At 55.0% G+C, this 56954-nt stretch overlaps 1 protein-coding gene, 5 non-coding genes and 1 pseudogene across 6 annotated transcripts; 6 read left to right on the plus strand and 1 right to left on the minus strand.

Annotated features, from left to right (window-relative positions):
• Window positions 1–6376: 6376 nt before the first annotated feature.
• Window positions 6377–6562, minus strand: LOC142766475 (U2 spliceosomal RNA). Its single transcript, XR_012884540.1, has one exon. It is a non-coding gene; the product is annotated as a U2 spliceosomal RNA (small nuclear RNA).
• Window positions 6563–10702: 4140 nt separating this feature from the next.
• LOC142766477 (U2 spliceosomal RNA) lies at window positions 10703–10887 on the plus strand. Its single transcript, XR_012884541.1, has one exon. It is a non-coding gene; the product is annotated as a U2 spliceosomal RNA (small nuclear RNA).
• Window positions 10888–19467: 8580 nt separating this feature from the next.
• On the plus strand, window positions 19468–19657 carry LOC142766196 (U2 spliceosomal RNA). Its single transcript, XR_012884434.1, has one exon. It is a non-coding gene; the product is annotated as a U2 spliceosomal RNA (small nuclear RNA).
• An 8307-nt stretch (window positions 19658–27964) lies between these two features.
• LOC142766396 (U2 spliceosomal RNA) lies at window positions 27965–28149 on the plus strand. Its single transcript, XR_012884518.1, has one exon. It is a non-coding gene; the product is annotated as a U2 spliceosomal RNA (small nuclear RNA).
• A 5979-nt stretch (window positions 28150–34128) lies between these two features.
• On the plus strand, window positions 34129–39648 carry LOC142765917 (uncharacterized). Its single transcript, XM_075867721.1, has 3 exons — window positions 34129–34503; window positions 34741–35936; window positions 39390–39648. Exons 1-3 carry the CDS (start codon window positions 34129–34131, stop codon window positions 39646–39648), a joined length of 1830 nt encoding a protein of 609 aa, XP_075723836.1.
• On the plus strand, window positions 36681–36854 carry LOC142766191 (U2 spliceosomal RNA; annotated as a pseudogene).
• A 16769-nt stretch (window positions 39649–56417) lies between the features above and the next one.
• Window positions 56418–56601, plus strand: LOC142766474 (U2 spliceosomal RNA). The gene has a single exon (XR_012884539.1). It is a non-coding gene; the product is annotated as a U2 spliceosomal RNA (small nuclear RNA).
• Window positions 56602–56954: the final 353 nt, after the last annotated feature.

Raw genomic sequence — 56954 nt, forward strand, 5'->3', positions numbered from 1 at the left:
TTACCAGCAGCTCCAACTTCACAATATGCTCTGGACGCCATCAGCCGGGCCGCCCACGCACGCGAAACCGCTCGTGCTCGCCTTCTGACCTCCCAAGCAAACCAACGGCGTCGGTACGACCAACGACACCGCGATGTGCACTTTTCGCCCGGTTCGTTGGTTCTGCTGTGGTCTCCGACCAGGCACGTTGGCCTGTCTGACAAGCTGCTCTCTCGGTACACAGGGCCCTACAGAGTGCTTCGTGAGGTGACTCCCGTCACTTATGAAATCACTCCTGCTGCCTCGCCGTCTTCATCCACCCCTAGGGCCAGCGACATCGTACACGTCGCACGCCTGAAGCAGTACCACTCGCCCAATGATCTTGACATCTAGATGCGCCGAGACGGCGCCTTTGCCGACGGGGGTTATGCTACCTGTAGGCTGCCACAAACCATAGTGCGAATGCGCGTGTGCGCCCGACGAAGAAGATGAGGCTCGCTGGCTGCTCGAGCTCGGAGCCAGACTGGCCAGTGCTGCAACCGCTCTTGCAAATATATTTTTCGAATATATTCGCAATACTTTGTCTCGTTACTCACGTAACACTATTCACGAAGCGGCACCGCTTCCCGTTCACGAAAAGGTCTAATAGAAGTATTCTACCATTCGCGCCGAAGGTGCAAAACGCCTTGTGGCGGAAGCGGCCTGAAACAAAGATGGCCCCAACACCGCAGGCCCTCGCGTTCGTCAGCGAGAAAAAGGCGTCAACCTGAAACTCCCTCTTGAAGACGGCAACGTCGAGCGGCAACCGGAAGTTTGACTCCTGTATGAATAGGACGTCGATCCCTTGAGCTTGAGCAAACGCTAGGACGGCTTCCTGTTTTGCTCTGTCCCGAAAGCCCCTGACGTTCCAAGAGGCGATCTTAAGATGAGGCATAACCTAATAATGATGGTGCTGAGATTGAGAAAGTGGTCCGTGGCGTGATGGCAACAGGGCGCAAGAACTGAGAAGGGCATGCCTTATGGAGGGGCAAGCAGCCTTGTACAATCTCACCTGGGAGAGGCAGAGTGTAGCGCGGGAGGGAATGACCGAATGAAGCGAGAGCGGGCAGAGCAGACCGGGGGGGGGGGGCGAAGCCGCCAGAGCGAGCAGACGCGCCGTAGCACCCGTCCCGCGTCGGGATGGCTCATCAGCCAAGTGTGAATGGAATGATGCGAAAGAGCAGGCCGTGCCTGTGGGGAAGGACGTGTCGAAGCCCGGAAGGGAACGACTGAAAGAAGCGGGTGTGAACAGAGTAGACAGGAGGGCTGCGAAGCCGACGGAGCGAGAAGACGCGTTGCGGCGTTTGTTGGCGTCTCTGGGCATGGGCGGACCCATTTGCCCCGGGAGACGCGTGTTGCGTTTGTCGGCGTCTCAGGGCGTGGGGGGTGGTTCCCCCTTGCCCCCCTCATCTTCCTCGAGCTTCTGGGCCTTCGCGTGCGGTGGAGCGTCGCTGTCGTTGCTTTGAGCAAGGGGCCCGGGTCTGCGCTGCCGTGCGTCTCTGTTGGCGCCCGCTTCCCCGGCCGGCTCCCGCCTGTCGACGCGTCTCCGTGAGCACTAGCGTGATCTCTGCTCGAGGCCTGTGGCTCTCTGTCCCGGTCTCACGTCCGACTTCCGGCTTAGTCGTGCCGGGTGGGGTGCAGGGGAAGATGACGGGGTCCGTCTGTCTTCCTCACCACATTCGGGTGGGACGTAGTGCCCTTCCCTCCATAAGGTGGTCGACTCTGGCGGTGTCTTGGACACGGGCCTCCAGGTCCTGGGTGGTCACAGAGGCCAAGACGTTGGCGGGTGCATCGGTGGGAGAGGTGTGACTGACTCGTGACTCGTTGATGTCAACGGCCACTTCGCCTGCAAGTGATGGAACCGGGCCGTCATCCTGACCTGACCCGAGTGCGGTGGGCAGAGGAGGTGGTGATTGCGCTGAGGCCGCCTCGTTGTCACTCGACTCGGTTTCGGTTGACATGGTGGTGGTGTCGTCCACCCTCACTGCCCCCCCTTTGGCAGGCGAGGCTTCAGTGTCGCTGTTTGTGAGCGCGCCTGTGTCAGACTCACGGTCTCCCGAAACGGACGCCCCCTCTGATTTGCGGGGTGCGGGCCTGGGTGTAAGAACCTGCATACGCGGGGAAATGGCAGCCTTCGCGGAGGCGGGTCTACTTGGCTGGTGGTGAGGCACAGCGGTTTCGGAAAACGAGGGGAAGCCGCGGGCGGCAGAAGCGTACGAACGCTTACGGAAGCACTCACGCGTTCCGTGGTGTCCCCCGCAGCGTTTGCAATCGGCTGAACAGCCCTCAGTGTCATGACCGAATGTGCTGCATCGTTTACAGTACGCCGCGGTGCACGCGGTCGCCATGTGCCCGACCTCGCCGCAGCGCGCACACACCCGACGCATGCCTCTATATTCGCACATTACTCTGTGCCCCGCAATCGTCAAGAAGTTCGGGACAGGGCGACACATCTCAATTTTAACGAGACGCACCCCGTTCAACTTGGTCTGGCGAGTGGCTAAGGTGGCAAACGAAATGCCCTTCACCTTACCGAACTGGGCCAAGGCATTACTGAGGGTCTCGTCCGACAGAAAGCCGGGGTAGCGGTAAACGTTCACATACGTAACCGGTGGCCCGACGGCCTCAACCGGCACGTTCACTCCGCCAACCCTAAAGCCCTCTGCGACCATTAGCTTTGTCGCCTGACGAGCGTTGCGGGTGCAAACAAGAAATTTCGCTCCCCCCCATGTGCTGCAGCATCAAGACGCTATCATCTCCGGCTGTTTCCTCTATAGCATCTATCAAGTCGTCCACAGAAACGTCGCCCTCGGGCGCTGAAAACATGAAACAATTCTCCCTCACCGGGAGTTCAACTGCTGTGGCCATACTGGTAGGTGGGGTCCGCAAGTCGCCGGATCGGGCGAGGCTTGAGGACGACTCGTTACGTGCAGGCGAGCTGCACACTGGTAGAACGCGGCTCAGCCGAGGCGGGGGCCGCGCAGGACTAGGTAGTTCCCGGTGGACCGCAGGAGGGCTCCGGGACGGCAGGCGTGGGCCGGGGACCTTGCACCACCAGGCATGGGGCGGACGGGTACCAGGCAGGAGCCGGGAACCCGAGGCAGCAGGGGTGCGCGCGGAGCGGCGCAGCCACAGAAACGACCGCTGGGACGGACTTCACAGGAACCGGGGGCCGACGCCAACGTGACGTGACACCAGGTCTCGCAGGGAAGCTTGAAACGACGTCCACTCTAACTCCTTGATCTTAGCCAAAAGGCCTAGAAGCGATGCAAATCATTAGCACTTAAATAAAATCCATTCTTTCACACCTCGTACTTAGTCCTGGCCAAAAGCCAGGCAAACAGTAGCAAAGCAATTCCGACGTCCACCCATGCACAACCAGCATTGTGCACCGACAGCGGCGGCGCTGGCTTCACGGCATTGCTTTTATCCCTAGTCCGCTTGAAGTTTCTTGTTTCGCTTACAAACATGTTAAAACTGAAACCTTCTTTTTCCCAGAGGTCAAAGCCACGCGTGCTTGCTTGCATGCGTACTCTCGAATGTAACCATGACGTCACACCAAATGCTTGCCGGCGAAGATTATCAGGCATGTCGCGAGGGTTGCTACAGCACTTGTTTTAAAAACTGATGCATAGTGTACATGTCCAACTCGAGCACCAAAGCCTAGAAGGAAAAAAGAAAAAAAAATGACTGTGCAAAATGTGACTCCGTCACCCATCCAACATGGCTTCTACGCTGGCTGCCCAAGCAACGCCTCTGCAACGACGCCCACAATCATCGGCAAAAAGGTGTTGCCTTTGGCTGCTTCAGCGCGCTCAACGTATGCCTTGCAAGTTCCGACGTGGCGGAACACCGCACCGAGGTCGACGAAGGTCCTGCCGTAAAAGGCAGACCCGGGAATGCGTGCGAAACGTCTACCGCGTGCGCTGTGAAGCCGTTGAATGAAGGGTCATGTGGCAGAGGGTGACGGAACGTGAGTGTGCGACATGCCGCTGCGATGTCGTTCAAGCGTTCAACGGGCCGGCAGGCTCTGCCTGTCGTGGTCGAAAACGCTTGTCCAAGTTTTGCTGATTCCGAGGGGTAGGAGTGCTATGGTGGCGTGTACGAGGCGCTGGTGCGGTGCTCCATCGATCGTGCCAGACGGACATGAGGCGGTCGTCAGAAGGCGGTCGTCAAGTGGTCGCGGAAATCAGTGGAGAAGTACTCGCCTGCGCTTTTCGTCGAATTTCGGTGAGTAACGTGCGAGAAGACTCACGACAGACGGTCTTCGGGAGACGGGTGGTTGCACAAATGCGACCGTGCGTCAACGTGCAGCCATATTCGTCCAACGTGCAGCCATATTTCGCCCCATTACGATAGCTTCGTCACTGCGCTCGCTGGTGTTGCTCGTTTTTGTTGGCCTTTACTTGTGGCTCACACCCACTGTGGGGGATTGGCCGGTTTGTTGTTCTGCTTCTTCGACTTCTACATACTCGGCTTAGTGAAGCTGTGAGGAGTGATGAGTGGGTACAGAGGCAAAGCACAGCAAAGCTCGCCCGGGGCGTGATCTCACGCGTCCTGGGTTCCACGGCGCTTCAGGTACGTGCGTGGTGCGTCCGTACGTCTAGTGCGCAATTTTCTTGGAACTTCCAGCAACTGGCAATTCCATTGAGGTGAGCGTGCGAGGATGTTTGTTGTAATTAACGAGAGCCAACGGTGGATGAGCTGGTATGAGATGGTGTTCAGAAATGTAGTGTGTGATCAACAAGGCGATGTCCGTCGTGGTGGTCTAGTGGCTGTAAGGTACTCGGCTGCTGACCCGCAGGTTGTGGGATTGAAACCCGGCCGCGGCGGCTGCATTTCACTGTGGTCAGATTAGGGTGCACGTTAAAGAACTTCAGGTGGTCGAAATTTCCGGAGCCCTCCATTACGGCGTCTCTCATAATCATATGGTGGTTTTGGGACGTCATACCCCACATATCATCATATCGTCATCATGGTGATGGCTGAGGGCGCCAGCGAGGTAGCAGACCGCGTGGCAAGGAATTACAGCCACCGCTGGCAGAAGCTGGGACCTAGGCCAGTGGACATAGAAAAAGCACATCGGGGCTTTGCCGCTTCACCGTACAGCAGGTGTGTGCGGGGTGGATCCTGTGGCGTTCTTTGCGATTTTAATTTGTGATGGGGAATATTGTAGATGCATAGACGCGGCGAGAGCACGCGTCTTCAGGTTAAGACGTCGCGTGAAGATGTGAAATAAAAATGCCTTCGTTTGTCACTGCAACTGTAAACAGAAACACCAACAACCATTTTCTAAAGGCTGTTTTATTTTTCGTTCCGAAACGGGTGAATTGGAAAAGCGGAATTAGCTTGGCACATACATACACACTTCTACACACATATGTACATACACATCGTATACACACTTCTAGCTTTCCTCCGAAACAGTAATAATAATTCACATAAAAAACAGCGCCAATAACGAGAGACTAGAAAAAGAAGGAGACAGACAGCGGCACTGAACTTACAACAAGATTTATTTGCCAGAACCGCACAATATATACTTGGTCAGTATCTAACAAAAAAAGAAAATACAAAACAAACAAAACAGAATCCACCTAACAACCATATAGTCATCTTCACAACGCACCATGAGCAGCACGTGTGCTAACAGGCCGAAGGAAATCTATTTCTTTTATTGATAGCGCAATCGAAGGCCTGCTGACACATGCACTGCCCAGCCTTTCTATTTCTATCATTAAAAGCGCTATCATTAAAAGAAATAGATTTCCTTCGGCATGTTAGCACACGTGCTGCTCATGGTGCGTTGTGAAGATGACTATGTGGTTGTTAGGTGGATTCTGTTTTGTTTGTTTTGTATTTTCTTTTTTTGTTAGATACTGACCAAGTATATATTGTGCGGTTCTGGCAAATAAATCTTGTTGTAAGTTCAGTGCCGCTGTCTGTCTCCTTCTTTTTCTAGTCTCTCGTTATTGGCGCTGTTTTTTATGTGAATCATGTCGTACCAACTCGCCCAAGCAACCACGTTAGCTAGTAAGAATAAATTACTCAATAGTTTTATTAATATGTGTAGGGATGTTTAAAAAAATAAAAACTTGAGTATGTACGTGTGAACAGAACCAAAAAAAGGGGGGGCCCTCCAATTGTGAAATTTCCACAGAAACATTTATTTTCCCACAGCAATCCTAAGTGTATACACAGCTAGCGCACTCCCCGCACGCGAATACCGCGTCAGCCGGGGCGGCGTGACGCCACAGTCTCGGACACTCGCCGCACCCACGCCGTTTACCCCGATATCCTTGGTAAATTCGGACACTCTTTCTGTCATTGAAATTATTTTCGAACTCACCCCCGCAGGGGTGAGTGGGCCGATCCCGGAGGTAGTGCAATACCGGGCCAACCCGTGGCGGAGGTGAAGCAAGCTTCAAGCACTCCGCCGCATTGCAAAAATAAGTTTAATATCTTGGATCCAAATAGGATCCGTATCAGATATTAAGTTGATAAGAACAGACTTTTTTATTCAATATTACATACACAATAACATCATAATGGTTAGAAAAAACTGAATAGAAAACTTGATATAAGTGTAAAAGTTAAAATCCGGTAACGAAAGGGTTAAAAACTGTTAGTACACATAAGTTAAAAACGGTAAAACTGTAAAGGTGTATAAGTCGAAAACATGGAAAAATCGCAACTCTAAAAACTTTGGCTATATACAATGTCACTGTACACCGATGTGGCGGCGGTAAATCTCCGTGGAAGCCGCGATCGTGTCACTGACGCACAAGCGTTTCATTGTTCGCAGATAGTTCCTAGAACACAGTCTGCGCGTGACACGATCGTTAGCCGGATCCCACGACCCCAGGCAGCCGACGACGATGGCTTCAACGGAGACGCGCTGGAACCGTCGGAGAAGATGTCGCTGTAAGGGGGCGTACTTCTCCTCCTTAAGCCTCCGGGCTTCCTGGAACGCCTGCGGTCTGTTGTCAAAAGGGCAGCAGACGTCCAGGATCAAGGCTTCCTCACCTCGTGCCAGGACCAGGTCAGGTCGCAGGCCGGGAAGTCCGACCTGTTGGTTCTCCCCGATGATGGTGAACCTTCCCAGGGCAGCCTTCTTGATACGTGCGACGATGGCGTTGGCGTTATGGCGCTCCGTCATTGCCCGGCTCTGCCGCATACAATGGCAGAGTACGTGCGGCAGCGTCTCCTCCCTGTACCCGCAGCGTCGGCACCGTTTATCTGCTGCAGGTACCCAGGTACGTCTGCCGTTGAGGGGGAGGAGATTAAGCCAGGCTCGATGAATGAAGCGCCACTCCTTGAACCTGGTGTAGCGGCCAGTCCGCATGAAGTGAGAGTTAGCGTTAGCGGGGTCCGCCGCTACACACGCCATCGCCTTGCCCTGGTTTGGCTTCGCCTCGAGGGAACGGTCCCGGTCACCGGAATTTGTTAATTTAATCGAAGTACCTATATGTGCTTCTTTAACCAGTCCTGTAACCAGCCGAACTGTCGGCTGTGTATTATGTTCACCCTGTGGCATCAGTGTACAACTTTATGTGTCAAGAGACAAATAAATTCTCTTTGCGCATCGGCCAACGAGCCGGTGGACGAACAGAGTGTCCCAGCTGCCGGCATCGTCGTCGACCGCCGCCCTCTGTCGACCAATTCCCGCTCCTCCTCATCCCCTTCCCTTTCCGAGCGGTTGGAAGACACTGGCGCGGATGATGCCGACGACGGTGCACACGACACTCCTGTGGAAGCACCGACGATGGAGATGCCACCGGACCGCACCATGCTGCTTGCGGAGCAGGTACGCTTCATGCGAGCCACGCTCCGTTCAGCCCCGACACCAGACTCATGGGCGACGTGTGAGCAGGCGTGGTCTCAGGCTGTTGCTCTGGCCGCGGAGGCTGTCCGCCTCCCTCCGTCAACACCGGGACGTCCTGCTCGAGACGTCAACCCGGATAATGCGACAGAGATTCAGCGCCTCTACCGCAGGAACCGCCGACGTGCCGTGCGCCTGATCATGGAGGGTCCCACACGGTCCTGCACCATCCCCAGACGAGACATCCAGGACCATTGGGCCTCCACCTGGTCACCTCGCACGCAGACACGTCAGCGTTGTTTCAACGACCCGCGGCTCCTGTTCCGGTAAACACGGCGTCGTTCTCGGCAGACGAAGTTCTCCTCCGGCTGCAGAAGTCGGAGAACACGGCTCCCGGACCCGACAGACTGACGTACCAACACTGGAGGTCCGTCGACCCGGAGGCCCGCTTCCTGTCTGCCCTGTTCAACGCCTGCGTTCACTACCGTCGCACTCCGGACTCATGGCGAACGTCACGTACGGTACTAATATACAAGAAAGGTGATCCCTCTGTTCCGGGCAACTGGCGCCCAATTGCACTCGGCTGTACTGCCTCAAAGTTATACGCCAAGTGTCTTGCGTCGCGCCTGCAAGCCTGGATCATGGATCACCAAGTCTTGTTCAAGTGCCAAAAAGGTTTCCTACCGTATGACGGTGTTTTTGAACTCAATTACATCTTCCAGCACCGCATGGACGCAGCAAGAGGTGGTGGCACGGAGTTTTGCGCAGCCCTTTTGGACTTCGCAAACGCCTACGGGTCCATGCCTCACCAAGCCCTCTTGGACGCCCTCCGTGGTTCCGGTGCAGGAGAGACGTTCACCGCCCTCATCGAGGACCTTTAATAAGACAATCAAACTGTCATCGTTGCTGCAGAGGGAAAACAGATCCGGTCGTCATCCACTCGAGTCTACGCCAGGGCTGCCCACTCAGCGGGTTGCTCTTCAACCTGGTCATAGACCCCGTGGTTCGAGGCGTCCAAGGCAAAGGCGACGACCACAACATCCTCGCCTATGCCAACGACCTGACGCCCCTGGCCGACTGTCCTGCTCTCCTTCAACAACGCATTGACATGGTCGAGACGCTGGCAACACCGCTCGGGCTATCTCTCAACCCGAGCAAGTGTACGACCTTGCACTTCAGCGGCGTTACCCCCGTTGCAATGCGGCCAACCGTCTTCCCGGTCTCCGGCGTCCCGGTCGCGGCTTTGAGCGACTCCGAGCCACTCCGCTACCTCGGACGCCCGGTGGATTTCCGCCTTCCACAGCGGGCGGGGACCGATGTCATTGACGACGCCATCCGCAACGCCACGGCTATTTTTTCTTCCCTTCTAGCCCCCTGGCAGCGTATTGACGCCCTCAAGACATTTGTGTTCCCGGCCCTGAACTTCTCCATGAGGTGCGGCGTCCTGACGAAATCAGATTGGCACCGGTTGGACCTAGCCATCAGGCCCATGGTCAAGCGTACGTTCTACCTACCGGTGAACGCCTCGACCAACTACGTCTACGGGAGCGCCTCCGGAGGAGCTATAGCGATACCGATGGCAGCGGAGTTATACATCTGTCGTATTGACTCCGCTTTTAAGCTCCTGACGACATCAGACCAGTCGCTTCGGGAACTCGCCCTGTCCGACGCTTACGAGGGCGCCTCCACCCGCCTCGGATGGGAGGTTACCCGTTTCGAGTTGGAGGCGTACCTCTCTGGCGACCGACAGGTCGTCCACTCAAGGCCAGCAACGCAGCTGCGCAGCGTGTGGACCGAGGCCCGTAAGGCGTCCCGAAGGCTACAAGTCTCGTGGTCCCTGCGGCCGGACCACGTCACCATCACCTGCGGCGACGCAACGCTTCCTTCGACACAAAGGAACCGGGTCATGCGGACGCTACGGGATGTGCTGGCTCACGTCCTGGACAACGCCCTCCATGACCAACCAAACCAGGGGAAGGTGTTTGCCTGCGTTTCGGCGGATCGTGCGAGCTCACATTTCATCACCACGGGAGCATTCACGCACTTCGCCGACTGGCGGTTCATCCACCGGGCGCGCCTACCCCTGCTACCCCTGAATAACGGCGTCATGTGGGGCCCACCTAACCGAGACGAGCGCTGCCGGGTCTGCGGCTACGCGAGGGAGACGCTGCCACACGTGCTGTGCCACTGCATGACGCATAGCGCCATGTCTCAGGCCCGGCACAACGCGGTGGTCTCACGCCTTCGCACGGCCACTGCCCGCGACTACACCGTAGCGTACGAGAACCGGCCGGTCGGCGACACTGGGCTGCGTCCTGACCTTGTCTTGGTTCGCGGGGAGGAGGCCCTGGTGATCGACGTGGCTTGCCCGTTCGAAAATACACCGGAGGCCTTTACCAACACGCGAAATGACAAGGTCGCACGCTACCAACCCGTCGCCGACTACCTGCGTCGCCGCTACCAAAGAGTAACAGTGGCCACCATCATCGTCGGGACTCTCGGCGCTTGGGACCCGGCCAACGACCGCGTCCTCCTGCGCCTGTGCTCCCGCAGCTACCTGCGTCTCATGAAAAAACTCTGCGTGAGCGAGGTGGTGGCAGCGTCCCGCGCCATCTACCACGCGCACGTGAGACATGGACGCAGATAGACGAACGCTGACCAAGGCAAGACCTGCCGTACTACGTCGCCACATCGCCTCCACCTGCCAGGTGCCCTGGCTAAGCCGCTGCCGTTCCGGCAGTTCCTGTGATGGCCATATTCCTGGAGTCCTTGGTGCGATCATCGGTGTCCGGCTTCCACCTGGCTATTCCGGTGCTATGTTCAGGAACACAGCCAAGTCGTCCGGCAATCTCAAGACATCCCATACATTGTCTTAAACATAATAAAACTCTCACTCTGTTCTTATCAGCATAATATCTGATACGGATCCTATTTGGATCCAAGATATTAAACTTATTTTTCCAATGCGGCGGAGTGCTTGAAGCTTGCTTCACCTCCGCCACGGGTTGGCCCGGTATTGCACTACCTCCGGGATCGGCCCACTCACCCCTGCGGGGGTGAGTTCGACAATAAATTCAATGACAGAAAGAGTGTTCGAAGTTACCAAGGATATCGGGGTAAACGGTGTGGGTGCGGCGAGTGTCCGAGACGGTGGCGTCACGCCGCCCCGGCTGACGCGGTATTCGCGTGCGGGGAGTGCGCTAGCTGTGTTTACACTTACGATTGCTGTGGGAAAATAAATGTTTCTGTGGAAATTTCATAATTGGAGGCCCCCCCCTTTTTTTTGGTTATGTTCACACGTACATACTCAAGTTTTTATTTTTTTAAACATCCCTACACATATAATAAAACTATTGAGTAATTTATTATTACTGTTTCGGAGGAAAGCTAGAAGTGTGTATACGATGTGTATGTACATATGTGTGTAGAAGTGTGTATGTATGTGCAGAGCTAATTCCGCTTTTCCAATTCACCCGTTTCGAAACGAAAAATAAAACAGCCTCTAGAAAATGGTTGTTGGTGTTTCTGTTTACAGTTGCAGTGACAAACGAAGGCATTTTATTTCACATCTTCACGCGACGTCTTAACCTGAAGACGCGTGCTCTCGCCGCGTCTATGCATCTACACTATTCCGCAGCACAAATTAAAATCGCAAAGAACGCCACAGGACCCACCCCGCACACACCTGCTGTACGGTGGAGCGGCAAAGCCCCGATGTTCTTTTTCTATGTCCACTGACCTGGGTCCCAGCTTCTGCCAGCGGTGGCTGTAATTCGTTGCCACGCGGTCAGCTACCTCGCTGGCGCCCTCAGCCATCACCTTGATGAGGATATGATGATATGTGGGGTATGACGTCCCAAAACCACCATATGATTATGAGAGACGCCGTAATGAAGGGCGCCGGAAATTTCGACCACCTGAAGTTCTTTAACGTGCACCCTAATCTGACCACAGGGAAATGCAGCCGCCGCGGCCGGGTTTCGATCCCACAACCTGCGGGTCAGCAGCCGAGTACCTTACAGCCACTAGACCACCACGACGGACATCGCCTTGTTGATCATACACTACATTTCTGAACACCATCTCATACCAGCTCATCCACCGTTGGCTCTCGTTAATTACAACAAACATCCTCGCACGCTCACCTCAATGGAATTGCCAGTTGCTGGAAGTTCCAAGAAAATTGCGCACTAGACGTACGGACGCACCACGCACGTACCTGAAGCGCCGTGGAACCCAGGACGCGTGAGATCACGCCCCGGGCGAGCTTTGCTGTGCTTTGCTGTGCTTTGCCTCTGTACCCACTCATCACTCCTTACAGCTTCACTAAGCCGAGTATGTAGAAGTCGAAGAAGCAGAACAACAAACCAGCCATTCCCCCACAGTGGGTGTGAGCCACAAGTGAAGGCCAACAAAAACGAGCAACACCAGCGAACGCAGTGACGAAGCTATCGTAATGGGGCGAAATAATCCACGAATATGGCTGCACGTTGACGCACGGTCGCATTTGTGCAACCACCCGTCTCCCGAAGACCGTCTGTCGCGAGTCTTCTCGCACGTTACTCAGCGGAATTCGACGAAAAGCGCAGGCGAGAACTTCTACACTGATTTCCGCGACCACTTGGCGACCGCCTTCTGACGACCGCCTCATGTCCGTCTGGCCCGATCGACGGAGCGCCGCACCAGCGCCTCGTACGTGCCACCATAGCACTCCTACTCTCGGAATCAGCAAAACTTGGACAAGCGTTTTCGACCACGACAGGCAGAGCCTGCCGGCCCGTTGAACGCTTGAACGACATCGCAGCAGCATGTCGCACACTCACGTTCCGTCACCCTCTGCCACATGACCCTTCAATCAACGGCTTCACAACGCACGCGGTAGACGTTTCGCACGCATTCCCGGGTCTGCCTTTTACGGCAGGACCTTCGTCGACCTCGGTGCGGTGTTCCGCCACGTCGGAACTTGTAAGGCATACGTTGAGCGCGCTGAAGCAGCCATAGGCAACACCTTTTTGCCGATGATTGTGGGCGTCGTTGCAGAGGCGTTGCTTGGGCAGCCAGCGTAGAAGCCATGTTGGATGAGTGACGTAGTCACATTTTGCACAGTCATTTTTTTTCTTTTTTCCTTCCAGGCTTTGGTGCTCGAGTTGGACATGTACACTATGCATCAGTTTTTAAAACAAGTGCTGTAGCATCCTTCGCGACATGCCTGATAATGTTCGCCAGCAAGCATTTGGTGTGACGTCATGGTTACATTAGAGAGTACGCATGCAAGCAAGCACGCGTGGCTTTGACCTCTGGGAAAAAGAAGGTTTCAGTTTTAACATGTTTTAAGCGAAACAAGAAACTTCAAGTGGACTAGGGATAAAAGCAATGCCGTGAAGCCAGCGCCGCCGCTGTTGGTGCAAAATGCTGGTTGTGCATGGGTGGACGTCGGAATTTTTTTGCTACTGTTTGCCTGGCTTTTGGCCAGGACTAAGTACGAGGTGTGAAAGAATGGGTTTTAATTAAGTGCTAATGAATTGCATCGCTTCTCGGCCTTTTGGCTAGACCAATTGTCGAGCTAGCCGTTTCTTTGCGCCCGCGCGCAAGACCCAGGGTAACATCCCGCCGACGTCGACCCCGGGGTTGAAGTCGCCAAAGTTAGCTTACGCGGCATCGCCATCCTGCACGTGCGACCGCCGCCCCGAGCCTTGGACCTCCCTGTCCGGCGCCCACCCATCCCATGCCTGGTGAAGCAAGGCCCCCGGTCTACGCCTGCCGTCCCGGAGTCCTCCTGCTACCCAACCGGCGCCTCCTGTATCCGTGCGGCACCCGCCTCGGCTGAGCCGCAGTCCTACCAGTGTGCAGATAGCCTGCACGATACCAGTTTCAACTAGCCACGCCTTCCTGGCAGCCAGCGGCAACGCGCACCAGAATGGCGTCGACGTCCGACCTCCCGGTGAGGGAGAATTGCTTCATGTTCACGGCGCCCGATGGCCTTATCAACGCGATAGAACTAGTATCTGGGGATGATAGTGTACTTGTCCTTCAGCACATGGGCGGGGCTAGGTTCCTCGTCTGTACGCGTAACGCCAGTCAGGCGACAAGGTTAATGGTGGCGGAAGGGTTCCGGGTTAACGGCGAAAACGTACCGGTTGAGGCCGTAGGGCCGCCGGTCCCGTACGTAAATGCCTACCGGTTCCCCGCCTACTTGTCCAACGAGGTACTTAGCAACGCCCTTGCTCAGTACGGCAAAGTGAGGGGCATATCGTTCGCCACTGTGGCCACACGCCAAAACAAGCTCAACGGCGTAAGGGTTATAAAGATTGAGATGAGCAAACCGGTGCCAAACTTCGCGACTATCGCAGGGCACCGCGTAATGTTCGAGTACCGTGGTATGAGGCGAGTTTGCGCACGCTGCGGCGAAGTGGGCCACATGGCTACGGCATGCTCCGCTCCTTTTTGCAAGCGGTGCGGAACTTTCGGGGATGACACCGAGGGCTGTACAAGCGAATGTAAGCGTTGTGGGGGTCACCGCGGGACGAGGGAATGTTTCAGAAGGCGATCCTACGCGTCGGCAGCCCGTGGGTTCCCCTCGACTTCCGACCACGCGTCTAACTTAGCCCCACCTAGTGGCTCACTATCGCCCCGGTCTGATAAGCCACAATCGCGCCTCCAGGTGCTTGCGCCTAAGACCAAGCCCAACACGGCAGCGAGGGAGGAAAGCGACGACACCACAAACAGCGACTCACCTACACGCAGCAGCGAGGCGGATTCACCTGCCAGCGAGAGAGAGAAGAGCGAGACGAGTGAGGAGGTTACCGCCACGCCTTCCGAAACAGAATCCAGTTTCTCGGATACCCCTTCCGCGCAGTCCGCCCCTTCTTCACCGCTAGCACTCCCGTCGGGCCAGGTGGACCGCGCAATTTCGCCACCAGTACAAAATGCGCCCGCCGATGACGTCACTGAACTGGAAAGGGCCCCTTCCTCCATCCTGGCATTGCCGGCCAACGTGTTAGCGCTAGTCACCTCTGAAGACCTGGAGGCAAGTCCCCGAGACCCTGCTCAAGATGAACTGCCTATTAAGAGCAAGGGGTTCTACGTGCTGCCCGAGGACGGCGAGCGCAACAACACCCCCCTGACTTGTCCTTCCCCCGCTCAACCTACACGGTCAAGCAGGAATTCCGATGCAAAGGCGGACCAGCCGCGCCCTGGCCTCGAACAGCGGTCACGCTCGCGCTCGCGAAGACGCCCTGGCGACGACAGGCGTGCGGCTGACGATGGGACCGCTAGCAAGGATGCCCGGCAGCGCAGATCGGGGCCGGTTGGCCAAAGCAGCGATTGCGACGCCCCGCCACATGCGAAGTCACAGAAGCTTGAGCAAGCGGGTGGGGGCAAACGGGAGCTGCCGCCCAAGCCCTGAGAAGGCTTTTCGAAAAACGAAGCGGCGCGCCCGCTCCGACGGCTTCGCCGCCTTCCGCTCTCCCGCCTCGCCTCGCATCCGCTCTCCCACTTCCTTCGCCCCCCGCAGTCCCACTCTCACCCGGATGACCCTTTCCCCTCTAGTGCGGCATTCTCCTCGCTCCCCTTCGCCCGCGCTCCGCTGATGGCTAGCTCGCCTGGTTATCTCGCCCTTCAGCTTTCTTTCTCGCCTCAAGCAAGACAAGGCGCTCCAACTGACGGATCATGGCCACGCTGCGGTTCGCCACTTTAAACATACGCGGCTTTCGTGACAGGAATAAACAGACCGCTGTGGTGACGTTCGCCCGATCTAAGGGCATCGACCTCCTCTTTCTGCAGGAGACCAACTTCCGCTCCCCGCTCGATGTTACCTTATTCAGGCGCAACTGCCAAGTTGACGGCTTTTTTTCTCTAACATCCGCGAGGGCTTGCGGCGTTGGTGTCGTGTTCGTCACAGACAGGTTCCGGCGAAAGTCGCATTGTGTTTTCGGAGCGAATGGGCGCACAGTTGTGCTCGATGTCTTCGTCGACGGGTCTCAAGGTGCGCTTCGTGAACGTTTATGCGCCGGTTACCAGATCGGACACCAATCCGTACTTTAAGGAGCTGCACGGCTACCTGCTGGAGCCCGCCCCTCACGTGGTTCTCGGCGACTTTAACTGTGTCGTGGACTCCACAAGAGACGTCCGGGGCCCGGGCCAAGGGGGCTCGACCTACCACGCCAAAGAGCTGGTGAAGATTCTCCGGCACCTGCGGCTCACGGACGCAAGGGTACACGCACACGGCAACGAGTTCGTCCCCACTCGGACCTCTCGGACCACGGCCAGCAGACTTGACCGATCCTACGTCCCTGAATGCCTTGTCCACTCCATCATGGCGTGCGAAGTCCTCGCTCTCTCTGAAGGACTGGCGAACAGAACTGACCACCTCCCGTGTGTAACAACAGTGAGGGGGACACCTGGCCGTCACCCGAGAAATGAAGCTTGGCGACTCGATCCGGCGCTCATCCAAGACCGTACGAGCGCCCCGAGAATATCCGCGTACCTGGAAGAGACGATTGAGGCTACCCCCTGCACCAGCCCGGATGTATGGGACGACTTGAAAGCGAGATGGAGAGCATTCCTGCAAGAAGAAGGCAGCGTGAGGAAGAAGCGTATCACAAAACAAATGAATAAGATTCTCCACCGAATGCGGATAGGACAGAGCGCGGACAACCTCACGGCTTGCTCGCGCGACTACCTCCACTCGCTCCAAGTTCAGCACGACCGCCTCTTCCGGGAATACGCGCGCAACCCACGCGAACAAGGGACTACTGCGGGGGAACCAGCGGGACCAGACTTGACCGAAGCACGCGGGAACGGCTCCCTCCGCATCTTACAATTGCAACGCCCTGATGGTAGCCTCATCTCCGACCCCTCTGAGATCGAGGCGGAGTGCCGTAATTACTTTGAGGCCATTTTCCACGAGCCGAACTCTTGCGGCCCTCCTTCAGAGGCAGCTCTCATGAACGGTCTCTGTTCGCATTTGCCTCGACTTGCCAAAGTTGAGTGCACAGTCTTGTGTGGTGCAGCAACGGAGGAGGAACTCCGCATAGCCATCCGAGCCATGCCACCGAACTCAGCTCCGGGTACCGACGGCCTGACGGCCAGTTTCTACACGACGTTCTTTGACGTCTTGTGCGCCCCACTCCTAGCCGTGGTCAACATGGTCCTCCAGCGGCACACGAAACCCGACTCCTTCAGCACGGGGCGCATAGCCCTCATCCTCAAGGACGGTGCACCCCCACGAGAACTGTCGTCATGGCGCCCGATCTCTCTACTCAATGTAGATTACAAGATCGTGGCGTCCGTACTTAACACCAGGCTGAGGACCTTCTTGCCAGACTTGATCGCTCCCCACCAAGCCTGCGCCGTGCCTGGCCGGTCTATGTTCGCCAACCTCACAGCCACACGAGACGTTTTCGAATACGCGGCCCAGAAGAGAGTCACGGGTGCCTTCCTGTCCCTCGACCAAGCAAAGGCGTTAGACAGGGTCAGACACACGTACCTCTTCGAAGTGCTCCGCCGTTTCGGACTCCCGCAGGAGTTTGTGGCAGTCGTCGAGCTTCTGTACTCCGATTTGCGAAGCTGTGTCGCGGTGAACGGCACGTCTACGGACTTCTTTCGGTACACGAGAGGCATCAGGCAAGGGTGCCCCTTGGGCCCAACCCTGTTTGTACTTGCCATTGAGCCCCTGCTGACAACACTGGCCAGCGCCAAGTGCATCCGGGGCCTGCCAATGACCGGTACCGAAGAGATCAGTGTCCTGGCGTTTGCCGACGACATCTCTCTCTTTCTTAAGGACGCGCGAAGCCTCGACCGCTTCCGTGGCGTATTCCAGCTTTACGCAAAGGCATCAGGAGCCGAATTGAATGAGAGAAAGATCCGAGCACTGCTTTTCGGCCCGTTTCCTACAGAAGCGATTGGCTACATCGAACCGGTCTACACGGTCAAGGTCCTCGGTGTATACTTTTCACGTGAAGGAGTGGACGATTCTACATGGACGTGGGTCGTCGACAGGGCAGCACTACTCACTGAGCGCGCAGCGCTGTTCAACTTGACCCTGCGCGAAAAGGCTGTCGCAATAAAGACCAGAGTGCTTGCCTTGGCCTCTCATGTGAGCAGGGTAGCAGTGATGCCAGCGCGGGTGGCCGCCCGACTCGGCATGATGGCAAATGAACTGCTGTGGGGCCGGACGCCGCCCCCAGTCAAGCGAACACACCTCCAGCTAGAAACCAAAGAGGGGGGGGGGGGATCGGCCTTCCGCACGCGCTCACCTCGGGCAAAGTGCTTGCCTTGAAGACGGCCCGCAAGTTGGCGCAAGCAGACAACTATGTTGGGAGAGGCCTGCTACTCTATTGGAGCGGCCCGTGCAACAGTTGGCTGGATGCCGGTCAACACCCCGGCCCGCACGCCGAATCGCCGTCGCCTTTTTACAAGGCATTAGCAGCAACAGCCCGCATGCTGCGTAAGGAAGTGCCGAACCACGACCCTGACGCGGAGCAGCCAGCCCGCATAGTGGAGGCACTTACGGCAAGCCAGCTCAGTGATGAGGACCAGCGACGAGCGGGGCATGCTAAACGCGACCTCTCCCTGCTGCATAGCCTGCTACCCTGCGATATCCAGGACTTTCTCTGGAAGAGGGCGTGGGAGGTCCTCCCAACTAGGTGTCGCTTGAAGAAACTAGGCATTGTGCCCGACGACCGCTGCCCAAACTGCCGGGCACCCGAAACCCAGAAGCATGCCTTGTTCGAGTGTTCGGCCGCGCGGCCTGTCTGGTGCATGGTAGCGCACACCTTTGGGATCCGCCCCTCGCCAGGTCACAGACGCAACAAAGGCGCGTTCGCACGGCTGGTGACCGCCTGTACTCTTTTCGTTGTGTGGCAGCGCCGCTCACTCGCGGAAGCGCGGAGACGGCCAGTTCGGGCGGCGCCACCCGCCGTCGCACGTATAAGAAGGCTGGTGTGGGAGCTCCTCTCCTGGGAACTCGAGGCCAGCGGAGAGTTGTTTCTCCGCCGCTGGCACACGAAATTCTTCTTCTTGAGAGAGGGCAAGCTGGTCGCTCCAATCGTCAGCTACTAACCGCTCTCGGTATTGGGCGTCGTTCAACTCAAGGGCGACACATATGCGGCTCCCAACCATCATAGTGACCCCCCCTCGCCGCTCTCCCCAGATACACCACTGAAGCGCCTGTCCACCTAAAGTGATTTGCACTCTCGTGAAGCGAGTTTTTTGATACTGTGTTGTGCCGCTGGCCCGTCTGCCGACACCAAAGGGTGGCTGGTTATTGCACATATGTATATAGCGCCTCAAGTTTTTGTAAATATCCTCCTTTTCGTTCTTTGTAGAAGCATAGGTACATATGCTGTGTGCTCTCTCATTTGTATTTATCTCTGTTCGTGTATATAGGACTGCAAGTATGTACATACAACGCGACACCCCCCCACCCCTGCATATTCCTTTTGTAAGACATAGCAGCTGAAATGTGTTTGTGTTTTTTTCCCTGATTAGTTTCACTTTATGCTTGTAAATAGGTATAAATAACATGCTCTTTTGTATCTGGTTGTGCAAATGTACAATTGTATATATATCAGTGTGCCCACTGTTTGTAGTTTTTTCTGTAAATGCATGGTAATACCCTGTAACTTTTCGTTTGAAGTTCAATAAACTTCTCTTTGTGTAGTATCTGTTGTTATCAGCTTAATATCTGATACGGATCCTATTTGGATCCAAGATATTAAACTTATTTTTGCAATGCGGCGGAGTGCTTGAAGCTTGCTTCACCTCCGCCACGGGTCGGCCCGGTATTGCACTACCTCCGGGATCGGCCCACTCACCCCTGCGGGGGTGAGTTCGACAATATATTCAATGACAGAAAGAGTGTTCGAATTTACCAAGGATATCGGTGTAAACGGGGTGGGTGCGGCGAGTGTCCGAGACGGTGGCGTCACGCCGCCCCGGCTGACGCGGTATTCGCGTGCGGGGAGTGCGCTAGCTGTGTTTACACTTACGATTGCTGTGGGAAAATAAATGTTTCTGTGGAAATTTCATAATTGGAGGCCCCCCCCCCTTTTTTTTGGTTATGTTCACACCTACATACTCAAGTTTTTATTTTTTTAAACATCCCGACACATATTAATAAAACTATTGAGTAATTTATTATTACTGTTTCGGAGGAAAGCTAGAAGTGTGTATACGATGTGTATGTACATATGTGTGTAGAAGTGTGTATGTAATAGCCAAGCTAATTCCGCTTTTCCAATTAACCCGTTTTGGAACGAAAAATAAAACAGCCTCTAGGAAATGGTTGTCGGTGTTTCTGTTTACAGTTGCAGTGACAAACGAAGGCATTTTTATTTCACATCTTCACGCGACGTCTTAACCTGAAGACGCGTGCTCTCGCCGCGTCTATGCATCTACACTATTCCCCATCACAAATTAAAATCGCAAAGAACGCCACAGGACCCATCCCGCACACACCTGCTGTACGGTGGAGCGGCAAAGCCCCGATGTGCTTTTTCTATGTCCACTGACCTGGGTCCCAGCTTCTGCCAGCGGTGGCTGTAATTCGTTGCAACGTGGTCAGCTACCTCGCTGGCGCCCTCAGCCATCACCATGATGAGGATATGATGATATGTGGGGTATGACATCCCAAAACCACCATATGATTATGAGAGACGCCGTAATGGAGGGCTCCGGAAATTTCGACCACCTGAAGTTCTTTAACGTGCACCCTAATCTGACCACAGGGAAATGCAGCCGCCGCGGCCGGGTTTCGATCCCACAACCTGCGGGTCAGCAGCCGAGTACCTTACAGCCACTAGACCACCACGACGGACATCGCCTTGTTGATCACACACTACATTTCTGAACACCATCTCATACCAGCTCATCCACCGTTGGCTCTCGTTAATTACAACAAACATCCTCGCACGCTCACCTCAATGGAATTGCCAGTTGCTGGAAGTTCCAAGAAAATTGCGCACTAGACGTACGGACGCACCACGCACGTTTTGTGAAGCGCCGTGGAACCAGGACGCGTGAGGTCACGCCCCGGGCGAGCTTTGCTGTGCTTTGCTTCTGTACCCACTCATCACTCCTCACAGCTTCACTAAGCCGAGTATGTAGAAGTCGAAGAAGCAGAACAACAAACCGGCCAATCCCCCACAGTGGGTGTGAGCCACAAGTGAAGGCCAACAAAAACGAGCAACACCAGCGAGCGCAGTGACGAAGCTATCGTAATGGGGCGAAATAATCCACGAATATGGCTGCACGTTGACGCCCGGTCGCATTTGTGCAACCACCCGTCTCCCGAAGACCGTCTGTCGCGAGTCTTCTCGCACGTTACTCAGCGGAATTTGACGAAAAGCGCAGGCGAGTACTTCTCCACTGATTTCCGCGACCACTTGACGACCGCCGTCTGACGACCGCCTCATGTCCGTCTGGCACGATCGACGGAGCGCCGCACCAGCGCCTCGTACACGCCACCATAGCACTCCTACCCCTCGGAATCAGCAAAACTTGGACAAGCGTTTTCGACCACGACAGGCAGAGCCTGCCGGCCCGTTGAACGCTTGAACGAACTCGCAGCGGCATGTCGCACACTTACGTTTCGTCACCAACTGCCACATGACCCTTCATTCAATGGCTTCACAACGCACGCGGTAGACGTTTCGCACGCATTCCCGGGTCTGCCTTTTACGGCAGGACCTTCGTCGACCTCGGTGCGGTGTTCCGCCACGTCGGAACTTGCAAGGCATACGTTGAGCGCGCTGAAGCAGCCAAAAGCAACACCTTTTTGCCGATGATTGTGGGCGTCGTTGCAGAGGCATTGCTTGGGCAGCCAGCGTAGAAGCCATTTTAGATGGGTGACGTAGTCACATTCTGCACAGTCATTTTTTTCTTTTTTCCTTCCAGGCTTTGGTGCTCGAGTTGGACATGTACCCTATGCATCAGTTTTTAAAACAAGTGCTGTAGCATCCCTCGCGACATGCCTGATAATGTTCGCCGGCAAGCATTTGGTGTGACGTCATGGTTACATTCGAGAGTACTCATGCAAGCAAGCACGCGTGGCTTTGACCTCTGGGTAAAAGAAGGTTTCAGTTTTAACATGTTTGTAAGCGAAACAAGAAACTTCAAGCGGAGTAGAGATAAAAGCAATGCCGTGAAGCCAGCGCCGCCGCTGTCAATGCACAATGCTGGTTGTGCATGGGTGGACGTCGGAATTGCTTTGCTACTGTTTGCCTGGCTTTTGGCCAGGACTAAGTACGAGGTGTGAAAAAATGGATTTTAATTAAGTGCTATTGAATTGCATCGCTTCTCGGCCTTTTGGCTAGACCAATTGTCGAGTGAGCAGTTTTCTTGGCGTCATCGCGAGAGACCTGGGGTCACGTCACCCGGACGTCGGCCCCTGGGGTTCAAGTTCCAAGACAAGCCTTCGCGGCACCACCGCACCGTTCGTGCGGCTGCCGCCCCTGGGTTTCGGGCCCCGCTGCCCGGAGCCCATCTACCCCATGCCAGGAGGAGGAGCAAGGCCCCCGGTCAACGCCCGCCGTCCCAGAACCCCCCTGCGGCCCACCTGGCACTACCAAGTCCTGAGCGGCGTCCGCCCCAGCTGAGCAGCGTCCTACCAGAGTGCAGCTAGACTGCACGACACCAGTCTTGTTACCAGTCACGCTCTCCTGGCGGCCAGCGGCAACGCCCACCAGAATGGCGTCAACACCAGACCTCCCGGTGAGGGAGAATCGCTTTATGTTTAATGCACCAGAGGGAGATGTTTCGATCGATGACCTGATTGACGTGGTTGAATTAACGGCGGGGGAGGACAGTGTTTTTGTGCTCCAACATATGGGGGGCGCGAAATTTTTGGTATGCACCCGCAACGCTAGTCAAGCTACGAAATTAATGGTAGCCGAGGGCTTCCAAGTCAACGGGGTAAACGTAGCAGTAGAAGCGGTAGGGCCGCCGGTTACGTTCGTTAACGCGTACAGATATCCGGCCTACTTACCGGACGAGATACTCAGCAACGCGCTCAGCCAGTACGGCAAAGTGAAGGGCATCACTTTTGCTACCGTAGCCACGCGCCAAACGAAGCTAAATGGGGTTCGAGTCATCAGGATAGAAATGAGCCGCCCGGTGCCCAATTTTCTGACAATCGCGGGGCACCGCGTAATGTTTGAATACCGCGGGATGCGCCGAGTGTGCGCACGGTGCAGCGAAGTCGGGCACATGGCCTCCGCGTGCTCGGCACCGTATTGCAAACGTTGCGGAGCCTTCGGGCACGAAACAGAAGGTTGTGTTGCGGTGTGTAAACGATGCGGCGGCCAACACGGAATCAAAGAGTGCTTCCGGCGGCGCTCATACGCGTCGATCGCCTGCGGATTCCCCTCGTTGTCCGACCCTGCTCCTTCGCCCAGCAACATAAGCGGCTCTCCCTCATCTAGGGCTTCCGGTTCGTCCCGCCTACAAGTTCTCACACCAAGAACCGCCCGCCGTACGACGGAGAAGGGGCTCGCCCCCGGAAGTCCTGATACCATTACGGAGCAGCCCACCGGCAACATCACGGAAACCACGTCCGGCAACGAAGGAGAGAGGCAGGAAAGGGTCGACGACGCCAACTCCGAGACATCGGGAACTGAGTCAAGCGACTTCGAGTCGGTTCCGACGCGTTCGCCACCTACATCACCGCTGCCCCTCTTACCAGCCCTGGAAGATTGCTGAAGTCCGACAACCGCTTTTAAAGGAGCTGCCGGAGAAGCCTAGCCGGACGAGGCCCCTCTTTCAACCCCCATGGCGCCTCCCAACGTGCTAGCGCCGGTGACCACCGCGACCTGGAAGATGGCACGCGCGACGCCGCCCTTGAGGACGCGCCCATCGTGAGCCGCGGCTTCTATTTCGTGCCCGATGACCATGACAGTAACAAGTCTACACTGGCTCACGCTGCATCCCCCCAGGCACTTCATTCAAGTCGCAAAGCTGACGCCACAGCAGGCCACACGACGACCGGCCGCGAGCAACGAACTCGTTCGCGATCACGTAGGCGACACGGCGACGACGATAGGCGAGCGGAGTGCGAGAAAGCCTCCAGTAAGGAGATAAGACAGCGACGATCCGGGCCCGAGGGACGGAGTAGCGACAGCGACGCTCCGCCCCATGCGAAAACTAAAATGCTTGAGGCAGCCAGCACGGGCAAAGGGGAGCCGCCGCCACCCCAAGCCCTCGCCCCCAGGACCTAAGTTCACCTTTCCCGTACCCTTGCCGGCAGCGATGCGCCGCCTCCTCTCCCTCTACTTCACTATGCCTCCCCTTCTCCTCCTCTCGCAGCCCAGGGGCCCTCCTCGCCCACGCACCCGGCAGCGCCTGCTCCCTCTCCCGCTCACTGCTCTTTTGTTGCGCGCCTTATCAGCCTAGGTGATGGCTTCGCTCCGCTTCGCAACGTGGAATATCCGCGGGTTCCGCGACAAGGCGAAGCAAAAACGGGTAGTTGCCTTCGCCAAAGACGAACACATCGACCTCCTGTTTCTGCAAGAGACCAACTTTCGGTCCCCCCTTAACGTGGCCCACTTTCAGCGTGACTGCCGGGTCGAAGGTTTTTTCTCCTTGACGACCGCCCGGTACTGTGGCGTCGGGGTTGTTTTCGTCACGGGCAGATTCCGCCACAAATCTCATTGTGTTTTCGGAGCCAACGGGCGCACATTGATTCTGGACATCTTCATAGACGGGCGTAGGTTCCACTTCGTGAATGTTTACGCACCCGCTACGAGGACTGACACCAACATGTACTTCCGGGAACTCCACGACAACCTGGCGGAACCTGTCCCATACGTCATCTTGGGAGACTTCAACTGTGTTGTTGACTCGACTCGTGACGTCCGGGGCCCGGGACGTGGAGGCTCTACATACCATGCCAAAGAGCTGGTAAGGACCCTCCGCCACTTGCGCCTCACGGACGCCTGGGTGTACTTGCACGACGCCGAGTTTGGCCCGACTCGAACTTCGCGAACCACCGCCAGTCGTTTAGATGGGGCATATATTCCCGACTTGCTACTGCCGGGGGTGACATCGTGCGACGTACTTCGGGTACCAGCCGACTTAGACAACGCGTCCGATCACGCCCCACTGGCCACGACCGTGAGAGGAATGCCCGGCCCCAGACCGGACGACGCGTCCTGGCGCCTTGACCCTGCGCTGCTAAATGATCCCGAGTCTACCCGGGCGATCCAGCCCTTGATCGAGGAGTCGATAAAAGCCACCCCCCACATCACTCCGGAAACCTGGGACGACCTCAAGGGAACCTGGAAAGCGCTCCTCCAAGAGGAGGGAAAGCAAAGGAAAAGGCGCAACACCGCCAGAATGAATGAAATTCTGCGCAGAATGCGTATTGTTCAGAGCGCCGATAACCTTACCTCCTGCACCCGGGACTACCTCGACGTTTTAAAAACGCAGTACGACCGGTTGCTTAGAGCGTCCACCAGAGACCGTAGGAACACACAGGCAGGGTCAGAAGAGCCGAAGGAGGTCAACCTTAAAGACGTTTGCGGCAATGGCTCCACTAAGATCACTGAGGCAAAACGTCCCGACGGCTCCTTCACGGAGGACCCGGCCGAGATTGTCGCGGCATTCTGCGACTATTTCAAGCTGGCCTTTCGTGAGCCGGACCCCGACGCGACCTACCCGACACCTTCCCTCATGAAGGAGCTTTGCAAGCACATACATCGCCTCGAAGAAGACGAATGCCCGACCTTCTGCAGCCCCGTGACAGTGTCAGAGTTGAAAGCCGCCGTCGCGTCTATGCCACCGCGGTCAGCCCCGGGGACGGACGGCCTCACCGCGGGCTTTTATGCGACTTTCTTTGACACTTTGGCTGCACCATTGCTGGCGTTGGTGAACTCTGTGCTCGAGGGACACGCGAAACCTGCTTCCTTTGGCACGGGACGAGTAGCCCTCATCCTGAAAGACGGTGCCCCGCCAAACGATCCTGCATCATGGCGCCCAATTACGTTACTCAACAGTGACTACAAAATTGTGGCCGCCATTCTCAACAACCGGTTGAAGATTTTCCTGCCCGATGTCATCGCCCCGCACCAAGCTTGCGCCGTCCCAGGCCGATCGATGTACTGGAACCTGAACATGACCAGAGACGTCTTCATGTACGCCACCAAGAAGAGAGTGTCAGGGGCCTTCCTCTCCCTTGATCAAGCGAAGGCATTTGACCGGGTACGCCATAGCTACCTGTTCCAGACGCTCCGTGAGTTCGGCCTCCCGGAGACCTTCGTGTGGGTCATCAGGCTACTGTACTCAGACCTGCGGTGCAGAGTCGCGGTTAACGGCTCCATGACAGACAACATCGAGTACACAAGAGGCATAAGGCAGGGGTGCCCACTAGGCCCTACACTCTTCGTGCTGTCAATTGTGCCCCTCCTTACGTCCCTTGCCTGTGACCCGAACATCCGAGGCCTGCCGCTTACCGGTACGGAGGAACTCAAGGTCTTGGCCTATGCGGACGACATCTCGCTTTTCATGCGAGATTCGCGAAGCCTCCAGCACTTCAGACGAACCTTCGCCGCATACGCTGAAGCGTCGGGTGCCATGTTGAACGAGGGCAAAAGTAAGGCTCTCCTTTTCGGCCCCTTCCCCGCAAGCACAATCGGAGGTTTTGAGGTGGTCTCCACAGTCAAGGTGCTTGGAGTGTACTTCTCCTGCGAAGGGGTGGCGTCGACAACGTGGTCACGAGTTCTAGACCGTGCCCACCTCCTCGTTGAGCGCGCCAAGCTCCTAGAACTCACGCTGCGAGAAAAGGCAGTCGCCGCAAAGACCAGCGTCCTCGCCCTGGCTGCCCATGCCAGCCGAGTGGCAGCGATTCCCACAAGGACGGCAAATGAACTGAACAAACTAGTCAATGCCTTCATGTGAAACGACAAGCCACCCCTCTTTAAGCGGAGCTTCCTGCAGATGGCAGCGAGCGAGGGGGGCCTGGGACTGCCGCACGCCCTGACCCTGAGAAGGGTACTGGCATTGAAGACCGCCCGCATGCTCGCGCAAAGCAGCAGTTACTTCGGCCGCAAGCTGCTCTTCTACTGGTGCAGCACAAGGCTTGACTGGCTGGAGGTGGACCGGGCTACAGGACCACTCGCTGAGTCACCGGCGCCTTTTTACAAGGCAGCGGCGGCGACAGCGCGAATGCTTTGCAAAGAACTGCCTGCTGGCGACGTTGACGCGGACCCACCAGCACGTATAATCAAAGACCTCTCACGCCTCCAGCTGAGTGGCGATGAAGAAAGAAGGGCCAAGCAACCAAAGCACGAGTTATCTGCTCACCTCAGCGGTGCCCCACATGAGGCGCAGGACTTTCTGTTCAAAAAAGCCTGGAAGGTGCTGCCCACGAGGACATACTTGCACAAGTTAGGCATCGTGCCGAACTCCCGCTGCCCCAATTGCCAAGGCACCTAAACACAAAACCATGCACTCTTCGAGTGCGTGGCGGCAAAACCAGTGTGGCGCATGGTTGCCCACTGTTTTCGAATCCGCCCTCCCCCAGGTCACAATCGAAACAAGGGCGCCTTCGCGCGGCTAGTGGTGTCCATCACGATGCTCGTAATTTGGCAGAGACGCTCACTGGCTGAGGCACGTCGGAAACCTGTACGGGCTGCGTACCCCGCGCTTTCGCGCATCAGATGGCTGCTATGGGCCCAGTTGTCAAAAGAGCTGGAGGCCAGCGGAGAGGACTTGTTCCTCAGACGCTGGCACACAAGATTCTTTTTTGTAAGGGGCGGGAAGCTTCACGCCCCCCTTATTCACTACTAACCTCCCCCACCGCTTTGTTTTCTCCCCGGCACCCTTGGTCAAAGAACCAAGCTATCACCAAACTGTAAATATGTACATACAATATTGTATTCCTTCACGTATATAAGGTCAATGTAATGTAGAATATCTGTAGATGTGTTTTTTTGTATATGTATATCAGTACATAGGTATATTGTACATGTATTTGAACGTGTTGAAAAAAACCAAATTGTATATAGTGTATATACTTTACCGAGTGCCCTGTCCTTTACATCAAAATTTGTGTGTTTTTGCTCCATTGAATTGTTCCCGGCCAAAGTGCGGCCGCGTATTGTGTCTCACCGTGACCTGAACTCGCCCTGTTTTGAAGTTAGTAAACTTCTCTTTGTTGTAGTATCTGTTCTTATCAGCTTAATATCTGATACGGATCCTATTTGGATCCAGATATTAAAGTTATTTTTGCAATGCGGCGGAGTGCTTGAAGCTTTTTTCACCTCCGCCACGGGTTGGCCCGGTATTGCACTACCTCCGGGATCGGCCCACTCACCCCTGTGGGGGTGAGTTCGACAATAAATTCAATGACAGAAAGAGTGTTCGAATTTACCAAGGATATCGGGGTAAACGGCGTGGGTGCGGCGAGTGTCCGAGACGGTGGCGTCACGCCGCCCCGGCTGAGGCGGTGTTCGCGTGCGGGGAGTGCGCTAGCTGTGTTTACACTTACGATTGCTGTGGGAAAATAAATGTTTCTGTGGAAATTTCATAATTGGAGGGCCCCCCCCTTTTTTTGGTTGTGTTCACATGTACATACTCAAGTTTTTATTTTTTTTTAAACATCCCTACACATAATATAAAACTATTGAGTAATTTATTATTACTGTTTCGGAGGAAAGCTAGAAGTGTGTATACGATGTGTATGTACATATGTGTGTAGAAGTGTGTATGTATGTGCCAAGCTAATTCCGCTTTTCCAATTCACCCGTTTCGGAACGAAAAATAAAACAGCCTCTAGAAAATGATTGTTGGTGTTTCTGTTTACAGTTGCAGTGACAAACGAAGGCATTTTTATTTCACATCTTCACGCGACGTCTTGACCTGAAGACGCGTGCTCTCGCCGCGTCTATGCATCTACACTATTCCCCATCACAAATTAAAATCGCAAAGAACGCCACAGGACCCACCCCGCACACACCTGCTGTACGGTGGAGCGGCAAAGCCCCGATGTGCTTTTTCTATGTCCACTGACCTGGGTCCCAGCTTCTGCCAGCGGTGGCTGTAATTCGTAGCCACGCGGTCAGCTACCTCGCTGGCGCCCTCAGCCATCACCTTGATGACGATATGATGATATGTGGGGTATGATGTCCCAAAACCACCATATGATTATGAGAGACGCCGTAATGGAGGGCTCCGGAAATTTCGACCACCTGAAGTTCTTTAACGTGCACCCTAATCTGACCACAGGGAAATGAAGCCGCGGCCGGGTTTCGATCCCACAACCTGCGGGTCAGCAGCCGAGTACCTTACAGCCACTAGACCACCACGACGGACATCGCCTTGTTGATCACACACTACATTTCTGAACACCATCTCATACCAGCTCATCCACCGTTGGCTCTCGTTAATTACAACAAACATTCTCGCACGCTCACCTCTATGGAATGGCCAGTTGCGGTAAGTTCCAAGAAAATTGCGCACTAGACGTACGGACGCACCACGCACGTACCTGAAGCGCCGTGGAACCGAGGACGCGTGAGATCACGCCCCAGGCGAGCTTTGCTGTGCTTTGCCTCTGTACCCACTCATCACTCCTCACAGCTTCACTAAGCCGAGTACGTAGAAGTCGAAGAAGCAGAACAACAAACCGGCCAATCCCCCACAGTGGGTGTGAGCCACAAGTGAAGGCCAACAAAAACTAGCAACACCAGCGAGCGCAGTGACGAAGCTACCGTAATGGGGCGAAATAATCCACGAATTTGGCTGCACGTTGACGCACGGTCGCATTTGTGCAACCACCCGTCTCCCGAAGACCGTCTGTCGCGAGTCTTCTCGCACGAAAAGCGCAGGCGAGTACTTCTCCACTGATTTCCGCGACCACTTGACGACCGCCTTCTGACGACCGCCTCATGTCCGTCTGGCACGATCGACGGAGCGCCGCACCAGCGCCTCGTACACGCCACCATAGCACTCCTACCCCTCGGAATCAGCATAACTTGGACAAGCGTTTTCGACCACGACAGGCAGAGCCTGCCGGCCCGTTGAACGCTTGAACGACATCGCAGCGGCATGTCGCACACTCACGTTCCGTCACCCTCTGCCACATGACCCTTCATTCAACAGCTTCACAACGCACGCGGCAGACGTTTCGCACGCATTCCCGGGTCTGCCTTTTACGGCAGGACCTTCGTCGACCTCGGTGCGGTGTTCCGCCACGTCGGAACTTGCAAGGCATACGTTGAGCGCGCTGAAGCAGCCAAAGGCAACACCTTTTTGCCGATGATTGTGGGCGTCGTTGCAGAGGCGTTGCTTGGGCAGCCAGCGTAGAAGCCATGTTGGATGGGTGACGTAGTCACATTTTGCACAGTCATTTTTTTTCTTTTTTCCTTCCAGGCTTTGGTGCTCGAGACATGTACGCTATGCATCAGTTTTTAAAACAAGTGCTGTAGCATCCCTCGCGACATGCCTGATAATGTTTGCCGGCAAGCATTTGGTGTGACGTCATGGTTACATTCGAGAGTACGCATGCAAGCAAGCACGCGTGGCTTTGACCTCTGGGAAAAAGAAGGTTTCAGTTTTAACATGTTTGTAAGCGAAACAAGAAACTTCAAGCGGACTAGGGATAAAAGCAATGCCGTGAAGCCAGCGCCGCCGCTGTCGGTGCACAATGCTGGTTGTGCATGGGTGGACGTCGGAATTGCTTTGCTACTGTTTGCCTGGCTTTTGGCCAGGACTAAGTACGAGGTGTGAAAGAATGGATTTTAATTAAGTGCTAATGAATTGCATCGCTTCTCGGCCTTTTGGCTAGTCCAATTGACGAGTTAGCTGCTTCTTCGCGCGAGTCGCAAGTCGGACCTGGGGTCACGTCAAGCCGACGTCGACCCCCGGGTCTCGCTGCAAAGGAAGTCTTCCAGCCTCCCGGGGAGCTGCCGTTCCAGCCTGCAGTCCCTGGCCTCCGGTCCCGGGCCCTCCTGCTCGGTGACCCCCGCCCATTGCCTGGCGATGCACGGACCCGGACCCCGCCTGCTGCCCCGGCTCTTCCCGTCCCGTCGCCTACCTCTTTGCTACCAGATCTTGGACCCAGCACCTGCTGAGCCTGTATACTAGCACGCAGCACTCCTGCGTACCCACCAGTCACGCCCCCTCTCGTCTTCCTTGGAGGAGCGCCCCACCAGTGCCCATCATGGACGCTCAATCGAACCTCCCGGTGAGGGAGAATTGTTTTTTCTTTAATGTGCCTGACGACGATTTTTGTATAGATGATTTAATTGACGCTGTAGAGCGTACCGCGGGTGAGGATAGCGTGCATGTCCTCCAGCATATGGGGGGCGCGAGATTTCTTGTGTGCACGCGCACTGCGGCTCAAGCCACCAAATTAATGGTGGAAGAAGGTTTTGTTGTGCATAACGAGAAAGTAGCAGTGGAGGCAGTGGGGCCTCCGATTACATTTGTCAACGTGTTTCGTTACCCCGCCTACCTCCCCGAGGACCCCTTGGTTAATTCACTGGCCCAGTACGGAAAAGTGAAGAGCGTGGGTTTCGCGACGGTCGCAAACCGGCAAAACAAACTCAATGGTGTGCGTGTTGTACGCATCGAAATGTTAAAACCAGTGCCAAACTTTGCGACCGTCGCGGGGCACCGTGTAATGTTTGAGTACAGGGGCATGAGGCGTGTTTGCGCAAGATGCAGCGAGACGGGGCACATGGCCTCTGCGTGCCAAACTCCTTATTGCAAGCGCTTTGGCACTTTTGGCCACGAGACAGAGGGCTGCGAAGCCGAATGCCAAAGATGCGGCGGCCACCACGGGACCAGGGAGTGCTTCAGGAGGCGTTCTTATGCGTCAGCCGCCCGCGGGCTCTCATTGGTCTCAGACCTCGCGTCCAACCCGAACCGACCAAGTGGTCCGTCACCCCCCAGGCCGGGAGAACAGAAGTCGCGCCTTCAAGTCTTGTCGCCCAAGACAGCGCCCCGTACGACCGCAAGGGAGACCTTCACTAGCGACCGAGATACTGACACTGACCCGTCCACCGGGGGTAGCAGCACAGCGACATCATCTGCCAACGAGGAAAAGAGACCTGACAGAAGAGAGGATGCGTCCACCTTGTCTTCTGAAGCGGAGTCAAGCGAATTCGCCACAGATCCGGCGCTTTCACCCCTCTCTTCCTCGCCTGCCCCCCCGACGGCTCAGGACGACAGTCCAACCGTGACGCCGGAGCGGATTGAGGTAGAGTCTTCCACCGAGACAGGAGAGCCCCCCCCCCCCCTCCAGCCTAACACCCGCCAATGTGCTGGCGCCCGTAACTACACGAGATTTGGAAGACGGCACCCAAGGCCCTGCCCGTGAGGAAGCACCTATTGTGAGCCCGGGCTATTACTTCCTACCCGTCGACAGTGAAGATAACAGATTCGCCAGCGCACCTCCCTCCGCCTCTACCTCGGCACGCCTTGCCCGAGAAACAGATGCGCCCACAAGCCAGCCCGCAGCCCGTGAGCAACGCGCGCGCTCGCGCTCACGAAGGCGGCACAAGGAAGACGATAAGAAGGCAACGCGAGAGCGAACGGCCAGCAAAGAGCCAAGACAGCGCCGACCGGGAGTCGAGGGACGGAGCAGCGACAGTGACGCCCCGCCCCACGCCAAAGCAAAGAAACTCGATTTAGGCTGCGAGGCAAAAGGGGCACCGCCACCCTAAGACGCCGCCTTCAAGTTCTTTGTATGCGCTGCTCCGCGCTCTCGCCGGCTGCGCAGCTCCCCCCGCCCCTTTTTCTTGATGCGCCTTTCCTCCTCGCTTTCCTCTCGCCGCCAATGCTCCCCCTCACCGGCGTAGCTGCTACCGCTCGTTCCCTCGCATGCTCCATTACCCTTGCACTCGTGCCCGGCCGCACTAGCTGATGCCCCCTCTCCGCTTTGCCACGTGGAACGTGCGCGGCTTTCGCGATCGCGTCAAGCAAAGCACGGTCGTTTCATACGCAAAATCACAGGGCATCGACCTGCTTTTCGTCCAAGAGGTGAACTTTCGGACCCCCCTTGACGTGTCCTGATTCCGCCGCACCTGCCAGGTGGAGGGGTTATTTTCTCTAACCAATGCAAAGTCGTGTGGCGTCGGCGTCGTGTTCATTTCCGGCAGGTGCCGGGAAAAGGCGCATTGCACTTTCGGAGCTGACGGACGCATCCTTCTCCTTGACATTTTCATCGATGGACGGGAGCTCCGCGTTGTCAACCTCTACGCTCCCGTGACGCGCAATGATACAAACCGCTTCTTCCGGGAATTGCACGAATACCTGCTCGAACCCCTTCCCCACGTAGTCCTCGGTGACTTCAACTGCGTCATCGACACTGCGAGGGACATCAGGGGCCCGGGGCGCGGCGGTTCAGCTCACCATGCTAGGGAGTTATTAAAGATCCTCCGCCACCTCAAGCTGTCGGACGCCTGGGTTCACCTTCACGGGGATGCCATCGTGCCGACGAGGACCTCGAGAGTCACGGGTAGCCGGCTGGACCGTATATACCTTCCCGACGCATTGCTCCCTTCGCTTGCCTCGTGCGAGGTAATTGCGTTACCAGCCAGCCTGGAGAAATTGTCGGACCACGCCCCGGTGGTTATAACAGTGAGGGCGCAGCTGGGACCTCGACGGCGGGACACCGATTGGCGCCTCGACCCGGCGATCCTAGAAGACACTGAAAGCGTCGCCAGCTTGAAAGCCCGCCAGGAGTCGACAATCTTAGCTTCTCCCCGCGAGTTCCCGGAGGCATGGGATGACCTGAAGACGACGTGGAGGGACCTCTTGCAGCAGGAAGGTAGCGCAAGGAAAAAACGCAACACAGCCCGATTGAACGAAATCCTACGAAGAATGCGTATCGTTCAAAGTGGCGACACCCTCACTGCTTGCACCCGAAACTATCTCCCCTCGCTTCAGGTCCAGCACGACCGAATCCTCAGAAGGACCGCCCGGGAAGCCCGTACAGTACGCGCCGCCTCAGGAAACCCACCGGTGGTCGACCTGCGCGAGATGAACGGGAACGGGTCCCTGCGTATCACGGAAGCGCTCCGCCCTGACGGCACAACCACGTCAGACCCAGCTGAAATAGAAGCCACATTTCACGACCACTTCAGGCTAGTTTTCAGCGAACCTGACCCGGCGGAATCGCGCCCAGACCCGGCCCTTGTCAGAGACCTTTGTCGGAAGCTGCAACGTTTGGAGGCTGATGAGTGCGTGACCCTGTGCGCCCCGGCATCGCTCGAAGAAGTCCGCCAGGATACGCGTCGATGCCTCCAAACGCAGCGCCTGGCACAGACGGCCTGACCGCCGGGTTCTACATGACGTTTTTTGACGTCCTGGGAGACCCTCTCCTCAACGTCGTGAACACGGTAATCGGAAAACGAGTCAAGCCAGCCTCCTTCGGTGCGGGGCGTATTGTCCTGATCCTGAAGGACGGTGCACCCTCACACGACCCGTCATCATGGCGCCCGATCACTCTACTAAACGTAGACTACAAGATCGTGGCGTCCATCTTGAACTCTAGACTTAAGATTTTCTTGCCGGACATGATCGCCCCGCACCAGTCCTGCGCCGTCCCAGGGCGCTCAATGTACGCCAACCTCACCCTGACGAGAGACGTATTCAAGTTCGCCTCCTGCAAATGCATTGCGGGGGTCTTCCTGTCCCTCGACCAGGCGAAGGCGTTTGACAGGGTGAGACACTCGTACATGCTGGAGGTGCTACGCGAGTTTGGTCTCCCGCCGGACTTCGTTGCGGTCATAGCGCAACTATACAGGGACCTGCAGTGCGGCGTAGTCGTTAATGGCACCATGACGACACCCTTCGCATACACAAGAGGAATTAGGCAAGGGTGCCCCCTAGGCCCAACCCTATTCGTCTGCTCAATCGAGCCATTGATTACATGAGTCGCCTGTGACGACCTCTTTAAGGGCCTGCATTTAACAGGCCTGGAAGAGCTTAAAATCCTTGCCTTCGCAGACGATATCTCTCTCTTTCTGAGAGACGCACGCAGCCTCGCCCGATTCCGCCAGGTATTTAGCGCCTACGCCGCGGCATCTGGAGCAACACTAAACGAAGCGAAGAGCAAGGCCTTACTCTTCGGCCCCTTTCCTACCGAGGTCATCGAGCCGATTGAGGCAGTATCGACGGTGAAGGTGCTGGGGGTCCTATTCACCTGTGAGCGCGTGGCAGCATCCACGTGGTCGAGAGTACTGAGCAGGGCACAGCTCCTCATAGAGCGAGCCAAACTCCACGAGCTCACCCTGCGAGACAAAGCCATTGCGGTTAAGACAAGCGCTCGCGCCCTCGCCTCCCACGTTTCCCGCATCGCCATCATGCCTTCCAGAATCGCCAGCGCCCTCAACAAAGGCATCACCGCGTTCATGTGGGAAGGCAAGCCCCCACCCGTCAGGCGTCACCTCCTGCAGCTGTCAACAAGCGACGGTGGACTCGGCCTTCCCCACGATCTGACCACGGGCAAAATTCTTGCTCTCAAGACCGCCCGAACCTTGGCGAAGGCAAGTGTATATGCCGGCAGGAACCTGCTCCTTTATTGGGCAAGCGTGCGTAACAGCTGGCTTGACGCAGGCAGCTACCGCGGTCCATTCGCTGTGTCTCCCTCCCCCTTTTACAGGGCGGCAGCGGCGACAATGCGTATGCTCACCCGCGAAGTCCCAGGCTGTGAGATAGACTCAGACCCGCCTGCCAGACTGATCGAGACCCTCACAGCCAACCAGCTCCACGATGAAGACAGGCGCCGCGCGAAGAGAGCGAAGCGGGAAATTGCCGCACTCGACCGCTATGCCTTCCGCGGAGTGCAAGATTTCATTTGGAAAAGGGCATGGGACGTCCTCCACACACGGCAGAGGCAACACCCCCTCGGCATCGTCCCCGACGCCCGTTGCCCGAACTGCCAGCAAACAAAGACCCTCAACCACGCTCTGTTCGACTGCGTGGCCGCGAGGCCCGTGTGGCGCATGACCGCGCACTCTTTCAGCATTCGCCCCCCTCCTTATCACAGGCGCAATAAAGGCCCCTTCGCTAAACTCGTCTTCACCATCACCCTCTTCGTGATCTGGCAACGGCGATCACTAGCCGAAGCGAAGAAGAAATCTGTGAGGGCGGCGTATCCCGCTATGAGTAAAATCAGGAGGTTGCTGTGGGAGCACCTATCAGAGGAACTTGAAGCCAGCGGCGAAGAAACGTTCCTCCGCCGTTGGCATACCAGGTTTTTTTTCATGAGGGATGGCAAGCTGGTCGCCCCTATATTCCCCTACTAACTGCCCCCCCTCCCCGCCTTTCTTTACTCTTTGCGCCGCAACTTGCGCCCCCCTCCCTTCCCCACTATTCCGGCCTCCACTTCATATATGAGGCCTCATCTCGCTTTCCCGTGTTGGTGCTAACAGTGCCTAACTTACGTGGCGCGGAGACGTGTCTGAACGGTGTGTAGCAGTTCGCGCAGGGTGCGCCGTTTCTGTTTCTCACAGGCGAGCAGCACCTAACGGCGGGCCGTAAACGCGGTAGGCCCATATTCAACCCGCAGCCAACACTACCTTTGAATACATATGTATGTAAATAGTCACTTGTAAATAGTTATGAACTTTCACGTATCATTGTACATATGTAAATAGATGCTTATATATGTGTGTGTGTTTATGTATCAATAAAAAAAACTTTTGTTAATGGTTAAAAGTGTATTTCTTCGCGTATTTTTTGGCGTCCTTGCAAAATGCAAGTTACCGGAATTTGTTAATTTAATCGAAGTACCTATATGTGCTTCTTTAACCAGTCCTGTAACAAGCCGAACTGTCGGCTGTGTATTATGTTCACCCTGTGGCATCAGTGTACAACTTTATGTGTCAAGAGACAAATAAGTTCTCTTTGTGTAGTATCTGTTCTTATCAGCTTAATATCTGATACGGATCCTATTTGGATTCAAGATATTAAACTTATTTTTGCAATGCGGCGGAGTGCTTGAAGCTTGCTTCACCTCCGCCACGGGTTGGCCCGGTATTGCACTACCTCCGGGATCGGCCCACTCACCCCTGCGGGGGTGAGTTCGACAATAAATTCAATGACAGAAAGAGTGTTCGAATTTACCAAGGATATCGGGGTAAACGGCGTGGGTGCGGCGAGTGTCCGAGACGGTGGCGTCACGCCGCCCCGGCTGACGCGGTATTCGCGTGCGGGGAGTGCGCTAGCTGTGTTTACACTTAGGATTGCTGTGGGAAAATAAATCTTTCTGTGGAAATTTCATAATTGGAGGCCCCCCCCTTTTTTTTTGGTTATGTTCACACGTACATACTCAAGTTTTTATTTTATTTAAACATCACTACACATATTAATAAAACTATTGAGTAATTTATTAATACTGTTTCGGAGGAAAGCTAGAAATGTGTATACGATGTGTATGTACATATGTGTGTAGAAGTGTGTATGTATGTGCCAAGCTAATTCCGCTTTTCCAATTCACCCGTTTCGGAACGAAAAATAAAACAGCCTCTAGAAAATGGTTGTTGGTGTTTCTGTTTACATTTTCAGTGACAAACGAAGGCATTTTTATTTCACATCTTCACGCGACGTCTTAACCTGAAGACGCGTGGTCTCGCCGCGTCTATGCATCTACACTATTCCCCATCACAAATTAAAATCGCAAAGAACGCCACAGGACCCACCCCGCACACACCTGCTGTACGGTGGAGCGGCAAAGCCCCGATGTGCTTTTTCTATGTCCACTGACCTGGGCCCCAGCTTCTGCCAGGGGTGGCTGTAATTCGTTGCCACGCGGTCAGCTACCTCGCTGGCGCCCTCAGCCATCACCTTGATGACGATATGATGATATGGGGGGTATGACGTCCCAAAACCACCATATGATTATGAGAGACGCCGTAATGGAGGGCTCCGGAAATTTCGACCACCTGAAGTTCTTTAACGTGCACCCTAATCTCACCACAGGGAAATGCAGCCGCCGCGGCCGGGTATCGATCCCACAACCTGCGTGTCAGCAGCCGAGTACCTTACAGCCACTAGACCACCACGACGGACATCGCCTTGTTGATCACACACTACATTTCTGAACACCATCTCATACCAGCTCATCCACCATTGGCTCTCGTTAATTACAACAAACATCCTCGCACGCTCACCTCTATGGAATTGCCAGTTGCTGGAAGTACCAAAAAAATTGCGCACTAGACGTACGGACGCACCACGCACGTACCTGAAGCGCCGTGGAACCCAGGACGCGTGAGATCACGCCCCGGGCGAGCTTTGCTGTGCTTTGCCTCTGTACCCACTCATCACTCCTCACAGCTTCACTAAGCCGAGTATGTAGAAGTCGAAGAAGCAGAACAACAAACCGGCCAATCCCCCACAGTGGGTGTGAGCCACAAGTGAAGGCCAACAAAAACGAGCAACACCAGCGAGCGCAGTGACGAAGCTATCATAATGGGGCGAAATAATCCACGAATATGGCTGCACGTTGACGCACGGTCGCATTTGTGCAACCACCCGTCTCCCGAAGACCGTCTGTCGCGAGTCTTCTCGCACGTTACTCAGCGGAATTCGACGAAAAGCGCAGGCGAGTACTTCTCCACTGATTTCCGCGACCACTTGACGACCGCCTTCTGACGACCGCCTCATGTCCGTCTGGCACGATCGACGGAGCGCCGCACCAGCGCCTCGTACACGCCACCATAGCACTCCTACCTCTCGGAATCAGCAAAACTTGGACAAGCGTTTTCGACCACGACAGGCAGAGCCTGCCGGCCCGTTGAACGCTTGAACAACATTGCAGCGGCATGTCGCACACTCACGTTCCGTCACCCTCTGCCACATGACCCTTCATTCAACGGCTTCTCAACGCACGCGGTAGACGTTTCGCACGCATTCCAGGGTCTGCCTTTTACGGCAGGACCTTCGTCGACCTCGGTGCGGTGTTCCGCCACGTCGGAACTTGCAAGGCATACGTTGAGCGCGCTGAAGCAGCCAAAGGCAACACCTTTTTGCCGATGATTGTGGGCGTCGTTGCAGAGGCGTTGCTTGGGCAGCCAGCGTAGAAGCCATGTTGGATGGGTGACGTAGTCACATTTTGCACAGTCATTTTTTTTCTTTTTTCCTTCCAGGCTTTGGTGCTCGAGACATGTACGCTATGCATCAGTTTTTAAAACAAGTGCTGTAGCATCCCTCGCGACATGCCTGATAATGTTTGCCGGCAAGCATTTGGTGTGACGTCATGGTTACATTCGAGAGTACGCATGCAAGCAAGCACGCGTGGCTTTGACCTCTGGGAAAAAGAAGGTTTCAGTTTTAACATGTTTGTAAGCGAAACAAGAAACTTCAAGCGGACTAGGGATAAAAGCAATGCCATGAAGCCAGCGCCGCCGCTGTCGGTGCACAATGCTGGTTGTGCACGGGTGGACGTCGGAATTGCTTTGCTACTGTTTGCCTGGCTTTTGGCCAGGACTAAGTACGAGGTGTGAAAGAATGGATTTTAATTAAGTGCTAATGAATGTCATCGCTTCTCGGCCTTTTGGCTAGTCCAATTGACGAGTTAGCTGCTTCTTCACGCGAGTCGCAGGTCGGACGTGGGGTCACGTCAAGCCGACGTCGACCCCCGGGTCTCGCTGCAAAGGAAGTTTTCCAGCCTCCCGGGGAGCTGCCGTTCCAGCCTGCAGTCCCTGGCCTCCTGTCCCGGGCCCTCCTGCTTGGTGACCCCCGCCTCATGCCTGGCGATGCACGGACCCGGACCCCGCCTGCTGCCCCGGCTCTTCCCGTCCCGTCGCCTACCTCTTTGCTACCAGATCTCGGACCCAGCACCTGCTGAGCCTGTATACTAGCACGCAGCACTCCTGCGTACCCACCAGTCACGCCCCCCCTCGTCTTCCTTGGAGAAGCGCCCCACCAGTGCCCATCATGGCAGCTCAATCGAACCTCCCGGTGAGGGAGAATTGTTTTTTCTTTAATGTGCCTGACGGCGATTTTTGTATAGATGATTTAATTGACGCTGTAGAGCGTACCGCGGGGGAGGATAGCGTGCATGTCCTCCAGCATATGGGAGGTGCGAGATTTCTTGTGTGCACGCGCACTGCGGCTCAAGCCACCAAATTTATGGTGGAAGAAGGTTTTGTTGTGCGTAACGAGAAAGTAGCAGTGGAGGCAGTGGGGCCTCCGATTACGTTTTTCAACGTGTTTTGTTACCCCGCCTACCTCCCCGAGGACCCCTTGGTTAATGCACTGGCCCAGTACGGGAAAGTGAAGAGCGTGGCTTTCGCGACGGTCGCAAACCGGCAAAACAAACTCAATGGTGTGCGTGTTGTACGCATCGAAATGTTAAAACCAGTGCCAAACTTTGCAACCGTCGCGGGACACCGCGTTATGTTTGAGTACAGGGGCATGCGGCAGGTTTGCGCGAGATGTAGCGAGACGGGACACATGGACTCTGCGTGCCAAACCCCATATAGTAATTCACATAAAAAACAGCGCCAATAACGAGAGACTAGAAAAAGAAGGAGACAGACAGCGGCACTGAACTTACAACAAGATTTATTTGCCAGAACCGCACAATATATACTTGGTCAGTATCTAACAAAAAAAGAAAATACAAAACAAACAAAACAGAATCCACCTAACAACCACATAGTCATCTTCACAACGCACCATGAGCAGCACGTGTGCTAACATGCCGAAGGAAATCTATTTCTTTTAATGATAGCGCAATCGAAGGCCTGCTGACACATGCACTGCCCAGCCTTTCTATTTCTGAAGCCTCATAAATTTCACGTATCAACTGGTCCCGATGCCGCCTAATGACGGTACAAAGCTGAAAATCAGGGACACAGCCGCAGTCTCGGCAATGAATGCCGAGATGGCCCGAAACTGTAGAGGAGACGTTGTGAGCGTGCTCTTTCAGCCGCTCATTTAAACACCTGCCTGTTTGGCCGATGTACCACTTGCCGCAAGACAGGGGTAGTGAGTACACCACTCCTTCAATGCATGGAACGTACTTCTTTCGATGCTTGACTTTGCAGCCTCGCTCGCCCCTCGAACCAGGATTCACGGCTCTGCACAGCCTAGCCAGTTTTTCTGGGGCAGAAAAAACCAGGTCTACGTCGCACCTGCTGGCTACTTTTTTGAGATTGTGGGTGACGCCGTGGATATAGGGAATAACGACAAAGTTTCGTTTCCCACGTCCCTTATCCTTTGTACGGTTCTGAGCATTATTTTCTGGGCTCGTTCTGATTTCTCTGAGTAGACACTCAGCAACGGCGGTCAAAACGTACATCGGGAAACCAGCTTCTGTAAGGCGTTTAGTTTGCTTATTAAAGCTGGACAGAATTGTGTGATAGCAGGACTTTCGCAAAGCGTTTGTGTAGCAAGTCTTAGCAATAGCGCGCTTCACCACTTTCGAATGTGCTGAACCAAAAAGGAGGATTGGCTTGTTGGTGCGTGGCTCATAGGCCCAACACACGTGGGATGGACTCAACGTTAACATTAAATCTAGGAACCTGATGGCTCCTCTGTCCGGAACTTCATGTGTTATAACAAGCGGAGAAAGACACTTACTGAAAATTTCTAAAATACTAGTCAAAGGCGGACCATCCGAGGAGGTTCCAGCTTGAAACAACACAAGAAAATTGTCAACATAGCGGAATACTCTCTTAACAGATGTGGATCCCAAGCAATTCTGAATGGCACGATCACGGCTGGCTAAAAATAAATCACTCAAAATGGGCGCAAGGCATGATCCTATGCACACCCCTTGACGTTGCAAGTAAATATGATCGTCCCATTCTGCAAATGTCGACCTCAGGTAATACTGTAGCAGTTCCATAAAACCTTCAACAGATATGCCTACTGCATTCTGGTAATTCACAACGCCAAACCTGTCAATGCACCCGCGAATGCAAGCTGGAAGCTCACTGTGTGGCAATGAGTAGTACAGATCTTTAATATCTATTGAGCATGCCTGGTAGCCATGAAATTTGTTATCTTTCAGCACGGAAATCACATCATCGGAACTTTTTGCTAGGAATGGATCGTCTATGCTTAATAACATCAGTTTTCCCTGAAGAAATTGTGCCGGTATTTTTTGCCACGAGCTGGCCTCTGAAACTATAACACGAAAAGGACAGTTAACTTTGTGCGTTTTCGCGTTAAAGAAAATTTCCATGCTAAGGTTTTTCTCGCCATCCATCTTTTTTGCCAAACCATCAAGATTCAATCTTTTACAGATACTTTTTGCGTAGGTTTTAACCTTCGGAAGCGACACATTAGCTTGGGGCTGAAAAACAGACAAAAGCGCTTCACCTGCTTTTTTCTTATAGATTTCATTCGGAATAATAACAAAACCTCCCTCCTTGTCTGCTGCTACCAAAGACAATGACTTATCCTTCAGGAAGGTTTTTACCTTCTTTACAGGAACCCTGGTTAAGCCTGCTCTATGGTTACAAAGAATGTCACAACCCTCAGAAACACACCTCTCGGCACAGTCAGCAGGTACCTTCCTAGAAATGCTGCGGACCAGGCCTAGAAGTTCTGCCCTTGACCTTCTTGGTTCAACCGCATATTTGGGGCCACGGCTAAGCACACTGCGTATGTTCTCAGGCACAGACACATTCTCCAGAGAATGCAGTCCTTCCTTGCTCGGGGAGGGCTTTTTTGGCAGCGAAGCTCGTAGCTCAGTCAGCATCTGCCGCCAACGGAATTCCGCCGCGGTATTAGCTAGGTCAAGGTGATCGAGCCACTTCTTGCCTCTATTGTTGTTCGTAGTCCCTTGAAGCGAGAGAAACAAACACTGCTTGTAGAAACGAGCTTGTCGGTGCCACTCAGAACTAAGGATCTTGAGGAGCCGAAGACCGTGCCCCTGCGAAGGTCTGAAACCGCCGAAGAGCAGCAGAATGTCGGGGGGGAGTTGTTTGTACCGGATAAGAAAAGAGAACTTTCGGGCATTGCACACGGCGTAGACGTACATGGTGACGATGACACATGGCTGAACGATAAAACAATTAAAAGAGCCCAATGTACTAGAAATGAAAGTAGCTAACGTGGTTGCTTGGGCGATTTGGTACGACATGATTCACATAAAAAACAGCGCCAATAACGAGAGACTAGAAAAAGAAGGAGACAGACAGCGGCACTGAACTTACAACAAGATTTATTTGCCAGAACCGCACAATATATACTTGGTCAGTATCTAACAAAAAAAGAAAATACAAAACAAACAAAACAGAATCCACCTAACAACCACATAGTCATCTTCACAACGCACCATGAGCAGCACGTGTGCTAACATGCCGAAGGAAATCTATTTCTTTTAATGATAGCGCAATCGAAGGCCTGCTGACACATGCACTGCCCAGCCTTTCTATTTCTGAAGCCTCATAAATTTCACGTATCAACTGGTCCCGATGCCGCCTAATGACGGTACAAAGCTGAAAATCAGGGACACAGCCGCAGTCTCGGCAATGAATGCCGAGATGGCCCGAAACTGTAGAGGAGACGTTGTGAGCGTGCTCTTTCAGCCGCTCATTTAAACACCTGCCTGTTTGGCCGATGTACCACTTGCCGCAAGACAGGGGTAGTGAGTACACCACTCCTTCAATGCATGGAACGTACTTCTTTCGATGCTTGACTTTGCAGCCTCGCTCGCCCCTCGAACCAGGATTCACGGCTCTGCACAACCTAGCCAGTTTTTCTGGGGCAGAAAAAACCAGGTCTACGTCGCACCTGCTGGCTACTTTTTTGAGATTGTAGGTGACGCCATGGATATAGGGAATAACGACGAAGTTTCGTTTCCCACGTCCCTTATCCTTTGTACGGTTCTGAGCATTATTTTCTGGGCTCGTTCTGATTTCTCTGAGTAGACACTCAGCAACGGCGGTCAAAACGTACATCGGGAAACCAGCTTCTGTAAGGCGTTTAGTTTGCTTATTAAAGCTGGACAGAATTGTGTGATAGCAGGACTTTCGCAAAGCGTTTGTGTAGCAAGTCTTAGCAATAGCGCGCTTCACCACTTTCGAATGTGCTGAACCAAAAGGGAGGATTGGCTTGTTGGCGCGTGGCTCATAGGCCCAACACACGTGGGATGGACTCAACGTTAACAATAAATCTAGGAACCTGATGGCTCCTCTGTCCGGAACTTCATGTGTTATAACAAGCGGGGAAAGACACTTACTGAAAATTTCTAAAATACTAGTCAAAGGCGGACCATCCGAGGAGGTTCCAGCTTGAAACAACACAAGGAAATCGTCAACATAGCGGAATACTCTCTTAACAGATGTGAATCCCAAGCAATTCTGAATGGCACGATCACGGCTGGCTAAAAATAAATCACTCAAAATGGGCGCAAGGCATGATCCTATGCACACCCCTTGACGTTGCAAGTAAATATGATCGTCCCATTCTGCAAATGTCGACCTCAGGTAATACTGTAGCAGTTCCATAAAACCTTCAACAGATCGCCCGGGGGCTCTCCACGGTCTCGGACCTCGCGTCACACCCGACTCGGGGCAGTGGCCCATCATCCCCCAGGCCCGGAGAACTGAAGTCGCGCTTACAAGTGTTGTCACCCAAGCCTGCGCCCAGCACTGCGGCAAGGAAGTCCCTCCCCAGTGACCTTGACACTGACACCGACCCGCCCACTGGGAGTAGCAGCACGGCGACTTCATCCACCATTGAGGGAGAGCGAACTGGGAAGACAGAAGACGTCTCCACCGCGTCTTCGGGAACAGAGTCGAGTGACTCCGCCACAGATTCGGTGCTTTCGCCCCCCCCCATTCTCGCCTGCCCCCCCGACGGTGCCGGACCAGAGCCAAGCTGCGACGCCCGGGCGGACAGCGGCGGAGCTTTCTACTGAGACAGGAGAGGACTCCTCCTCCTCTCGCTCAACTCCCGCCAACGTGCTCGCCCCTGTAACCACCCAAGACTTGGAGGACGGAACCCAAGACCCTGCCCGCGGAGAAGCGCCCATTGTGAGCCGGGGCTTCTACCTCCTTCCCGACGAGCGTGACACCAGCTACTGCAACGCACTTTCCTCCGCGCTTACAGCGCCACGCCGGGAGAGAGATGCGACAGCAAGCCAGCCCGCGGGCCACGAGCAACGCGCGCGCTCACGTTCATGCCGACGGCATGGCGAAGATGATAAGGAGGTTGTGCGAGAGAGAACGGCCAGCAAGGAGCTAAAGCAGCGCCGACAGGGGGCTGGTGGACGGAGCAGCGACAGCGACGCCTCGCCCCATGCAAAAACAAAGAAACTCGACTCGAGCAGCGGGGGCAACGCGGCTTCGGCCCCCTAAGCCACCGCTTTCAAGTTCTGAGTACGCGCTGCGCCGCGCCGCACCCTCGCCATCCGTCTGGCCCACCCCCACCTCTCTCTCGGCGCGACTCTCCTCCTCCTTTTGGCTCTCGTGGATAATGCCTCCCACTCTCCAGAGCAGCTGCTGGCGCTCGCTCCCTCGCCCGCTCAGTTGCTGTTGCATTCGCGCCCTGCCGCGATAACCGATGCCCCCCCTCCGCATAGCCACGTGGAATGTGCGCGGCTTTCGGGACCGCGTCAAGCAGAGCATGGTGATTACGTACGCGAAATCCCAGGGCATCGACCTGCTGTTTATTCAAGAAGTGAATTTTCGGACCCCGCTTGACGTCACCCGATTCCGCCTCACTTGCCAGGTGGAGGGGTTATTTTCTTTAACGAATGCAAGGCGTGTGGCGTCGGCGTCGTTTTCGTTTCGGACCGTTGCCGGGAAAAGGCGCATTGCACCTTCGGAGCTGACGGATGCATCCTCCTTCTTGACATTTTCATCAATGGACGGAAGCTCCGCGTTGTCAACCTCTATGCACCCGTGATGCGCAATGATACAAACCGCTTCTTCCGGGAATTGCACGAATACCTGCTCGAACCCCTTCCCCACGTAGTCCTCGGTGACTTCAACTGCGTCATCGACACTACGAGGGACATCAGGGGCCCGGGGCGCGGCGGTTCAGCTTACCACGCTAGGGAGTTATTAAAGATCCTCCGCCACCTCAAGCTGTCGGACGCCTGGGTTCACCTACACGGGGACGCCTTCGTGCCGACGAGGACCTCGAGAGTCACGGGTAGCCGGCTGGACCGTATTTACCTTCCCGACGCATTGCTCCCTTCGCTTGCCTTGTGCGAGGTAATTGCTTTACCGGCCAGCCTGGAGAAATTGTCGGACCACGCCCCGGTGGTTATAACGGTGAGGGCGCAGCCGGGACCTCGACGGCGGGACACCGCTTGGCGCCTCGACCCGGCGATCCTAGAAGATAACGAAAGCGTCCCCAGCTTGAAGGCCCGTCTGGAGGCGTCAATGTTAGCTTCCCCCTGCGAGTCCACGGAGGCATGGGACGACCTGAAGTCGACGTGGAGGGACCTCCTGCAGCAGGAAGGTAGCGCAAGGAAAAAACGCAACACAGCCCGCTTGAACGAAATTCTACGAAGAATGCGCATCGTTCAAAGCGCCGACGCCCTTACTGATTGCACCCGTGACTACCTTCACTCGCTTCAGGTCCAGCATGACCGAATTTTCAGAACAACCGCCCGGGAAGCCCGTACAGCACGCGCCGTCTCGGGAGACCTACCGGAGGTTGACCTACGCGAGATCAACGGGAATGGGTCCGTGCACATCACGGAAGCTCTCCGCCCTGATGGCACAACTACGTCAGACCCAGCTGAAATAGAGGCCGTGTTTTTCGACCACTTCAGGCTAGCTTTCAGCGAACCTGACCCGGCGGAATCGCACCCAGATCCGGCCCTTATTAGAGACCAATGCCGGAAACTGCAACGTTTGGAAGCTGACGAGTGTGTGACCCTGTGCGCCCCGGCCTCGCTCGACGAAGTCCGCCGGGCAGTCGCGTCGATGCCTCCCAATGCAGCACTGGGCACAGATGGTTTGACTGCGGCGTTCTATATGACGTTTTTTTTGAGGTCCTGGGAGACCCTCTTCTCCACATCGTCAACACGGTGATTAGGAAGCGAGCCAAGCCAGTCTCCTTCGGTGTGGGGCGTATTGTCCTGATCCTGAAAGACGGCGCGCCCTGAAACGACCCGTCATCATGGTGCCCGATCACTCTGCTAAACGTGGACTACAAAATCGTGGCGTCCATCTTGAACTCAAGGCTGAAGATCTTCTTGCCGGACATGATCGCCCCGCACCAGTCCTGCGCCGTCCCAGGGCGCTTAATGTACGCCAATCTCACCCTGACAAGAGATGTATTCGAGTTCGCAGGGGCCTTCCTGTCCCTCGATCAGGCGAAGGCTATGGACAGGGTGAGACACACGTACCTGCTGGAAGTGCTACGCGAGTTTGGTCTCCCGCCGGACTTTGTCGCGGTCATAGTGCAGATATACACGGATCTGCAGTGCTGCGTAGTGGTTAACGGCACCACGACGACCCCCTTTGCTTACACTAGAGGGATTAGGCAAGGGTGCCCCCTAGGCCCAACCCTATTCGTTTGCTCAATCGAGCCGCTGATCACCTCTGTCGCCTGCGACGACCTCATTAAGGGCCTGCCTCTAACAGGCCAGGAGGAGCTTAAAGTCCTTGCCTTCGCAGACGATATCTCTCTTTCTGAGAGACGCACGCAGCCTCGCGCGATTCCGCCAGGTGTTTAGCGCCTACGCCGCGGCATCTGGAGCAGCACTGAACGAAGCGAAGAGCAAGGCTTTGCTCTTCGGCCCCTTTCCTGCCGAGGTCGTCGAGCCGATTGAGGCAGTCTCGACGGTGAAGGTGCTGGGGGTCCTATTCACCTGCGAGGGAGTGGCGGCATCCACGTGGTCGAGAGTACTGAGCAGGGCTCAGCTCCTCATAGAGCGAGCCAAACTCCACGAGCTCACCTTGCGAGACAAGGCCATTGTAGTTAAGACGATAGAATATACTTTTACAGCGCAAACAAAAAACGATCCACAAAGAAAGCGACGACACACACCAGCGCTGACTAACAACTGACTTTATTTCGGGATATGTCAATGCATAAATACCTCCTGGGCAACCTCACCGCACATGCGCCACACATCTCGACAGATAACAGACACTCAGAGGAACAATCAGAGTTGACAAAAGAAATGAAACCGTGTATTACATACGTGATGAAATGAACTGAAACTCAGATGGGAGCAGCGTCAGAGACGTGTCGCTTATACAAAGCTGAGCCCTTTTTCTGATATGATAGGCTTCCAAAGCCAGCAGCGCATGTTCATTGTTACTCCTGCCAAGGATCGACGTCCCTTCAAAACGTGGCTCACAATTGCAGCAAGAATTAATATGAGCCACAAGATGGGCTCCTTTATCTTCGTTCTTGTTAACTTTTTGAGCGTGTTCCCTGAGCCGCTCGTTGATACATCTTCCAGTTTTTCCGACGTAGAACTTGCCACACGAGAGCGGGATGGCATAAACCACGCCGACGGCACACGGGACATAAGTCACACCGTGTCGGATTTTGCAACCTCCTCTGTTCATACCGCAAGTGCGGGAGCACAGCTTGGAAAGCTTGTTCGGGGCAGACAGCGCCATAGCGACCCCATGTCTGCCTGCCACTTTCTTGAGCTGATGGGATATCCCATGCATATACGGGACCACCACAGGCCTCGCTTTGTCCTGTACGGCGTCCGCCCGCTTGGCAGTTTTCTTTTTCTGGAAGAGCGTTTCCGCCACTGCAATCAAAAGCGACCTTGGGAACCCCGCAGCCAAAAGTCGGCTGATCTGATTTGCGAAACTATCGTGCATCTTGTGAGTGCATGATTTTCTAAGCGCCGCTTCCATGGCCCCCATCGCAATACCTCTTTTCACAATTTTCGAATGCGCCGACTTAAAAGGTAACAAGTCCTTAGTTGCGCGTGGATGATAGGACCAACACACATGACGTTCACAAAACTCGAGCCTTAATTCTAAAAACTGTAAAACACCATTCTGTGGGAGCTCAAAAGTAAACACCAGACCTCGTCCTTCTCTGCTAAAATCACCTAAAATCTTAGTCACCGAGTCCTGGTAGGAGGAGTCTATAGATAATAAAACCAAAAAATCATCGACGTACCTAAAAACCTTTACAATCTTTCTCGCGCTAAAACCTATGCTTAAAGAGCAATCCACATTTGCTAAAAAAATATCTACAAGCAGAGGCGCCAGACAGGAACCAATACATATGCCATTACGCTGCAAATATGGCTGGTCATTAAAAACGATAAAAGTGACCTTAAGATAAAACTCTAAAAGGCTCAAGAAATTGCTCAAAGAAACACCGGCAAAATTCTGAAAAGGCACAGCCCCATAGGCCTCAATGCACGCTTGCACAGAAGACATAAGCTCATGCTGGGGTACAGAATAAAACAAATCTTCTATGTCAACTGAGAATCCATAACCCACATTGGTATTCCTACTCAAGAAGTGCACTACATCATCTGCATTTTTTGTACGAAAGGGATCATTGTACACCAGTGACTTCAATTTTTCCTGCAAAAACAGGCTGACATTGTGTTGCCAGCACCCCTTTTCACTGACGATGGTTCTAAAGGGTACCTCTGCCTTATGAGTCTTCGCCGTGAAAAACACAGTCAAAGAGTTCCCTCTGCTATTCTGGATGCTCTTCGCAAGCAATGTTAATTCCAGTTTCTTACAAAAATCCACGAATTTTGTTTTCACACGCACCTCCCGCTTCCCAACAGGAGCAAAGTTTTTTGACACAGCCTGCAGCGCTTTTTCGCTAAAAATGCCTTTTTCCACAACAACAAAACCACCCTCATTTTTTTAGCAAATGTGGATTGCTCTTTAAGCATAGGTTTTAGCGCGAGAAAGATTGTAAAGGTTTTTAGGTACGTCGATGATTTTTTGGTTTTATTATCTATAGACTCCTCCTACCAGGACTCGGTGACTAAGATTTTAGGTGATTTTAGCAGAGAAGGACGAGGTCTGGTGTTTACTTTTGAGCTCCCACAGAATGGTGTTTTACAGTTTTTAGAATTAAGGCTCGAGTTTTGTGAACGTCATGTGTGTTGGTCCTATCATCCACGCGCAACTAAGGACTTGTTACCTTTTAAGTCGGCGCATTCGAAAATTGTGAAAAGAGGTATTGCGATGGGGGCCATGGAAGCGGCGCTTAGAAAATCATGCACTCACAAGATGCACGATAGTTTCGCAAATCAGATCAGCCGACTTTTGGCTGCGGGGTTCCCAAGGTCGCTTTTGATTGCAGTGGCGGAAACGCTCTTCCAGAAAAAGAAAACTGCCAAGCGGGCGGACGCCGTACAGGACAAAGCGAGGCCTGTGGTGGTCCCGTATATGCATGGGATATCCCATCAGCTCAAGAAAGTGGCAGGCAGACATGGGGTCGCTATGGCGCTGTCTGCCCCGAACAAGCTTTCCAAGCTGTGCTCCCGCACTTGCGGTATGAACAGAGGAGGTTGCAAAATCCGACACGGTGTGACTTATGTCCCGTGTGCCGTCGGCGTGGTTTATGCCATCCCGCTCTCGTGTGGCAAGTTCTACGTCGGAAAAACTGGAAGATGTATCAACGAGCGGCTCAGGGAACACGCTCAAAAAGTTAACAAGAACGAAGATAAAGGAGCCCATCTTGTGGCTCATATTAATTCTTGCTGCAATTGTGAGCCACGTTTTGAAGGGACGTCGATCCTTGGCAGGAGTAACAATGAACATGCGCTGCTGGCTTTGGAAGCCTATCATATCAGAAAAAGGGCTCAGCTTTGTATAAGCGACACGTCTCTGACGCTGCTCCCATCTGAGTTTCAGTTCATTTCATCACGTATGTAATACACGGTTTCATTTCTTTTGTCAACTCTGATTGTTCCTCTGAGTGTCTGTTATCTGTCGAGATGTGTGGCGCATGTGCGGTGAGGTTGCCCAGGAGGTATTTATGCATTGACATATCCCGAAATAAAGTCAGTTGTTAGTCAGCGCTGGTGTGTGTCGTCGCTTTCTTTGTGGATCGTTTTATGTTTGCGCTGTAAAAGTATATTCTATGGCTATGAACCAACTAGGCCCAAAAGAAGTTTTACTTAGTTAAGACGAGCGTGTGCGCCCTCGCCTCCCTCGTTTCCCGTATCGCCGTCATGCCCTCAAGAATCGCCAGCGCCCTTAACAAGGGCATCACCGCGTTCATGTGGGAAGGCAAGCCCCCACCCGTCAGGCGTCACCTTCTGCAGCTCTCTCCAAGCGATGGTGGTCTCGGGCTTCACCACGCTCAGACCACTGGCAAAATCCTTGCTCTCAAAACCGCCCGAACCTTGGCGAAGGCAAGCGCGTATGCCGGCAGGAACCTGCTCCTTTATTGGGCAAGCGTTCGCAACAGCTGGCTTGACGCAGGCAGTCATCGTGGTCCATTCGCCGAGTCACCCTCCCCCTTTTACAAGGCGGCAGCGGCGACAATGCGTATGCTCACCCGCGAAGCCCCTGGCTGCGAGATAGACTCAGACCCGCCAGCCAGGCTGATCGAGACCCTCACAGCCAACCAGCTCCGCGATGAAGACAGGTGCCGGGCGAAGCGAGCGACACGGGAAATTGCCGCACTCGGCCACGACGCCCCCCGTGAGGTGCAAGACTTCATATGGAAACGAGCATGGGACGTCCTCCGCACGCGGCAGAGACTGCACCGCCTCGGCATCGTTCCCGACGCCTGTTGCCCGAACTGCCAGAAAACGGAGTCCTTAAAACACGCGCTGTTTGACTGCGTGGCTGCGCGACCCGTGTGGCGCATGACCGCGCACTCCTTCGGCATTCGCCCCCCTCCCCACCACAAGCGCAATAGAGGTGCCTTCGCAAAACTCGTCTTTGCCATCACCCTCTTCGTGATTTGGCAATGGCGATCACTAGCCGAAGCCAAGAAGAAACCGGTGAGGGCGGCGTACCCTGCTATCTGTCGTATCAGGAGAATGCTGGGGGCGCATCTGTCCGAGAAACTTGAAGTTAGCGGCGAGGAAACGTTCCTCGGCCGTTGGCACACCAGGTTTTTTTTCCTAAGGGACGGCAAACTAATCGCCCCAATAATTCCGTACTAACGGGCCCCTCCCTGCCTCTCTGGTTTAGCGCCGAGACTCGCCCCCTCCCCCCCTTTTTTGCTTCCCGCCATTATGAAGCCACTTCTCGCACCCGTTGTTTAGCGCCTACAGGCACAACTTTCGCGGCGCGTAGGTGCGCCGCAGAGGCGCATCACACGTAGCTCCGGGCGTGTCGCAATGTTACGCGATACGCAGTGCCTAACGGCGTGTTCGTAACCGCGGTCATTCCCAATGCGACCGCGCGGTCTTGTACATATTTGTATATAGTTTTTTGTATATATATAGCAATGTATATTCTACGTTCCTATGTATTGTACATATGTATATAGATGCTCATATCCGTCTTTGTTTCTTTAATTTCAAATTGTTAACAAAAGCAATTGAGTACTCCCTTGTTTTGATGACGTCCTTCAGTGTTGTACGTTTCCTTCTTTTGTGATTATAATGCCGTTCATTTATGTTCCCCTTACGTCACCCCTGTAACTAGCCCAATTGTCGGCTGAGTATTGTGTTGAACGACAGCATCAGTGTTTTCCTTGATTTGTCAAGAGACCAATAAAAATTCTCTTTGTGTAGTGGTGGCTTGACCGCCCTGCACTCCCTGATCTTCGTAGAGGCAACCGGATACCCGCCCGGTTACAGCGTAGTCTTTCTCCCTCGCTCCTACCCACCCCCTGTCCACTGCTGCTACTCGGATTCGGCCGCCTCCTGCTGCCTGCCTGCTGCCCTGGTGCTGCTGCCCTGGTTCTGCTGCCTCGGTCCTGCTGCCCCAGGACCTGCTGCCCTGCCGTCTGGTCGTGCCTGCTGCTTGGTCCTGCCTGCTGCTTGCCAGTGCTGCGCCTGCCGTCCTGGTCCTGCCGCAGCCGCACTCGGGGGCCTCCCTGGCCCCGCCATGGTCGCCGTCGACCACCCCGTCCTCGCCGAGGCCCCCTGGCCCTCACGCCTAGCGTGGCAATAGGGTCATGGCCTCCGGGGGTCCAACCCTGGACTCCAGCGAGGACGACGGCAACCCCCTTGGCAGGAGCGCCAGCCAGTGGGCAACGGCAGTACACTTGTAGTGTACATCCCAGTGCCTCCTGCCATCGAGTGCTGCGAGCTCGGCTGCGGGGCCACTTACAACCCGGCCACATGGACCTCTCGGCGGCAGTCTTTGGAGCGGCACCTGGAGGCGGAGCACGGAGCCAGAATTACGAGCACCTCATACATCTGCTCGTTATGCGGCGACGTCCTGGGCCAAAGACCAATGGCCCATGTGAACAAATGCCTGGCCAACGCTCCCACCGGCGCCCCTTCCCAGCGCTTCCGGCACCAGTGCCAAAAGTGCCCAAGGTCCTTCCCGTCAAGGAAGGGCCTTCATAACCATCAACAGTGGCACTTGACGGAGGAGGCGAAGCAGGCCAGGCAAAACGTCGCCGCAGGTGCTCCGCCCCGACAGCCGCCCACCAGCGCCACCGGTTCCACCAGCCCCCACCAGCAGGCCTCGCCCGGACGTGCCGCTACTCCGGGGACACCCTCAGTGGTGGCCCCCTCTCCCTTGCAGAGTGGCGCCGGCTCTTCACCGGGCGAGACGGACCAGCAGCAGCAGGCCACCGCTTCATCCACCCAAAGCGCCGCCGCAGGACCCTTTCCACAGGAGGTCCTGCCTACCCCCCTACCAGGCGGCGCCGAGGATGCGGCGGGCAGCCCAGCTGACCACCAGGCAGCACGACCGAGTTCCCCCTCAGACGAGTACTGCAGTCCTGCAGAGGGGGAGCTTCCAGAGCAGACTGCGGGGCGAGCCATTGGGAGTCCACCACCACCTTCTCCCGAGGCGATGACACCCCGCAGAGTCGACCGACACAGCGGCAGCACATGCGGCACCCAGGAGGAAGTGGCCGACACCGCCGGACCAGAGAGTACCTGGGTCCTAGCTGAGATGACGGCGGAGCTGCAGGCACTAAGCCGGTTGCCCGTATCTGAGGAGGAGTGGGCGCGGTTCGAAATCATCTTGGACCGCGCAGAGGCAGCCATCACTGACCACCTAAGGCTGCCCAATCGCGACTCGCGCCAAACACCACCTCGGCGCGAGAATAACCCCGATAACTCCTCCCAGATACAGGCTCTTTACAGGAGGAACCGGCGCCGGGCCGTCCACCTGATTGCGGAGGGCCCTTCACAGCTCTGCCCCTTTGACCCAGGCACGCTTCAAAGCTACTACGCCCGCCTCTGGTACCCGGCAGCAGTGGACTAGACAATCCTCAGGACGCGAGCCCCTACCAACGAGGAACTGAACCTCTGCCCCTTCTTGGACGAAGAGGTCGCAGCCAAGCTCCGAAGGTGCGAGAGTACAGCTCCGGGAGAGGACCGCCTCACTTACCACCACTGGCGGCAGGTGGACCCTGAAGGGCGGTACCTTGCGGCGGTATTCAACGTCTGCCTCAAATACCGCCGCACACCCCGGAGCTGGAAGTCGACGAGGACGATCCTCATTCACAAGAAGGGCGACCGCGAGGACCCCACAAACTGGCGACCCATTGCCCTTGGTCGAACGATCGCCAAACTGTATGCTGGGTGTCTAACCACCCGGCTGCAGCGGTGGTTGGGCGACCATGCGGTACTGTCCAGTTGTCAGAAGGGCTTCCTGCCGCACGATGGGGTGTTCGAACACAACTTCGTGCTGCAGGGACGCCTGGATGATGCCAGCACGGGAGGTGGGGAGCTGTGCGTGGGGTTCCTCGATTACGCCAACGCCTTCGGCTTGGTCGCCCATGAGGCCCTCGTCGACGCTGTCCGCCGCGCCGGCGCGGGGGAGCCCTTCGCGGAGATCGTGGAAGAACTCTACCGCGCCAACACCACCTGCGTCGTGGCAGCTGACGGCACTACGGAGCCCATCGCCATCGAAGCGGGCCTACGCCAAGGCTGTCCCCTGAGCGGCCTGCTTTTCAACCTGGTGGTGGACCCCATCATCAGAGCGGTGCAGGGAGGCGATTGGCAACACAACATCCTTGCCTACGCCGATGATCTGACGCTGCTCGCCGGGGATCCCACCACCTTGCAGCGCCGCCTCAACATGGTGACGGCCTTTTGGGACCCGCTCGGGCTGCGACTGAAGCCTGCCAAGTGCCGCACCCTCCACCTGTCCGGGCGCTACCCGGTGGGCACACGGCCCACTGTTTTCACCGTAGGGAGCGTCCCGGTCCCGGCACTGGCGGACTTCGAGGGGCAACGGTTCCTGGGGCGTCATCAGGGTTACACCATCAGCACCATCAGGGTTACATCATCGTCTATTAATGAGGTTACCGAGTAATTGTTACTAACCTGCACAACGAAAAGAGCAGGAATAAGCATCGGTCCCTGGTCGGTGCCACCAAGTCCACTGAAGTGTCTCGTGTCATGAGCCAGGCTTTTATACTGTTGGGCGCCTGCTTGCGTCGACGAGATCTCGTCCGTGGCGTGGTAGCTGCGCTGTAGAGGTGCGTAGAAGATCGCAGGCGCTTGCGCAGATTCGTTCCCTGTTGTTGTGTCATCGGCGATTACTGGCGTAGTTCCATTTGTGTGCAGATGCGTGACCAGCCCGGTAGAGAGGCCTTTAGGCCATAGCGCAATCTGCACAACGAAAAGAGCAGGAATAAGCATCGGTCCCTGGTCGGTGCCACCAAGTCCACTGAAGTGTCTCGTGTCATGAGCCAGGCTTTTATACTGTTGGGCGCCTGCTTGCGTCGACGAGATCTCGTCCGTGGCGTGGTAGCTGCGCTGTAGAGGTGCGTAGAAGATCGCAGGCGCTTGCGCAGATTCGTTCCCTGTTGTTGTGTCATCGGCGATTACTGGCGTAGTTCCATTTGTGTGCAGATGCGTGACCAGCCCGGTAGAGAGGCCTTTAGGCCATAGCGCAATCTGCACAACGAAAAGAGCAGGAATAAGCATCGGTCCCTGGTCGGTGCCACCAAGTCCACTGAAGTGTCTCGTGTCATGAGCCAGGCTTTTATACTGTTGGGCGCCTGCTTGCGTCGACGAGATCTCGTCCGTGGCGTGGTAGCTGCGCTGTAGAGGTGCGTAGAAGATCGCAGGCGCTTGCGCAGATTCGTTCCCTGTTGTTGTGTCATCGGCGATTACTGGCGTAGTTCCATTTGTGTGCAGATGCGTGACCAGCCCGGTAGAGAGGCCTTTAGGCCATAGCGCAATCTGCACAACGAAAAGAGCAGGAATAAGCATCGGTCCCTGGTCGGTGCCACCAAGTCCACTGAAGTGTCTCGTGTCATGAGCCAGGCTTTTATACTGTTGGGCGCCTGCTTGCGTCGACGAGATCTCGTCCGTGGCGTGGTAGCTGCGCTGTAGAGGTGCGTAGAAGATCGCAGGCGCTTGCGCAGATTCGTTCCCTGTTGTTGTGTCATCGGCGATTACTGGCGTAGTTCCATTTGTGTGCAGATGCGTGACCAGCCCGGTAGAGAGGCCTTTAGGCCATAGCGCAATCTGCACAACGAAAAGAGCAGGAATAAGCATCGGTCCCTGGTCGGTGCCACCAAGTCCACCTTTTATTGCCGTTTACACCTATTTATTTATACACCTTTTATTGCCGTTTTTGTTTGTGTTCTTTAACCATTTATGATGTTTGTGTATTAAGTATAATAAAATAAATTCTGTTCTTATCAGCTTAATATCTGATACGGATCCTATTTGGATCCAAGATATTAAACTTATTTTTGCAATGCGGCGGAGTGCTTGAAGCTTTCTTCACCTTCGCCACGGGTTGGCCCGGTATTGCACTACCTCCGGGATCGGCCCACTCACCCCTGCGGGGGTGAGTTCGAAAATAAATTCAATGACAGAAAGAGTGTTCGAATTGACCAAGGATATCAGGGTAAACGGCGTGGGTGCGGCGAGTGTCCGAGACGGTGGCGTCACGCCGCCCCGGCTGACGCGGTATTCGCGTGCGGGGAGTGCGCTAGCTGTGTTTACACTTACGATTGCTGTGGGAAAATAAATGTTTCTGTGGAAATTTCATAATTGGAGGCCCCCACTTTTTTTGGTTATGTTCACACGTACATACTCAAGTTTTTATTTTTTTAAACATCCCCACACATATTATTAAAACTATTGAGTAATTTATTATTACTGTTTCGGAGGAAAGCTAGAAGTGTGTAT

The sequence above is a fragment of the Rhipicephalus microplus genome, chromosome 6 (assembly GCF_043290135.1).
Source record: "Rhipicephalus microplus isolate Deutch F79 chromosome 6, USDA_Rmic, whole genome shotgun sequence".
In the NCBI taxonomy this organism is placed as follows: Eukaryota; Metazoa; Arthropoda; class Arachnida; order Ixodida; family Ixodidae; genus Rhipicephalus; species Rhipicephalus microplus.

What these genes read in the sequence shown, in the direction of transcription:
- LOC142765917 (XM_075867721.1), top strand. Translation starts at nt 34,129, where the DNA reads ATGACGTTTTTTGACGTCCTGGGAGACCCTCTCCTCAACGTCGTGAAC. An exon ending in AGGCGAAGGCGTTTGACAGG is followed by an intron (nt 34,504 to 34,740) that starts GTGAGACACTCG and finishes GACCTCTTTAAG; the next exon opens with GGCCTGCATTTAACAGGCCT. An exon ending in AAGAAATCTGTGAGGGCGGC is followed by an intron (nt 35,937 to 39,389) that starts GTATCCCGCTAT and finishes CGCGAGTCGCAG; the next exon opens with GTCGGACGTGGGGTCACGTC.